At 43.2% G+C, this 68,879-nt stretch overlaps 1 protein-coding gene and 1 pseudogene across 5 annotated transcripts; both read left to right on the top strand.

Annotated features, from left to right (window-relative positions):
* The first annotated feature begins 24,331 nt into the window (after positions 1-24,331).
* On the top strand, positions 24,332-66,308 carry E2F7 (E2F transcription factor 7). Of its 5 annotated transcripts, none has more exons than XM_038558516.1 (14): positions 24,340-24,447; positions 27,088-27,180; positions 34,420-34,698; positions 37,649-37,817; positions 42,431-42,721; positions 44,083-44,241; positions 45,664-45,798; positions 55,403-55,588; positions 56,062-56,131; positions 58,540-59,014; positions 60,302-60,557; positions 62,165-62,230; positions 62,462-62,586; positions 64,110-66,308. In XM_038558516.1, exons 1-14 carry the CDS (start codon positions 24,415-24,417, stop codon positions 64,314-64,316), a joined length of 2,544 nt encoding a protein of 847 aa, XP_038414444.1. In that variant the 5' UTR covers positions 24,340-24,414; the 3' UTR covers positions 64,317-66,308. The 5 variants fall into 5 exon arrangements, with proteins under 5 accessions (XP_038414445.1, XP_038414441.1, XP_038414444.1 ...); XM_038558515.1 differs by having other exon boundaries at positions 62,165-62,353; XM_038558517.1 differs by lacking the exon at positions 55,403-55,588 and having other exon boundaries at positions 24,332-24,447; positions 62,165-62,353.
* Positions 47,710-50,433, top strand: LOC106559722 (annotated as a pseudogene).
* Positions 66,309-68,879: the final 2,571 nt, after the last annotated feature.

Raw genomic sequence — 68,879 nt, 5'->3', positions numbered from 1 at the left:
AGCCCACACCCGTAGTAAGGCACAGTGTGCATGGGAAACAGATCTCTGTTGTTTTAGGCCACTAACATTTTTAGATCGTTACTGCAACGTAACCCAGTCTATCCTAACCAATATGGAAATTGATAGTATGGAGTAGTGTGTTGCTGTATTAAAAAGAACCAAGAAGAACACTAAAATATTTGGCTCTGGATTAAGTAATGGGAGGTGGATGGTGAGGAAAACACTGTTAGAGCATGAAAAGATGAAAATCTATTTTATGCAGTGAGAAATCATTTAACGTAACGTAAAGAAAACAAAGACATACAGCAAATATGAGAATTATGTCCAGAAAAGAATTGTGGTTATTCTGGTACATGAAACTGACTGAAATCACATAGGAAAGAAGATATCAATTTTTTGAGGGTTTTGAGACTAAAAACAGTTATGGCTGTTCTAGATTTAAGACAACCATAGGTCCCAAACTTCTATGGAATGGAAAGTGGGTGAATATAGCTGCTCCAATCAAGGACATAGTCCTTGATGCCCACTTCACATATAACCAAAGGGAGGAAAAGAACAAGAATCTAGGTGGAAGGTAGGAACAGTGATGAATAATGGATGGTCAAATGTGCCAACTCAGTGCTAGTTCAAAGAAAAATCCCTACATCCAGAAAAGGGGAGCTTTTCCTATTACCCAATCCCTGTATATATTGAGTGTGTGAGGGGCAGGTAACATTTTAGTTCAGAAGTCTCCAGAAGCTACACCCAGGCTTGCCATAGATTAAGAAGCATTACCTCCTTCTTGGTTAAGAGACTACCACACATTACCGAGATCCTGGACTTTGACACTCATTTTATTAGACTATTGAAATTTTGAATAGTCTCCCTTGGATAGGAAAAAAATGTACTTTGAATGTAGAAAGAGTAAACCAAATAATTGGTGACCAGAAAGGAGTTATCTAGTAATCATTAGGACTATTTGCAAATATTGCATTTCTTTCTACTCCCAGGATGAAGGTAGGATTGTTCTTACCCAACTTGTAAACGTTAGATGTAGACATATGACTACCTTAGCCAATGGTCTCTACATAGAAATTATATATATATCATATATAATGTTATATATGATATATATTATATTTTATATATAAATAATATATATTATATTTTATAATATTATATTTTATATAATTTATTATTATATATATAATAGAATCTCTGTGACAATGCATTAAGAGCTAGCAGTCACTAAATAATTTTCCAAATGGTTGACACTCTGAAAGCCTATATTCCTGTGTGAAAAAGTCCCCAGCTGACCTTCAGTAGAGGAAGCAAGAAATAAGCCCTCATTGTCTTAAACCACTATGAATTTGGGGTTGTTACCACAGTAAAACTTCTATATCCTAACAGATAAAATGTGGTTGGGTTTTCTGAGCACACCAGGGAAGGGGGTGAGTTCTATACTCAGTGATGCAGGACGAGAGTCATCCTGTGGAGACAAGGAGACAGATGTCTTCTGGGTTATATTCAGGATGTAGGCATCTATACTCATGTGCACTCATTGTTTTCTTTTTGTTCTATGGTTTTTCAGTTTTTATCTTAGTTATGCTAACCTTAAAGATGGGTAGAGAAATTTTATGGGTTCCCCCCCATGATTTGGAATAGTGAGAGGAACAAAGGAATTATCTCTCCCTTAATTACTTTTTAAGTTCACCTATAAAACCAGTATGATCAAAAGTATTTCACTTGCAGGTGAAAGATACCTAAATTAAACTAGCTTTAGCTTAAAAGAAGAAAAAGAAAAAGAATAGGAAGAAGAAAAAGAAAATTTAAAAAATTTATTGCACCAGGGACTCCGGCAATGTTGGAAAATGTTCTCTTTTCTTTGATTTTCGTATTTGTATCTGAGTGAGGGGCTAAATTTGTATGGGAAGCAATAGCTGTGACCATTCTGTTATGGATTCATGTGATCCCCATTAGCAATCTAGAAGAGAACTTTTCCCACAGATACAAATACAAAGAAAGAACTCCATTTGGGTCACATGCCCCACTTTGAATTAATATATACAAAGATAGTTGCAAATATGGCTCAACATGATGGATTTGTTTCTGTGGCCAGAAATCAGCATACTGTGATTTCCTGCTATCGTAGTATCATATAATGGAGGTGAGGGAGGATTCATCCCCAAAAGAAGGAGTGGTACTGACCAATTCAGGAAAGAAAAAAAAGAGAGAGAGAGAAAGACAACAGGCAGATACATAGTTGTTAGGTTTAAAAAAAAAAAAAAAACTCCGTAGATATCTGCTCCCAAAAATATGGGCTTAGCTCTGGAGGGGAACAAATCTTTGGCAACATTTTTCAAATCCTTCCACAGTCATTGGTTTTCCTAAATGTACTTGAGTCAATTTTGATAATTTATATATTTTTTAGAAAATGTAGATTTTCAACTTCGTTGGCAAAAAGTTGAACAGGCTCTGCCTTATAACGTCCATCAAAATGAAAGCCAATGGCATAATGCCAAGAGCAAATCTGTAAAAGTAATTCTCTGGGGGACAGAAATAAAAGTATTTCAGGCTGCAGCTCTTTCTTGGTTTGGCTTAATCCAGGAATAAAATTGAGTGTCTAGAGAATGGATGGACTGCATATCCTTCAGGCAATTCTCCATATATATTACTTTTCACAATTGAGCTTTTGATAGGTACTGGGCAGCATAGATTTCTAGGTTATAACCTCTGACAAGAACTTGGAGCACAAATTATTTTACAATGCTCAATTTCATATGTTTCATTGGTCAGTCAAAATGGAGAGAGTTGACAGTCTCGTATGAAAGCTGAGACATCTAACTAGGATGTATGTCTGAAGAGAAAACACAGTGTAAGTCCACAGAATAAGTACTCATGGATGGAGCCAAGCTTTCCTCAGAACAAAACAGCTGAACAAAACACAAGACAGAATGACAACATTCTGTGAGAGCTGAGAGAAGCTACCATGCTGCCATCAGAGGGTGGAAAAGAAAAGGGTCATTAGGGTTTCTTCAAGGGAGCTGTCGTAGGGATGGGCATTGTGAGATGAGGGGGATTTCCATGGGCAGAAGGAAAGCAGATGAGCAAGAGAGAACTCCATGAGCATGTCCATAAGATATATTTCTTGAGAGTTTAGGAAATGGATGAAGGGATAAAACAAAGGTTGGATGAAAAGAGAGACCAAAGTGCTTATGGTCCAGCCACTGTGGTGTAAGGCCATCCAAGCCAAACACTGAATGACGTGGCAAGTGGCCCTGAGGTACCAAAGTCCGTGCATGTCCCAGCTCCAGCTGAGCTTCCAGAATTCAGCTTTACGAATGACCCTAGATACAATCACAGGAAGCAGAGGAAAAGTTCAGCCAACACTGAGAAATATGATAATGTTGTCGTTTGAAGCCACTGCGTCTGGGTGTGACCTATCCCACTAGGTATACCCTCAGGTCCGGAACTGCTTGCCTGGCCCTGTGCTGCCCTTGTACTAATGTGAGCGAAATAACGGGCCTCTTCCTGGCTCTAAACCACCCTTCGCCAAGGACCTATGAATCTTTTTCTTCTTTCAGAAGGAGGACCTCAGTGGTGTGGGTATGGAAGGAAAGAAGTTAATCCAGCGCCAAGTTGTTAACTGTACTGTGCCTATTAACATTCACCTTTTATGCATTTTCTTCGCTTTTCCCCACATTATAAAATGCTTTCCTTAATTATGATGTCAGTGATGCTTTCAATGACTAGATGTTCCAAATCCAAGGTTCTACATTTTTCCCATTAAGATGTACATGATGGCTGACATTTCCATGAGTGAACCCTTGCATGGGCTGATCTCATGGGCTCCGAAAGCCCACTCCACTGGGTATAAAATGCTCTCACCTCCATTCTTTAGTGCAGCCCAGTCTGGAGGTGTTGACTTCATGAATATTTGTGAAAATCTAGAATGCAATTCAAAAATGTCCATGTAGGGGCACCTGGGTGCTCAGTCAGTTAAGTACCCGACTCTTGATTTCAGCTCAGGTCATGGTCTCAGGGTCCTGAGACAGAGCCCAACGTCGGGCTTGTGCTCAGAAGGGAGTCTGCTTGAGATTCCCTCTCTCCCTCTCCCTCTGCCCCTCCCCCGATGCATACTCCCTCACATGCATGCACTCTCTCTCACAAATAAAGAAATGAATCTTTTAAAAAAAAGGATCCTAATAAAAAATCATGGGAAGTTTGTTGGAATAATTTGCTCCTTGATTCAACTTTACAAGACAATGGGAGAAAAAAATACCCTGATTCTTTACTTACTCCACTCCCCTCTATGTAAACTATCCTTCCTTCTTTCACTTCTAGATAATTTAGCCTTTGATAGCCACTTGCTCTCTTTAATTCTCTCTCAAAAGGCAGCATCTATTGTTCTTTCAACTGATTCTTTTTAAAAGATTTTATTTATTTATTCCTGAGAGACACAGAGACAGGCAAAGATACAGACAGAGGGAGAAGCAGGCTCCCTGTAGGGAGCCTGATGTGGGATTCGAACCCAGGACCCCGGATCACGCCCTGAGCCAAAGGCAGACGCTCAACCACTGAGCCACCCAGGGACCTCCTTCCAACTGATTTTTTTTTTCTTCCAACTGATTTTGATGCACTTTTCAATGTCCTTCTATGATGGAAGACTGCATTTTATCAAATTGGTTCTTTATATGTCTCTCTGGCTGTAAGGACATGTCCAGTTACCATCTTTACTCTTCTAGTTCCAGGATCAGTACAGAACAAATAGCAGGCACTTTGTTATTCTTGGCAGAACTGAAATTAAGTATGAAAACTAAAAATGTTACCTGTTTAAGAAAATGTAAGCAAAGTTAAGCAGAAGAAAATATTCTCATGATTAATTTACACAAGACCTTTCTAAGAAAGAAATGATTGGTGAATATAATTAATTATAAATTAATTGTAAAAGCAATAGTGGAGAATAACAGAAAAATGAGAACAAGAAACAGCTCAAATAAAAACAAAAATTGTGATTAATTCTCAAACATAATTAATAAAGCAGTGACAAACATTGCTTTTTTAGCTTTCTAATATCCTCTATTCTTTCTAGAACTTGAAATTTGGTTTATTTTCTTCTTATTATTTTTTTTTACTTTCGAAATCTGGCTTATAATTTGACCCTGGGCAAAAAAAATTTTGACCCTGGAAACCATTACTATATTCCAGGTCAGCATATTATCTATTAGGGGATCCTTTGTCAATAATTTCAAGGCAAGGTCTTCAATGGCAGGAGAATGGAGAAAAGGAGAACAAAATAACTGACCAGTTAGGACTTTCCTCCTTTTCCCTATCCTTACAGCCATCAAGCAAATAGAGATAAATCAGGGATTGGAGACAACTATTATAAAATTCCAGTTAGTATCTTCAGGTAACTCAGGAGCTATCATAGTCACTGGGACAAAAATGGATGTTCATGAAAAGAAAAATCAATGAAATTTCTGAAAGGAAGAAGCTCTACCAGTAATTCCAAAGCCTGCCTGACCATAGCTCCCGAATCAGTAGCCATATTTCCAGGAAGACACCCCACTGGTCGTGCAGAAGAGTAGTGCTAGACTAAGCTGGGATCTGACGCTGATTTTGTCATCCATCTTTTAAATGACCTTTATTAAAGTATAATTTACAATTATAAATTGCATATTTATACAATTATAAATTATCATAATTTATAATATATCATATAATTATATCATAATTCTCATAAACTACACTTATTTTAAGAATACCATTAAAAGAGTTTTGACAATTGATAACTACCACAAGTCGTAATCATCATCACTATCCAGATACAGAACATTTCCAGGAATGTTCAGTGGCTCTTTGCAGTCAATCCCACCTCACTCCTGGACCTGGGGAACCTCTTACCTGCTCTCTCTCTCAGGGGCTTAGTTTTTGTATTTTCTAGAATGTCAGTAAATGGAATCACACAGTACGCATGCTTCTTTGGCGTCTTTGCTCCATATATTTTTGAGAGTCTTCCATGTTGTGTGTTCTTTTCTCTTTATTATTGAGCAATAGCCCACTGCATGCTATACCAGTTTGCTAGTTCACTCACTTGCTGATGGATTCTTGAGATGTTTTCAGTGTTGGTGCTACTATGAGTAAATCTGCAATGAATTAATGAGCAAGGCTTTGTGTTGACATGTATTTCTATTCATCTTAGGTAAATACCTATGCACAGAATTATTAGATGGTATAATTGTATGCTTAAACTGCAAAATTGTTTTCCAAAGTGTACTATTTTACACTTCTTCTAGTAATATATGAGTTACAGATGCTCCACATCTTTGCCAACACTTGATATTGTTAACCTTTTTCATTTTCTTTAGTCTTTCTGGGGGTTAGTAGTCATATATCACTGTAGTTTCAGTTTGCATTTTCCTGATAACTAGTAATACTGAGCATTTTTTATGTGTTTTATTGGCCACTTGTGTCTCTTTCTTTTGCCAATTATCTGTTCAAATCCTTTGCTTATTTTATTATTGGATTGTTTGTCTTCCTATTTTCGGGTTGTAAGAGTACTTTATATATTCTGGATACCGGTACCTTTTGCACAAATATTGAAAATAATTTCTCCCAGTCTGTGGTATGACTTTCATTTCTTCAGTGGTTTCTTCCAAAGCATAAAGGTTTTAATCTTTATGAAGTCTAATTTATCCTTTTAAAAATAATTTATGGTTTGTACTATCAAAGAAACTATTGCCCAGTCCAAGGTCATAGAGATTATCTCCTATACTTTCTTCCAGAAGTTTTATAGTTTTGTCTTTTACATTTAGGGCTGTGATCCATTTCAAGATAACCTATGTAAATAATGTAATATACATACTGAGACTCATTTTATTTCTCTCGATACCCTGTTATTCCAATACCACTTGCTGAAAATATTAGCAGTGGATCCATTGAATCACTTTGAAGTCATAATCAAAAATCAATTTATATTCAATTTGTATATTATAATTATATATCTATGTAAGTCTGTATAATTATTTCTATATTTCTGTATAATTACATATTTCTTTTTTTTCCAAAGGTTTTATTTATTTATTCATGAGAGACGGGGGTGGGGGGGGGGGAGAGAGAGAAAGGCAGAGACAGGCAGGAGAGGCAGGCCCCCTGCGGGGAGTCCGATGTGAGACTCTATTACACCCTGATCCAAATGTAGGCCCAGGTGCCCCTTATTCTTATTTTTCAGGATTGTATTGTATATGCTAGACTTTATGTATTTCCATGGAAATTTGATAATAAATTTGCCAGTATCTACAAAAAAAAAGGCTACAGGAATTTTGTTTGGGATTATGTTGAACCAATAAAACAATTTGGGAAATTTTGAAATTTTAATAGCATTGATTTCTCCAACCCATGAAACTGATATATGTTCCCATTTGTTTAGATATTCTTTAATTTTCCTTAGCAATATATGGTAATGTTCTAGGTGCATATATTAAATATAGTTTGCTAAATTTATTTCTAGGCACTTAATTTTTGTGCTATGTACATAGTATTTGTTTCTTTTGATTTTCCAATTGTGTATTGCTGATATAAAAAATTCAATAGAATTTTGCATATTGACATTGTATGGTGCCATCTGTCTAAATTCGCTTCTAGCAGCTTTTTATAGATTCATAAGGATTTCTTACATATAATATCATATCTTCTGAAAATAGAAAGTTTTGCTGCTTTTCCTCCAATCTATATACCTGTTATTTGTTCTTGCCTGTTGCAACAGCTAAGACTTCCAGGAAAATGGTGACTAGAGGTGGTAAAAACTATACCCTTGCCCACTCCTAATGTTAGAGGGAAGCCATCCAGTCTTACACTAGTAAAAATGATGCTAGTTGCAGATTCTTCAGAATCCCTTTATCAGAATGAAGAAGTTTCTTCCAGTTCTAGTTTCCGCAGGATTTTTAAAATCATTATTGAGTGTTGAATTTTGTAAGTAATTTCACTGTACCTATGGCAATAATAATCGGATTTCACACCTTTTATTATTTTTAATATGGTGAATTACATTAATTGATTGTTGAAGGCGAAATTAATCGTGCATATCTGGGATGGGATAAACCTACTTTGTTCATGAGGTGTTATCCTATCTATATATTGCTAGGTTTGATTTGCTAATATTTTGTTAAGACTTGTTCTGTCTGTATTCCTGAGGGATTTGGGTGTTTAATTTCATTATCTTTTAATACATTTGTTTTCAGAGGAATTCTGGCCTCATAAAATGATATGGAAGTGTTCCTTTCTCTTCTATTTTCTGAAGACTTTTATGTGTGACTGGTATTATTCTTAAACTTTTGGTAGAATTCACTAAGGAAGTCCATCTGAGACTAGAGTTTTCTTTGTGGGCTTTTAATTACACATTCTAATTGTTTAAAAGATACAATGCTACTCTGATTTTATCTTTCTTTTTTTATTATTTGTGACTTTCACTTCTGTTCATTTTTGTTTATTCCATTTTAGCAATGCATTTCTGTCACTAAGTCTATTTTATCTGGTGCAACTGTGCAAAAAGTTCTGTAGGCTATATACTTAGGCATGAAACTTGAAGCTTTGTTTATGCTAGTGTATATTTTCTTTTAATCTCTGCTTTTATTATACTTTTATATTTTCTTTTCTTTGGTTTTATTCCATTTTTTTCTTTAAAAAAATTTTTTTAAAGATTTTATTTATTCATGAGAGACACAGAACGAGAGAGAGAGAGAGAGAGAGAGACAGAGAGAGAGGCAGAGACCCAGGCAGAGGGAGAAGCAGGCTCCATGCAGGGAGCCCAACGTGGGACTTGATCCCAGGTCTTCAGGATCACAACCTGGGCCGAAGGTGGCGCTAAACCACTGAGCCACCTGGGCTGCCCAATTCCATTTTTTTCTAACTATATGCTTTCCTTCTTGATTTTCAATCTACATTCTTAAAAAAGCATTTATTACTATAAATTTCCCTCTAAATACCTTTCTTGCCCATCTTTCAAGTTTTATCATTAGTTTTTTCATTACCATTGATTCTAGGTCTATTCAATCATCATTATCATTTCTTTTTGACTTAGAGTTACTTAGAAATACATATTTTTAAGTATTCAAATACATTGCTTACTTTTTTTTACATTTTTGTTATTGATTTTACACTAGATTGCATTGTTGACAGAAAACACGAGCTGTATGATACTTACCCTTTGCAATTTGTTGAGGCTTGCTTTATGGCCTAGCCCATAATCAGGTGGGTTGGTTGGTTTGTTCCCTGTGTTCTCAAGAAGAATATGCATTCTTTAATCATTGGTTCTATAAACCAACGGTTCTCTATGTATCTATTAATTAAGGCTAAATGTGTGACTCAAATCTTCCACATATTCACTAAACTTTTGGTCTACAACTCAAATATTTCATTTGTCCACTTCTTGTGTTATTACATCAATTTGGCTCTCTACATTTTGAGATATTATAAATTTTATACTGTATTTTATACATTTTATTGAGTTCTATAAAGTTACAATTAGAATTTCCCATTGAAATAAGCCTTGTATCATTACAGTGTGACTCTCTTTAACAATATTTCTTGTCTTATATTCTACTTTAATATTAACATAGGAAGTCCAACATTTTTTGGTTAATATACCTTTTTTAAATTATTTTTATCCTTTTACTTACAACTTTAGTCTTTATGTTTCAGATGTGTCTCTAACAGCCTCTGTCTTTTAGCTGATGAGTCCAATAGATTTATAGATATTGTTACCTGGATTGTTTCTATTATCCTGCTTGTGCTTTTTCCTTTGTTGTATTTTTGTTATGTTTTTTTTTATTCTTTCTTCAGACAAATTATTGGTTTACTTTTATTTTTGAAAAATTTTAGGGTAAACAATATGTATCATAAATTTGCCTTTTAAAATCACTTTTAAGCATACAATTCAGAGGCATTAATTACATTCACAATATTGTGAAACCACCACCACTATCTATTTCCAGAACTTTTTCATCACTTGAAACAGAAACTCTGTAACTGTTAAGCAATAAATTCTTAATTCCTTCCTTCCTTTAGCCCCTGGTAACCTTAATCTATTTTCCACGTCTATGGATTTGCCTGTTCTTGACATTTCACATAAGTGGAACCATATCATTTTTTTCCTTTTGTGTCTGGCTCATTTCATTCAGCATAGAGTCTTCTAAGTTCATCCATGCTGTAGCATGATCAGAACTAAATTCCTTTTTATGGCTTAATAATATTCCTATGTATGTATATGCTGTATTTTATTTATCCACTCATCAGTTTATGGACATTTGGGTTGTTTCTACCACCTGGATATTCTGAATAATGCTGAAATGAACATATGTGTACAAATAACTGTTTGAGTCCCTATGTTCAATTATTTAGCTATATACTTAGGAATGGAATTGCAATTTGCTTTCTTATTTGGTTGTTTTCTTCTACTGATTATAGATTACAGACTCCATATCTACTCTTTATTGGTTAATTTTTAGGTAATATTTTGTATTCATAATAATTAATCAAAGCTATAGTCAGTATTTTAACCCACTCCAAATAACATAAGGAATTTAGAAACTTAACTCCTTTCTGACTTACATAGATTTATTGTCCAAAATTAGATTCTGTGTTCTTTTTAACCCCATAAAGTATTATTATAATCATTATCAGTTGTATGCTGCTATGATACGAATTAAATAACCACTGAAAGACTCTAAATAGAGCATATAACTTTAAAAAACAGGAGATTTGAAAAGTGAAATCTTGATCTAAGTCTTTCAATGTAAAAATATTGATTTTTTAAGTTAGTCACCAAATAAAAATAAGGAAATAAAAATTCAAAATTCTCAAAAAAAAAAAAAAGACACAAATTTTCAATACTGCGAAGAGCAAACAAAACACCAAGGTGATCAATTTCAGCTCAAGTTTAAAATCTATGATGTAAGTTGACATTGACGTAATGTCTAATTCTGGTTTGTTCACACCTGTGTACTGATAAAAAATGATGCATCATTTACCTGACTATACTAATTGGTTTTAAACTATGTCATCTTAAGTACCCTAGATCCTTTCCATGATGCTTTACTTGTGGCTCCGCAGACCAATATGGCTCAACCACTTCATTGGTCAGCAACCAGTCCTCAAGTACCTAACACCTGGCAGCCCAGTTCTAGTCACTGGGACAGAGCACTGAATATACAGACAAAAATGGATGCCTTCATATGTGAACAGACCTCTCCAAAGAAGACATACAAATGGCCAATAAGCATCGAAAAAAATGCTCAGTATCACTAATCACTAGGGAAATGCACATCAAAATCAAAAGACCACCTCACACTCATCAGGATGGCTATAATGAAAACAACAACAACAACAACAACAGAAAATAACAAGTGTTGATAAGAATGTAGAGAAATGGGAATCCTTGTGCACTGTAGGCAGGAACGTTGAATTGTGCAACTACTATGGAATAGAGTATGATGGTTCCTCAAAAATTAAAAATAGAACTACCATAAAAAAATAGAAATACCATATGACCCACCAATTCCACTTTTGGGTACATATGACAAATGAAAGAGATATTGTGCACCCATGTTTATAGCAGCATTATCTAAATTAGCTAAACTGTGGAAACAACACAAGTATCCATAGATGAGTAGATAAGCAAAATATGATATATACACACTTTGGAATATTATTCAGCCTTTAGAAAGAAAGGAAATTCTGACACATGCTATAACACAGATAAAACTTTAGGATATTATGCTAAGTGAAAGAAGCCAGTCACAAAAAGAAACAAATACCATATGACTCTATTCGTATGAGGAACTTAAAGTGGTCAGAGTCATAGAGGCAGAACATCTGGTGGTTGCCAGGACGAGGAGAAGGGGCGCAATGGGGAGTTAGTGTTTAATGGGTGTAGAATTTCAATTTTACAAGAGTTCTGGAGATGGATGGTGGTGATGGTTGCACAAAAAAATGCATGTTCTTAAAAGCACTGAATAGTACACTTAAAAATGGTTTAAAAATGGTTAAAATGGTTAAAAACATTTATGTGTATTTCTTACCACAATAAAAAAACTGAAAAAAAAATTCCTTGGCGTTTACACATAGAAAGAAAAGAAGTGAACAAATAAAACATATACTAGGCCAAATGGTAAAAGTGTTCTAGAGAAAAGCAAAACAAGGGAATAAGACAGGGAATGCTAGGGAAGGGGGTTGGGGAGCGGTTTGCAGCAGTCCAGGGAAGACTTTACCTCCCCTGATTAGGGGAAAACTGTGGCGGAGGGGTGGCCGCTGAGCCAGGACTACTCTTCCCAGCCCTCCTAAATCTTGGCAGAGCCACATGAGTGATTCTCACCAATCCAATTTGAGTAGACATGCTTTCTCTTACCTCTAAGCCAGGGTTTATGAACCTGATATGCCCCTCTGCTGGCTCTTCCCTTTTCTGCCAACTGAAGCAGAAGTCTGAGGCTTAAAACAGTGCTGCCCAAGAGAAATATAATGTGAACTATATATGTTATTTAAAATTTTCCAATAGCCACATTAATACACATTTAAAAATGGCAAATTCATTCTAATACTGCATTTTGAACCCAATATTTCCAATAATTATTTCCACGTATATTCAAGATAAAAAAATATTAATGAGATGCTTTATATTCTTCCCCCACCCCCTCAAAATCCAGTCTGTATTTTACACTTACAGAACACTTCCAGTGCTACTAGCCATTTTTCAAGTACTCAGGAGCCACACGGGGCACCACACCGGACAATAGAAATCCAGAATATGGTGGACAGCCACCCATCAACCAGGAACATCCACATTTTATTGTTTCATGAGAGAAAAATAAAATTCCTTTGTGTGAATCATCCAAAGGTTTGAGATTCATTCGTTACAGAAACGGATTCTTTGAGGTGGCGTAGAAAATAAAATACTAATAATAAAATACTAACCAAAGCATTTGGTTTAACATTTAAGTAACAAGTAGCACAAAAGACATGTTTGGGGCCTTGAGAGTGCGGAAAGCAGACTGCTTCTAGATATCAACCAGTAGGAAATAACATCTAAAATGAGCAAAAGTGCCCATTCAGTCATTTTGGATAAGCATAGGTTTGCGAGGCTAAAACACAAATTGTGTTCCCACCAAGCCTCTTGCTTCAAGGGGCCTCAAGTTAGCCCCATTAAGTTAAGAAAGAAATAAGTATAGGGGCAAGAAGGGGAAGAAATAGAGCGGACTGAAGGATAATTTCTAAGAACTTTGGATGTGGTTACTGGCACATGGAACTAACTAGAAATCCTGGGAATAATGTTTCCAAAGAAATCAAGGGAATCATGTTTCCAAAGAACAGCGATCTGAGCCTTAAAATGCCTGTGACTAAAGCATCCTCCTAGGGACCTCAAATACCCCCAGCAGGACGGAGGCTGTGAAAGCTGTGCTGGCTCCAAGGAAGCCGGATTCCTTACGGCTGATATCAGCGCCAGAAAGATCCTGGACAAGAAAGAACACCCCGAGGGTAGAGCTCAGGACCACAGCAGCCAGTGAATAAGTTCCAGTCTAATGAAGGACACCCCCCCCCCCCCCGCCCTGCCTCCTCCCGGGCAGGGAGCCTGCATAAGGCCCACCCAGCTGGAGCCCCACAGCTATGGACCAGTTACTGCTACACACCTACTAGTCCACCCTTTTCCAAATAAGAGTTTCGGTGTTATCCTCTTCTTGACTCCTCATTTATGGGAGGTTTATGGCAGGGGAGCTGGACAGACAGTTTGCCTCTGAATTTAGAGGTCTCTGAGCCCAAATAACGTATCACCCAGAGGGCCCGGACCTTGTCCTGGATGTGGCACCTGGGTGGAACGCTGAGTTGGCTCCTTCAGAGGGAGGCCACCCAGGTACTTGGTGGCCAGGCAGCAGTCTGTGCAGAAATAGCTGCTATGAGCTTCTACTCTCTACCCATGGCGTTATTGGGGTGTGCTATTGGGGTGCAGAACCAGGGATTACAGTCTCAGCTCCCCTTAGGCCCAGTGTATCTGTGTAGCACGCTCTTAAGAGAAAGTGAGTAGAAGTGATACCTGCTTTGTCTACTGTTTCTCCTTCCAATAGCCAGAAACAGAGGTGTCCGGGGACTGTCTAAAGACCGTGCATGCAAATGGAAGGAGCCTGGGTCCAAGAGTTGCCACATCCAGGAACTCTAGTTGGCGTTCAGGGACAACATTGTCAGACTGTTGCCTGAGCGAGATTGACTTCTGTTTTATTAAATCACTGAACCTGTAAAGTTGCTTCGCTAGAGAAGCTTGCAGTGACTTAATTAGCCTGCCCTTAAGAGAAGTACAGGAGAGAGCTACACATCTCTAGATGACAAGCATTCCGGGCTAAGGGAGCAGCTCAGTAACGGCGCGGCCGCTGGGCAGCAGAATGCCAAATGTGTCCAAGGATTAGCAAGGAGCTGAGCGTGGCCGAAGCAAAGCAAACACGGGGAAAATTGAAGGTGATAAGATCAGAGTTGTAAAAAAGAGACCAGCTCCTTAAAACCTTGCAGACCAGTGTAAGGACTTTAGCTTTTACTCTGAATGGATTGGAAAGCCGTTGTAGTATTTGGAGAGGAAGAGGGACATGATCTGACATTTTAATTTGGATCACGGTGGCTGGGGCTTGGGAACAAATCGCACAAGGACAACAAATAGAGAACTCAGCTTTGAGACTAGGAAAACAACCCAGGGGAGAGATAGACGTGGCTTGGAATTGGGAGATTGTGGTGATGGTGGTGGGGGTAGTGGGAATCAGTCGGCGTTTAGATTCTGGCTGTACCTTTAAGGTGGTGCCAAAGGCTCCCGGTCTGAAATTCAGGCATAAACAATATTTATGCTCCTGGGTGGCTGAGATCAGAAAACTACATTGTGCACCAAGAGTACGAATTCGTTTCCAGCAGCTCATAAAGCGCTTGGTGTCCTCTGGAGTGACGAGGGAATAGTATTATTGTCTTGGCACAGGTATTAATAATTAATGTGTGAAAGTAAATGAAACTAACTGAAGGCCTTACAAATGCTCTCTGAGTATCCAGCCCATAAAGAACTCCTCACCGAGGTTTAATGCCATGAAAGCATATGCATCTTCGGTACCACCTTTTGTATTAACCAGGAGATTGTCATTGGCCTTAAGGACAGGTTGTTTTGGCTTCTTTCAAGCAGCCAAGTGTGATTGTTCTAAAACAAACACACAAAAATCAGCTACCTCTGAGGTCAGTTTTATAGCCACAAAATTCAGTGAAGCTTCTTCATAGGCTGCCACATGGAGGTTTCTTTCTTATTTTTGCATTGCAAGTTTAACAAGAAAATCATAAGAGAATAGTGAAAGCAAGATCATTCTTACTATCATGCACATTTTAAGTCATCTCTCGCTTTTACATTTGTAATTTTAGCCCTATCCTTGCAACATGTGGTATCCGCCACCAGTAATATGGTCTTCTCTCCTCTCCTCACATCTCCCAGTCGGGCTTCAGCTGAGCTTGTAATTGTTTCCCTCCTTTAGAGGAGTCACTAGAGAAAAAAAAGGTAGATCATTTCTATAACTGTATTTTTCCTTGACTAGCAACTTTGCTTGGCTTACGTTGACATTGACTAAGGTGAAATCTTTTTGAAATTTTTCATTATTAAAAAAAAAATCACAAGATTACAAGAAGTTTAGGAAAAGAGCAAACACAAATTACCCTAAGTGGATACTCCAGCATCATGTCACTGTAATTGCAAACATCAATAAAACATTTAACAACCATGAGACAAGTAAAGAAATCATTAAAGTGGAAAAACACATTTTTAGAGTAAATTTCAGCAAGCTCAAGAAAACAGAAGTAACCACGTGGGAACATAATTAAACAATAAGAAACCCAGTAAAAGTGGGTTTGAACATAGGAAGAAATCCTCCTGGAGTCAAAAGGATAGGCAAAATTTAATTTCATCAGCCAAAAAAATGTTGAATAACTAAAATAAAGAGGAATTACACACACACACACATATGGACACGCACACACAATATTAGACCATTTTGCTATGCTGGTGTAGGCCTAAGGGGGAAAAAATAAAAGCAATAAAATATTAGATATTATTTGCAAAAAACAAAACACACAAGGAGGGGAAAATACTGTTACTTTGCTTACTTAAACTACATAAAGATATGTAGTATCGTATGTACATAAGATAAAGATTATGTTCTCTTGTGCATAAGGACCTACAACTTTTAAAAATAACATTAAGTAGAAGAAATGTAATTTTTTGGCATTCCTTTGGCTACAACACAATCACTCTTGATGAGGCTTTTATAACAGACAACATCTGGAGAAGAGAGAAAGAAAACTTAATTAAAGTATGCCTTTAAAATGTAGACCAGAAGAGTAGGTCCTAATTTGTAGGGCCTGGTAGGTTCCTGTGTGACACAGTGTCATTCTTCAGATGGGTGTTCAGCTGAATATAAGAACAGGACAAAAGTCTCCATTCTGCTGACTCAGAAGCAGCGATTTATTTCGAAGGCCTGCTCTAGATAACCAGTCTCAAGATTTTATTCATATCTTTTAAATCTTTTTTTTTTTTCTTAAATTTTTATTTATTTATGATAGTCACAGAGAGAGAGAAAGAGAGGCAAAGACATAGGCAGAGGGAGAAGCAGGCTCTATACACCGGGAGCCCGACGTGGGATTCGATCCCAGGTCTCCAGGATCGCGCCCTGGGCCCAAGGCAGGCGCCAAACCGCTGCGCCACCCAGGGATCCCCATATCTTTTAAATCTTTGACAGGAATAATAACCTAGGGATCCCAAGCATTTTTATTGTTGGTCACGCAAGCTGCTGTTTTCCACACTATTTCTCCTTTTATGAGGAGACTCTCTCTTCCTACCTTGTTAGGAATGGAGGGTCACCTCCCATTCAAGCCTTCCTCCGGGAAGAAGAAAGAACTCCTGCCCTGATCTTATCTGATTCCACTCACATCTGCCCCACTCGACCAAGCCTACCCTGACCTCTTTCTTCTTGGGGCCTATGTCTTCATAGGCCACACTGATAGACCTATTGGAAAGCTGTGAGGTCATTAGTGTCTATGCCTAAGACATGGCCATGTTACTTTGTGACTAAAGGAGTAGAGAGAGCGTCTTGGGAAATATTCATCAAAAGAGACCAGACTTTGGTCCAATCACAATGTCTCTGTCATTGTTGCGAAGGGGGCGGGGATTAGGAGTATAACATAGTGTCTACAATCCAGATTTGGCCTCCAGCCCGTCCCCATGCTTAGAAAAGGGATAAGAAGTTAAAAAAAAAAAAAAAAAAAAAAAAAACTACCAACAGAGATTGTTCTCACACTCCCTAGTTCAACACAGAGAGGCCCTGGCCTGATATGACTTTGCTGGGGGGTGGGAGGAGACGAGAGAGAGCCCCTGAGGCTACCTCCCATACTCCATGCAGCAGCACCTCACCGAAGCAGTAGCAGCAGCAAGGCCAGTCCTAAAAGCAGTGAAGATCCAGTTCTGGTTTCATGTGATGGCCGCAGTGGCCACACCGATGGAGGCACAATGGCATCACAGAGTATCCCCGACCTGAGTGCCAATGGCTTTGGCACCTGGAGGTGGTGGCCATGCTCCCTCCCTGGAGATACCTGCTGTCACGCGTCACTTGTAAAGGCAGAAAAAAACAAACATACGGCAGTGGAGGCCTCGGGTATCGGTCAAGGTTGGAAGGACCTGTTTGAGAATATGTATGACGGGGACTCCCAGAATTCATGGGGAGGCAGGAGGGAGTCTCTGAACAAGGCTAGAAAGTTCAGTGTATATGAAGTAGTACAGAGAAATTAACCCCATTTTCTTCCCCAGGGATCGGCTGAGCAAAGATGTCTTAATGCGCTACGTGGGCAGCGTTGGTTAAATGATTACTCTTTCCAGGAACAGTTTACATTTTTAACAGGGACTTCCTGTAGACGGCACATTAACCTCTGTGCGTGAACATTTCCCCCTGATTGTTTAGAGAAGACCTGGGCTAATGCATCTCCATTTGAGCTCAATATTCGACTTCTCTAGTTTTTCCAAGGTGGAAGGCCCTGCATGTGATAAGGTGGCTCTGAGTTAGGAAGGGGAATATCTGTAGTATTTAAACATAAGTTTCTAGTTCTGAGCTGCTAACCCCAAAATCTTCTTTCCACCACCTCCAACCCCAACTTCTTTTCAGTGCACAATGGAAAACATCTTTGTGTGGTCCTACAAACGATTACAATGAATAAATGCTATGAATATAATGCTATTAGGTAAGCGTAGAAAGTACATTTAGCCATTTATTTCTAAGCTTCGAAGAATGAAGGTTACAAAGATCAGTCTTTGGCTTGATGTTTTTTAACATTCTCCTTACTAATGTATGTACATAAAGTAATGTAGTAAGTAGAGATGTGTTCAATTTCATCAAATGTGGAAATAAAAAATGATTTCAGCAATATTCTTATATATCCATACTAAGTGATAAGGACTTACCACCAAACAGTTTTAAGATGATAACCTAAAAAAAAAAAAGAAAAGAAAAGAAGATGATAGAAGATGATAACCTAAGTATCTAATAAGTATTTGGAATGAATTGGCAGGTTCAGAGGACTTCCAAATCAGCCCTACCACTTTATTTATTTATTTATTTATTTATTTATTTATTTATTTATTTATTTTATTTTATTTATTTATTCGTGAAAGACAGAGAGAGAGAGAGAGGCAGAGACACAGGCAGAGGGAGAACCAAGCTCCATGCAGGGAGCCCGATGCGGGACTCGATCCCAGGTCTCCAGGATATGCCCTGGGCTGAAGGCGGCACTAAACCACTGAGCCACCCAGGGATACCATATTTTTATTTTATTTTTTTAAGATTTATTTTAGAGAGAGAGAGAGCAAGCACACGAGCCTGAGGGGCAGAAGGAGAGGGAGGGAGATTCTCAAGTAGACTCCCCAGGGAGCACAAAGCCCACACAGGGCTCAATCTCAGGACCCTGAGACCACAAACTGAGCCAAAATTAAGAGTCAGCCGCTTAACCAACTGATCCACCCAGGCGCCCCCAGCCCTACCACTTTAAAGAGAAAGCTGGGGCCTAGTAGAGGCAAGACTTTTATTCCACATTACCTAGCACATTTGCCCAAACTTTGTCTAGAACTTCTCTATTCTTCAAAGCAAATTCTTTCCCTCTCTAAGGCTTTGGAAATTAAGGTGAAGCTTGTTCGCCATTTTCTCCAGAATCTCAATTCCAGGGTAGTGGTCAATCCCCGTTTTTATCAATCCCCTGTCCCACCCACTGCACTCCCTCCAAACCACCACCAACATCCAAATCTGCAGCATAAATGTGGTGTCATGTAAAGGGGGCCCCATTAAATACTCTCCACCATTACATTGCCAGAAACACCTTACCCAGCTCAAAATTCATCCTGCCTGCCATGGTCCATAATGTTTGTTATAGCACGACTCTCTCTCCGCATCCTGGCCTACAACATGCACGCCCAACTACACACACACACACACACACACACACACACACACACATGCACACCAAATAAGCTATCTTTTCATTCAGTGATAACACAAATTACGTGCTCACTAAGGAAAATGACCTTGCTGTACAGTGCGAAAGATGACAAGGAGTCTGTAAAGATAAAGAATGAATTCCTCTGTTCCCTGTGGGACATGTAAGCACAGCTTAGGCACCTCTCTTAGAACAGTTGGACATCTGGATGCAATTTGAGATGGGAGCCATAACTGCCCTTTGGTATTAATATGATCTTTTTTTGTTGTTTTTTATTGTTGCTAAGGCTATGAGCAGGAACCAATCATGGACTTATTCTCCTGACATTGTTTATAGTCTGCCTTCTCCAAACTTGCTAGCAGTTAGAGAAACAAATGTATCACATTCCTAGGCCCATGAATGGCTGAAGAGAGGAAGGCCATTTTAAATGAGAGGCCTCAGTTTAAGAACTGATAAACTGATCCACTCCTAGAGACTTGAGAATTGCCAGCATGTGAAGCCAACGTCCCTCTGTGGCCTGCGTGGAGAAAAATCAGTTTCTAATTCCCTTGGTGACTGGACTTTTGAGAACAGATGCTCCACCTAGATGACGGTATTTGCAGGAATGGGAGAAAAGGACAACCATGCAAGGAAGCTGAAATAGTAACTGGACGACTGACTGTCCCATGACATGAATTCTATTTCACTACATTGTATTCTTACTGTGAAGTGAAATAAATCTTGGGATTTGGGACCTCAAAAGTATAAAATATTTGCTAGTTTGAGACATTATGGATTAAGCCCTTTTTTTGAGATTTATTTATTCATGAGACACATGGGGTGGGGGGGTGGGGAGACAGGCAGAGGGAAAAGCAGGCTCCATGCAGGGAGCCTGACATGGGACTCGATCCCAGGTCTCCAGGATCACATGATCTGAGCCAAAGGCAGATGCTAAACCACTGAACCACCCAGGGATCCCAGATTAAGCCTTTTGCACAGAGGAATGTCACATGTCGTCTGTATCTACTCTCTTGATCACAGCTCTTGCTGTTCATCCTTCTGTTATACCTCTACCTTACCCATGAGTTCTCAATGACCACATCAACTCCTTCCAAAAACCAACGACATAGCCACAAGTCAGCAGGAGTCAGCCCTTTGCAACTCCACCTCCTCCAAAGGGTGACACACCTGCCGAATCTTCCTCTCTTCATTGATGGCAGAGGATCCATTTCTGAAACCACAGAATCAGAAGCACTCGAAAAAAAATTGACGAATAAGCATACAACCAGCATGACGGTAAGGAACAAGACACTAGGCATTGAAATTAAAATACACAAGCCCAATTCCGGAGCAAGTAAACTAGAAGTCTTTGGGTGTGGGACTCAGGTCCTGGTATTTTAAAAAATCTTCCCAAGAGATTCTCTCTCTCTCTCTCTCTCTTTTAAAGATTTTATTGTTTGTTTGTTTATTTGAGAGAGAGGGAGAGAGCACAAGTGGGGAGGAGAGGCAGAGGCAGGGAGAGAAGTAGACTTGTTGAGCAGGGAGCCCGATCCCAGGACCCCAGGATCATAACCTGAGCCAAAGGCAGATGCTTACCCAACTGAGCCACCCTGGCACCAACCCCAAGGGATTCTAAAGCATAGACAGGGCTGAGAACTTGGGAACTACTACCGTGTGGGTACTACAATACTGTTCCAAAGTCAGTGACCTTCCAGGTAGAGCTTATAGAGGTAGAGTCACAAAATCAGCATGAAACCTGGTGTGGGAGTTTTAAAATATGGCCCCAAATTGTTTGACATTTCTTCCATCAAAAGGTAAGGTGCATCAAAAATAAATGGAAAATGGATGAAAGACCCAAATGTGAGATAGGAAACCATCAAAATCCCAGAGGAGAACACAGGCAGCAACCTCTCTGATCTTGGCCATAGCAACTTCTTACCAGACACACCTCACCGGAGGCAAGGGAAACAAAAGCAAAAAATGAACTATTGGTACTTCATCAACATAAAAAGCTTCTGCACAGTGAAGGAAACAATCAAAAACTACAGGCAACCTACGGAATAGGAGAAGATACTCGCAAATGACATATCTGATAAAGGGTTTGTATCTAAAATCTATAAAGAACTTACCAAACTCAACACCCGAAAAACAAATAATCCAGTTAAGAAATGGGCAAAAGACACGAATAGACATTTTTCTGAAGAAGACATCCAGATGGCTAACAGACACATGAAAAGATGCTCAACATCACTCATTATTAGGGAAATACAAATGAAAACCACGATGAGATACCGCCTCACACCTGTCAGAACAGCTAAAATTAACAACACAAGAAACAACAGATGTTGGTGAGGATGCAGAGAAAAGGGAACCCTCTTGCGCTGTTGTGGGAATGCAAGCTGGTGCAGCCGCTCTGGAAGACAGACTGGAGGTTCCTCAAAAAGTTAAAAATAGGACTACCAGCGATCGCACTACTAGGGATTTACCCAAAGGACACGAAAATACAGATTCGCACCCCAATGTTTATAGCAGCAGCATCAACAATAGCCAAACTGTGGAAAGAGCCCAAATGTCCATCTGTTCGTTAATGGATAAAGAAGATGTGTTACACACACACACACACACACACACACACACACACACACACACAGAGAAATATTACTCAACTATCAAAAAGAATGAAATCAGGCAGCCCGGATGGCTCAGTGGTTTAGCGCTGCCTTCAGCCCAGGGCCTGATCCTGGAGACCCAGGATCGAGTCCCACATTGGGCTCCCCACATGGAGCCTGCTTCTCCTTCTGCTTGTGTCTCTGCCTCTCTTTCTCTCTGTCTCTCATGAATAAATAAATAAAGTCTTTAAAAAAAAAAGAATGAAATCTTGTCATTTGCAACAATGTGGATGGAGCTAGAGTGTATCATGCTAAGCAAAATCAGTCAGAGAAAGACAAATACCATATGATCTCACTCACATGTGGAATTTAAGAAACAAAACAGATGAACATGGGGATAGGAAAAAAAAAAGAGGGTGGCATACCATAATGGACTCTTAACTATAGGGAACAAACTGAGGGCTGCTTGGAGGGAAATGGGTAGGGTATGCGTCCTTTCCTGTCGAATATGGCTGTATCTTTGACTGCTTCATCCAAAAAAATACAGCAGAATTGATGCTCTCTTTGTTCTAAGGCCACATCATAAAAGGCAATACAATTTCCACTTTGTGGATGTGGGTACTCATTTTGGAGCCCTGAGCCCCTAAGGATGTCCAACTGCCTGAGCCACCATGCTGTAAGGTAAGGAAGATCTGGCTGTACTGAGAAGCCACTCACAGGGAATCTTCGGGCGCTCCACCCAAGCTCCCCTCCCCCATCAGTGTCAACTGGATAAATGAGAGATTGATAGATCATTTACAAATTGTGGGGCTCGAAAGCATCAAAGTAAGTGTATTGGGGTGACGTCTCTGAATTCACCCACCAAACACTCATTTCCAGGTTTTCCTCCAAATTTAAGATCCCTGTTACTTTAAGCAATCGATGAAATTACAAGAGTCTGAAGCTACGTAAGGAGTTTTTCTTGTTCTGAATAGCAAAATGAAATAGAAAAAAAAAATACTTTGAAATGCCAGAAAAAGGTGTACAACAAAACTGCCTAACCTCAAAGAAACAACCACTATTATTTTGAAACATCAGAGAAATGAATGGATTTTAATAAATTGAATGTGGGTCTAAAAAAGCCAAATGGTGGTCCTGAAAAGGAACATCCATGTCCTACTCCCTGGAACCCATGGATGTCTCCTTAATGGGAAAAACAAGGTCTTTGCAGATGTAATTAAATTAGGATCTTAAGAGGGAACTATCTGGAATTTTATAAGTGGAACCTATATATTCAGTAACAAGCGTCCTTGTAAGGGATTCACGAGAGATTTAACAGACCCAAGAGGGGGCAGGTAATGTGACCACAAGGCAGAGGGCTGAGTGAGGCAGCCTCACGTCAAGGGTTGCTTACAGCCACCAGAAGCAGGAAGAAGCAAAGAACAGACTCTCCTCTAGAGCCCCAGAGGGCATGTGGCCCAGCCAGCACCTTGATTGCGACTTCTGGCCTCTAGAACTGTGAGAGAATAGATCTGTATTATTCTAAATCAATCAGTTTGTGGTGATTTGTCACAGCAGCCAGGGGAAAGTAATACAGTTGGGGAAAAAAAATTCGTAATAAAAAATTTCTGCTTGTATAGAAGTGCAAAATTTAATAAATTGCAATTTTATTCTTTATACTTGTCTCCTCCTGCTTGTACCTACAAGATAGATTTCAGTTCAAAATATTTCTAATATAAAGACATCAAAAAAATTTTTAAAGATTTTATTTATTTATGAGAGACACACAGAGAGAGAGAGAGAAAGAGGGAGAGAGAGGCAGAGACCCAGGCAGAGGGAGAAGCAGGCTCCATGCAGGGAGCCTGATGTGGGACTCGAACCCGGGTCTCCAGGATCATGCCCTGGGCTGAAGGCAGCGCTCAACCGCTGAGCCACCCGGGCTGCCCAAAGACATCAAATTTTTATTACTATCGTTATTTTTCTATAATATTTCCATGCTGGCCTTTTAAATAGGATCTGACAGTGTTTTTTTTTTTTCTAGGCTGCATTTATCAGTAACCTAAACAGAGTACAAAGTGAAGGACGTGACTGAGCATTCTAAATTCTGCAGACGGTGCATTTAAAACATATATATATATATATATATATATATATTTGGGAGGTGAAGAGTGGAGAGCAGAGCATTAGCTACGGATATATATATAAAGAGAAGTATATGATTTGGGCATATACTGTGTCTGTTAGATATGCTTTAAAAAGGCTGCCTCAAATCCCAATAGCAGGACATCCTACAAAATGACCTACCAGGATCCCAGCCCAGCCGTGGCCACTGAAGGTAATGTGGCATCCTGGAACAGACAGTAGGAAACAGGTAAGGAAATGTGAATAACGACCCCAGTTAAAGCATAACATGTCATTACCGGTTGATTAATCCCAACAGAAGCACCATACAAATATAAGGCGCAGGTACAAGTGGGTGCAGGGGAGATGGGCCCTGGGCCTCCTGTCTTCTCAACCTCACAGGTTTTCAACCTGTAAACCTGAACCTGCGGTAGCAACAGCTCACACACCCCGCGCAGCTGCCTCCGTCGGGGTTCATCTTCCCAAAAAGAAACTAAGGCTGAAAGGGGGAGGCGCTGCTGCGGATCCGGGCTTCCCGGGATGGGCTAGGTAAGAAGGCTTTTGGCCCTTCACTACTGGCGACGTTCTTACAAAGGAACACCACCAGAAAACTTCTCAGGATTTACCAAAAAAGAAAAGAAAGGAAAAGAAAAAAAGTAAAGAAAAAACCAGCTGGTGCTGCTTGCAGTGCAGGGTCCTGGGCTAACCGGCGCGCCATCTGCTCCAGCGGCCTGGCCTGGCCTGGCAGCCGCGGAGTCGCCCGCGCGGGGCGAGGACGTTCGCCCGGACAGGCCCGGACCGCTTCGCCGGCGCGCGCCGGGGTGGGGGGCGAGGGGGCAACTCGGGGGGGGGGGATACCCGGGGACGGGAGGGACCGCCCCGGGGGCGGGGGGATCGTGTTCTCCAAACTCCATCTGGCCGCCCCTCCCGGGCGGTGCCCGCGGTCTCCTAGCGCGGCAAGCCGGGGCAGCCGGCGGGCCTTTTATGCATAACAAAAGCGCCCTCCTCCCCCCTCCCCTCCTCTCCCGCGTCTCCTCCCCCCTCTGCTCTCCCCCTCCCCTCGTCCCTCCCTCCCCCTCCTCCCCCTGCTCCCCCTTCTCTCCTCCTCCCCCTGCTCCCCCTTCCCCTCCTCCCTCTCCTCTCCCCTGCTCTTCCCCTCCCCTCCCTCTCCTCCTCCCTCCGCCTCCCCTCCTCCCTCTCCTCTCTTCCCCTCTCCCCTGCTCTCCCCCTCCCCTCCCTTCCTCTCCTCCCTCTCCTCTGCTCCCTCCTGCTCCCCCCTGCTCTCCGTCCTCTCCCCCTCCCCTCCCCTCCTTCCTCTCCTCTCCCCGTCCAGCTCTCCGTCCTCTCCCCCTCCCCTCCCCTCCTTCCTCTCCTCTCCCGCCCAGCTCTCCGTCCTCTCCCCGTCCCCTCCCGCTGCTCTCTCCCCTCCCCGCTCCCCGCCCCTCCCCCCTTCCCGCGTCCGCGGCTGGAACGGGCTCCGGGCCCGAGGTTTCCAGGTACCCGGAAGGGGGCGGGGGCGAGGCGGCAGCGCCTGGCGGCGGCGGGCAAGAGGCGCGGCGCGGGGCGCCAAGACCCGGGGGGCGGGGAGCCGGGCCGTGCCGCCTCGCCATTGGCCGGGGCCGCCCGCCGCCCGCCGCCGATTGGCGGGTTCTCAAATTCGGGCTCAAGGCGCCAGAGGAGGTGTTTTCGCGGGGACCGCGGCCCGGGGCTGGAGCGGCGGCGCGGCCGGACGCCGCGGGGGCCCCGCCACTCGGGGCGCTCGGAGCGGGGTCTGCGCGCCTCCCCGCCCGCCCGATGCCGCCGCCCGCCCGCTGACCGCTCGCCGCGCTGCTGCCGCGCCCGCCTGGATCGCGGGGGCCCGGGGGCAGGAGGCCTCCTTCCCACGGTGGGGGTGAGCGGCGGGGCGCGGGGGCACGGGGGGCACGGAGGCCCGAGGGCAGGAGGCCTTCCCACAGTGGGGGTGAGCGGCGGGGCGCGGGGGACACGAGAGGCGCGGGGCCCGCGGGGGGCGGGCGCAGGGTCGCGGGGACCCCGGGGGGGCACGGGGGGCGCAGGGGTCGCGGGAGGCGCAGGGATCGCGGAGGCACGGGAACCCCAGGGGCGCAGGGACCGCGGGGGGGGCGGGGGCGTCGCGGGGACCCCGGGGGGCGCAGGGACCGCGGGGGGGGGGGCGGGGGCGTCGCGGGGACCCCGGGGGGCGCAGGGACCGCGGGGTCGCGGGGACCCCGGGGGGCGCAGGGGGCCGCGGGTTTGCGGGGACCCCGGGACCCACCCGGCGGCCGTCCCGCCTCCCGTGCGGCTGCTGGCGGGGATCTGGGATCGAGGCCTCGCGGCGCGGACCGTCGGGGTTCCAGGCCCCCTCCCGCGGAGCCCTGGAAGGGACTGGCCTTCCCTGCCATCTGGGGGGCTCGTTGCGCCCCTTGATCCTGGGGTTTGCTCGGGGGCGGGGAACGGGCTGCGGTGAAGCCCGGTGGGTTCCCGGCCGCTCAGGTTCCCTCCCCGCCCCCATTCAAAACCCCCTCGGAGCCGAATTCCTCCCAGTTCTTTGCGCCAAAATTAACTGACCCTGGAGACCCTGTACTTTCTGACAGATCTGCCCTACACTCTCCCGACTTGGTAACTTTGTTTTGTGCTGTTGCTTTTCGTAAAAAAAAAAAAAAAAAAAAAATCGCATTTTTGTCGATTTTTTTTTATCCCAGGTTTTTAAGTAATTTCCCAGCGCACTTTAAATGTTCGTGTTCCTTCATGTGCTTCAGATTTGGGGGGGCGGCTTTACTCCTGGGAAGGTGTGAAGTTCATGTTCATGAGCAAGTAACAAAGAGGTATCTTTTTTTTGGAGGAGAAAACATCTGATTGTAAGATCACTCTGTAATGTAATTGTGCATTTCAGATGGAGGTAAACTGTTTAACCTTAAAAGACCTGATCAACCCCAGGCAGTCCAGACTAGATTTTGCAATCGAAGATGGGGACAATGCGCAAAAGGTAAGTGCACTTAACAACCTTAAAGCTCTAACATATTTAGGATGGCGATGTCAAATTCAATGAAGTGTTCCAGCATGCCATTTGTACTTACCTTTTAAACATCATAATTTCGATGAACATTATAGAAATGTATTTTTTTTAAAAGGTTTTATTTATTTATTCATGAGAGACATACAGAGAGAGGCAGAGACACAGGCAGAGGGAGAAGCGGGCTCCATGCAGGGAGCCCGACGTGAGACTGGATCCCTGGACTCCAGGATCACACCCTGGGCAGAAGGCGGCGCTAAACCACTGAGCCACCCGGGCTGCCCAGAAATGTACTTTTTTAAAAAATGGAGGCATCCAAACCATTATTGTTGAGTTTCTCACTCATTGTGCAGTGGGAAGAGTCTAAGTTAGATGTAATGTTGGAACCAGTTTATATGAATCGAAGATGTGCTGCAATCAAAAGTTTATAATACTTAGAGTTGTCAAGAGTGGAATTAGGTAATGCTGTGCAGGAATGGTAGAAGCCTCAGTTCCCAAGAAAATAGACCTTATACTGTAGATGCTGGATTGTGAAAGGCTGAAATGTTCTTCGTACCGATGAACCAGCACCTAGCGGCTGTTCCATTCACCCAAAATTATGACCTGTGCCCTTCTTTGATATATAGGGAGATAAAATGACTTAGCTCACTAGCATACTCTGAATATTCAACGGTGCTCCTGCTGGTTTTGTACTAAGCCTTTCCCTCCCTTTTGTATCCCTTGTGATTTTTAAGACCGTGGCTGTGCCTTCAAGAAACATAATGAAATAAAGTGGCCAAAGTAATGTCCAAACTGTCACCATATCAGCATCAGCACAGCTGCACTCACCAGCCAGTGCCCTACTGAAAAGGTGAATGTGTAAGCTCGTTAGTGAATGTGTAAGCATTTTTAGGCAGAAGTCAAGTAGATAAATCCAGAAACTTTGGATACAAATAGGAGCATAGCAACTTACTTGGGCATTAAACTTCTCTGGGTTCCTGGTATTATTTTTAGGTTTAGCATCAGTGGTGAAACTGCCAGGTTGCAAAGTACCTGTTATGTGGACCTTTGAAGTATGCTTAACAGCTGATAACTTTGGATAGGTGTGCTGTTGTATGTTTTTTGTAGATTTCTATTCCTAGCACTCAAAAATTTTTTGTTAGGAAAAGGAGTATACCGGAACATTACTGTTCTCAAGAGGACTTTCTAAAAATGGCCTATAAGCCCTGTGAGGATGGAAATACCCAGACTTTGAAATGTATATTGAAAGTTTTGGCTTTGGGAGTTTCAGAGCTAAACTTTTTGTTTTCTTCTATAACTTGGATGGGACAGCCTTGAAGGAATGTGTATACATTTATATAAAGCCTGAGTCAGTGTTCACTTCTTTACTTCTGGGTCAGTGATTTTTTATTAAGTGCCTTCCACAAGGGCGCTCTACTCTAGTTAGCATCAGTGAGTGCTACATCCCCTTGAACTTTGACATTTTAATGCTTGTAGAGAGAAACTCAAATTGCTCAAAAGAGATCGGAAAAGCAGTTAAAATGTCTGAAATGGAATGTATGAGCAGGGATTATTTCACCTCTCAAAGAGAAGGCAAGGGATGAGAACAGTGCTTCTGTCCAGATATTGGGGGGCATGGGTTGTCTCCTTTTTACTTTTCTATATAGTGAAGGAAGGAGGATTTTAGGGATGGTGAGAACATGGGATTTGCAGTAACATAGATCTGGGTTTGATTTCCCGCTCTGCCATTTATTAGCTCCATAATCTTGAACTAATGTTTTTTTTCGGTCACTCAGTAAATATTGATGTTCCAGGTGCTGGGATACAGTGGTTTAGGTTGCCTCACCTCTCTCAAGCCTGTTTTTTCCTTCTGTAAATCGGAGCTAATAAATAGCACCTCCCTCTTCAGGTGTTTGTAAAGCACCCAGGAATACACACTGTTGGCGCTGTCCTCGGTGGTACTGACAACTCAGAGACAAACACGTAGGCCCCTTCTCTCACTTCCCTGGGAGACTTTCATGGTCTCAGTTGCAAAACTAACCAACTGATTGGTAAGTGCCATCATAGGACCAGGGGCAAAATGTTTGGCAAAATGAAGGAGGACGAAATAAATTCACAGGGAACCTGGGGAGATTTGGGAAGCTTCACGGCAGAGGTAACATCTGGACTAAGCCTCAATGGCTGAGGATGTTCAACCTACAAAAAAACAAGAGTGAGCGAGTCGGAGATGGAGGGCAGAGGAAACAGCATGAGGTGTAGGTATTCAAGAGATGTTCAAGATACTCAGTGGCCAGAAGCTAAGCGTGCTGAAGTACTCCTTTGAAACCCTCTTAGAGATGCCTGGTACAGCGTTTTATGGGTCAGCTGGCGTTTAAAGGAATTCTTCTTCCTGACTTTCTGCATGTTGGTCAACAACTCTAAGTACTGTATTATGCATGCATCTTCTTGCTACTTGAGAATTTTTTTAAACATGTAAGAGTTTTCAATCACCCAAATCTACAGAACCTGGTTATGAGATAATAAACAAGACTCTCCTCTTAAGTTATTTATGGCTCATTTAGGGAGGCCAAAGGAAGAAAATGGATGGTTTGCACACACAGGTGAGCAATAAGGATTGAGCTGTTGGGGTGCTTTGGGAAGGAGATAACAGCTCAACAAGCAAGGGCTTGAAGAAATGAAAGCTAACTTAGGCAAGTGGACAGGAGGGGAACCAGTAAGAAGTAGAAATGAGCAAGTACATTTGGAGACAGTGGCCAGACTTGGTGAGCACTGGTTTTCTTTGAAGGTCATTCATCACTTTTAAGAGTGATGAAGAAAAAAGATGTTTGATTTGAAATATGTGTTTGTATCTGTGGGATTATATATAAATATGTGCAGGAGGCATTGGTTGCCTGGTTTTAGAATTCATGAGAGGTCCTAGCCAGATACAAATGTGGGAATGGCCAACATACAGGTTGGTTTTATTTAATTTTTATTTATTTATTTATTTTATTTATTTAATTTTTAAATTCTTTTTAAATATATATTTTTAATTTATTGGGATGCCTGGGTGGCTCAGTGGCTGAGTGGCTGCCTTTGGCTCAGGGCATGATCCCAGAGTCCCGAGATTGAGTCCTGCATCGGGCTCCCTGCATGGAGTCTGCTTCTCCCTCTGCCTGTGTCTCTGCCTCTCTCTCTCTCTTCTGTGTGTCTCATAAATAAATAAATAAAATCTTTAAAAAAGATATTTTATTTATTCATTGGAGAGAGAGCACAAGCGAAAAAGTGAGCAGGGGCAGAGGGAGAGGGAGAGGCAGACTCCCCACTGAGCAGGGTACCTGATGCAGGGTTCGGTCCCAGGACCCCAGGATCATGCCCGGAGCTGAAGGCAGACACTTAACCGACTGAGCCACCCAGGTGCCCTGTACAGCTTGGTTTCAGAGCCATGTACGTGAGCGTGGGTAAACTATCACAGAGAGCGTGAACAGAGAAGAGCGGAGGGCGGAGGCTGTTAAGAGTGGAAGAAGAGGAACCAAGGAAGGAGACTGAGAAGAAGCAGTCAGAGAAGTGGGTAGAGAACCAAGAGAGAAAGTGTGCCATTTCCGAAGGGCTGCGTGTTTGTAGAGCACATGGTCAGCAGTCACTGCGGTGAGGTCAAGTGAGGAATCGCGCTATTGATTTGGCAAGTGAGAGCGGGCTGGGTGAGAGCAGTGGAGCAGAATGGCCTGGTGGTTGAGGACCCCCTGGGAGATGGGCAGGAGAAAGCCCTTGGTGTGGATTACCCATTCTAGAACGTGCTCTGACGGGAAGGAGAGTAGTTGTCTGATAGCTAGCAGGAGGCCTTCCTAACATGCGGTCTTCGCAGCAAGCCTCGAGCCATCGGTGGGGTTTCAGCGGATAGCGGTCAAGGTAACGGGGTAGGGCGGGTTCGAAGAGAAGCAAGTGTGCCGTGGGCACGCGCGGAATGGGCTCCAGATGGACCTGGAAGAGCAGCTGGCCAAATGTCACCAAGGGCCTGGACAAGGCTGACAGCTGGATGTGCTCCTTGAGGGGCCGAGATCAAAGCTGTGTGAGAGACCCGGGCCGGGCTGTCCTGAGTGCAGAGCCCAGAGCCTGGACGCCAGGCCCCGGCGCGATGCTGACCGCGAGGTACAGGCCGCCCTTGCCGTGGTGCCCGGTGCCGTGCCCGGGGCGCCCGGGGGTGGGAGGGGCGGTGGAAGCCCGCAGATCCGCAGCACCGCTTCCGGGGTCTAGCACGTCACCCCACTGCCATCTAGGATGACCCGCACAGTCCTTCCCGCGTCGGGCCGGGGGCCAGGGGTCCGGCCTTTCCGTCTCTGCTGTCTTTGCCGGCATCACGACAGGCCAGGCCCCCCGGAGGCTGCGATCCTGGAGGAGTCGCCCTCTCAGCCCAGAGCCTCCGGCAAGGGCTCCCTGTGGGCCACCCTTCGGCGGCCGGGGAAGGAGTCCTGGATCCCCGAGGAGATCTCCGTGCATCCCTGTGGCCACCGACGGCAGGCCGGCCTCACTGGAACCCTCGCTTCAGCTGGGACCCCTTCTTTTATCGATAGGGAGACTTGGGCCAGAAAGAACACACAATGGGTCCCGTATCAAAAAGACACAGAGCTGAGATAAAAACCACGTTTCCAAATTCTGACTCCCTTTCCACTCACGGTGTCAGGACTGCGTTAGCCAGACAGGTGCAGCAGGGTGCACTTGAGTGCAGTGGCCTTTCTGCCCATCTGAGATCTCAGAATGCAAATCTGGGTGGCATTTTTTTTTCTTTTGATGTAGAGGTGTGGTCAATCACAACTTCACAGGTAACCTAACTGCCCTCCTGTTTTAAGTTTTACTTAAACTGCAGTGAAAATATATCGAAGTGTTGGAGGAAATAATCCACCTAAAGTATTCCTCTGTAGGGAAAAAGCAGGAGCTCCTCATTCCTATGAGTAGAGGCAGGCACCCTAGAGGCAGTGCAGGAGGAGGGTAGGTCTGTCCACCTCCAGAGCTGGGACCACACCCTCTGCCACAGGGATATTTTTTGGAAAACTGGTTTATCAAGGCATGGTGTCCTTTCAGCATCTGTAAGGGGAAAGGCACTGGGCCAAAAATTGTGAGGAATGAGACGTGTGGAACTTGCTCCCTGACCTCCAGAACCGCACGGTCTCATTAATGAGTCAAGGTACGCACCGAAGAAAGTTAAATGGCCAAGTGACGTGCTGCATCACATTAGCTCTGAGTGCCAGAATGAACAGTAATAAAGAAGGGGAGGGAGGGGAGCAGGGAACAGCTGAGTTTTATTGAGAGCTCACTATAGGCCAGGAATTACTCTAATTACCCTCAACGTTGGTATTTTTATGAACTTCATTTCCAGTTGAGAGAATTAAGATACAGTGAAGACAAGCAGCTTGCCCACGCTCCCGCTGCTGATAGGTGGCAGAGGCGGGTAAGCTGGGCCCAGAGCCTGCATGCAGAGCTACTTCCCCATACCACCTCTCCGTAGGTGCCAGTGGGGATCAGTGGCCTGCTGGGTGCCTTTTGTTGGAGCTGTGATGATGACCTCCCAGTGTGCACCCAGGACAAGCTCATTTGTAGATGCAGGATTTCAGAAACCTGCTGTCAGCTGTTTCTTACTTACCAATGACTTTTATACTGATGATGCACACTAGGAGGGACGTGTCAAAAGATATGCATAGAGGCAGTGCTGGCTGCTTACTGCTGCTGGGGTGGGAAATCATCACCCCCATCCCACCTCCTTTCTTTCCAGTGACGCCAGGGCAGAGCCTCACCGTGGCCAGCTGGCAGCTTCTGCTGATCCAAGTAACCATGAACTCTTGCCTGGAGGTGAATTCTGCTACAGAAAGAGCAGAGTCTTTTCTGTTTTCAAATGGCAAATCCTTATTTTAGGGGGAAGAAGCTTGTTTTCATTACTTGGTAGTTCCAAATGTAGCTTTCATATACTTAACTCCTTGATAGTGGACTAAAGGACATAATGGATGCATCGTTGATCTTTTCTTCTAATTATCTAAGATGGTCTACTCAAAGTGTGGTCTGAGGGCTTTGGGCTAATCCAACGAACTATTGCTAAACTGCAAAAAAGTAAGAACAGAATTTGAGAGTCAAGCACTTAGCTCTAGCGATTTGATCTTGCCCCGTATGGCATCAAAGCCTATGATCAGTGGTCTCTTCCTGTTGAACAGGCGTAGATTGTTTGACCAACTCAAATGGAGACTCACAAGGGGTGGAAGTTGCAAATGAATCCTGTGAAGTAAAACCATGTATCCGTATGTGGGAGTTTGGAAATAAAAAACCCTGGTCCTTCACCATGGACAGTTCTGAAGCTCTGCTCTAGGGAAATAATAGCCCTCCTGGTTGGTTTGAAATGTGGCATTTTGTTGGATACTTTTCCGTAGATCCTGCTACTAATTGCTATATTAGCCCTGCTGAACGCTGAACTACAAAAGCATAGTTGTACTGCACTAGTTAGTGCAAACTTGTAAATAAAGAAGCAATATGGACTCAACTCACAGTTGCCCTCATCATCCCCAGCTATTACAAGTATCTACCAGGGACAGATACACTCACGACTTTGTTTACAGAGATGCCATGAGAAGTATGTTTAAAAGCAGTAGCTGAGGGGCGCCTGGGTGGCTCAGTCAGGTAAGCACCTGCTCTGGAGTTCACTTCAGGTCACGATCTCAGGGTCCTGGGATCAGCTCCACACTTGGCAGGGAGTCTGCTTGAGATTCTCTCTCCCTTCGCCCCTCCCTCTTGCTTGCTCTCTCTCTCTCTCTAAAATAAATAAAGTTTTTTTTTAAGCTTTTATTTATTCATGAGAGACACACACACACACACACACAGAGGCAGAGACACAGGCAGAGGGAGAAGCAGGCTCCATGTGGAGAGCCTGATGCAGGACCCAGTCGCAGGACCCCGGGATCACAACCTGAGCCAAAGGCAGATGCTCAACCACTGAGCCACCTGGGTGCTCCTAAATAATTAAATCTTAAAAAAAAAAAAAAAAAAAAAAAAAATGAAAGCAGTAGGTGATGATCATTTTCTCACTGAACCACTCTTGGATTCCGAGAATCCTATTTTCATTAGTCCTAGCCTGATATTTTTCAGCCCTGAACATAGGGTCTCTTTGTATCTTCATGTCTCGGTGAATCATGGGAACAAAATGCTCTTAGCCTATACCTGCCCTTTCTCTTTCTTGCTAAAAGGTCTCTCTTTTTTTTTTTTTTTTTTAAATAGGAAAACATATTTGTTGATCGCTCAAGGATGGCCCCGAAGACTCCAATAAAAAATGAACCCATTGATTTATCAAAGCAAAAAATCTTCACTCCAGAAAGAAATCCCATTACTCCAGTTAAGCTTGTTGACCAAAGGCAGCAGACAGAACCATGGACGCCCACAGCTAACCTGAAGATGCTCATTAGTGCTGCCAGCCCGGACATAAGAGACCGGGAGAAGAAAAAGGGACTGTTCAGACCCATTGAAAACAAGGATGATGCCTTTACAGACTCCCTGCAGGTAAACAGGCTGCACTCCTCAGGCTTTACAGAATTTTTAAATTTTTACTTGATTATATGCATGTCATAAAATTCTCCACTATTCAGTTATTCTTGAGCCAAAAGCAATATTAAACTTAATGTCTCTCTCTCGCTTTACTTTTTTTGCTATTGGGGTGGTTTAATGGCATGTCAAATGTCTGTAATGGTAAAATGCCTTTAGGTAGGTTAGACAGTATCTTTCATCTACAAATCCCTGCTTACTTATAGATATCAAAATATATCAAAACTTAATATCTTATTTATAGCTGAAATGGAATTCTGTCTCATTTTTTTCATAATGAATGCTATTTTCTCTTCTGTATGCTACTGCCTTGACTACTCCCAGTACACATTTTTAAAATGGTCATTTTTAAGCCAAACCATTTAGTAAGTTTGATTCAGTGAAGAAGTTTGGATTTTTTTTTTTTTTAATGCTGCTGCAACTTGTAATTTTGTTCTGACTTTGAGGGAAATTTCATTATTTTTATATATGTTCAGTTCTTTAGTTTGAGGCCTTAAAGTTAAATCATCTTTAAGTTATCTGTCCTTTGGGGAACCAGGGCTATAGAATAAACAGCATATATATATATACTTAAAAAAAATTAATGGTCAGTAATTTTCACTCTCCCTTCAAACTTTTTCCAAGATTTGTTTAGAAAAGTTAGTTATTTCTCCATTTTTCCTCCTTTTGGGGATTTTTTGTGCTATAAAAATTACCAAAATGAAGAAATTGGAACAGGAGAAGAGAAAAAGATGTCCTGAATCTGATTTTGGGTGCTAAAGATATTATGTACATGATAAGTATATTTTATATGACCAAATATTCTATCAAAAGGTAGTGAAGAATCAATTTAAAGACATTCCTCAGTAATTTTTAAGACTATAAAGGGATTCTATGCCCCAGAATTTTGAGAACTACTGTTCTTGAGTATATACATCTAGTAGTGAAATTATTAAGTCATTGGATATGCAAATATCCACAAAGTAATTGCTTTCCCAAGTGCTATTTTCCTCCACCAATAATACATGAACATTTGTTGATCCACATCTCCTCTGACGCTGTTGATGCTGTCAAATTTATTAATTTCTGCCAATCTAATGGGTATACAGTTGTGTATTTTTGTGTGGCAGTCGTTTGCTTTTCCTTGGTTACTAATGCATCTAAGCCCTTTTCCACATGTTTACTGGCCACCATGTTTTTTTCCCCTCTTTTGTGAAGTGTCTGTTCATATTCTTTGCTGATTATTATTGGGTTCTTTTTTTTACAATGCTGATATGTAAGAGTTTATTGTATAATCTTGAAAACAAACCTTTTTGTGTTCACTGTGTTACATTTCAATTTGGTGCTTGTCTTTTTTGACGTTGCTTGTAATCAGTTGTCCCCGCCTAACTATTTATGTAGTCCTTCCTTCTTGTTCTCCTAAGTTGGTAGTGCTATCTCTGTCATCTGTTTCTTGGCTGTCTTCTGTTCCTTTGGTCAATCTGTGCATCCCTACATCAATACCATGTTTTAATAAGGCTTGATATCAGGTAAAGCAAGACTCACCTTATTTTGCTTCAGAGTGTGTGGGCTATTCTCTGCTTTTTGTTTTTCTGTATATACTTCAGATTGGATTTTAATTGGGATTGCATTGCATGTTAGATTAACTTGAGAAGAATAAACCTGTTTATGATACTGAGCCCTCCTATCCATGAAGATAGTATATTTCTCTAAGTTTTGAGTGCTTTTCCCTAAGATCTAAGTTTTAATATTTTACACAAATAGATTTTTGCTAGATTTGTTCCTAAAAACTTCATCATTCTTATTGCTGTTGTAAATAATGTCTTTTCATTTCATTTTCTGTTACTACTGTATGGCAACATGGGTGGTTTTTTAAATGTAGTTTTGCTTTTACAGCTACCTTGCTGAGTTCACTTATTATTTTTCATAAGTTGCCTGAGATACTTATGAGTTTTATATGTAAACAGTTGTGTCTTCTGCAGGATGAAAGGTTTGCTTATTCTTTTCTAATCCCTTACCTCACTTTCTTTTTCTTGTCCTCATGCACCGTCTAGGATCTTCAATATGATGTAGAAGAGGAACAGTGATAATGGGCACCCTTATCATTTTCTGGATTTTGAGGGAACGCTTCCAAGATTTTCCCATTAAGACATGTGTTTGCTGTTGGGTTTTTATGGATACACTTTTTACTAAAGAAGTTCTCTTAGGCATTTTTGAGAATCATGAATGGGTGTTAAATTTAGCAAATGCTTTTTCTGAAGCCATTAAGATCATCATATCACTTTTCTCCTTGAATTTGTTCATTGAAAAGCCTTTTACTTTCTCAGGCTTGAATTGAGCCTTTTTCAAATGTGGGTTGATGAGACAAGGGCACTACTTTAGTGTACTTAAAATAAAGAATAAGGAGCAGTAAGATTTAGCTGCCCTTGTTCAGTTCCATCAACCCTTAGCCAGTTGTAAAAATAAAACACTTTGGTGACACAGTGCACGCCAGTGATCTCAGACATTTATGTCAATAGAAATCACCCAAGATCTAGATTCTGATACATCAAGTCTGGGATGCGGCTTGAGACTCTGTATCTAACAAGCTCCTGGTGATGCTGACCTAGTGAGTACATTAGTAGCGAGGGTGTAACAAGCCATAAACAACTTCGTTTATCATTTTTTCAGCTTTTAACCAAAAGACTCATCCTCAAGTTTCAAAGGAGAAAAAATTCAGTCCAAAGAAAACAATCAGTAAAATGTAAAGAAAATTGGAGTAGGAAATTTTGTATTTTATCCAGAATCTAGGATGGTATGGACTGGGACATCCCCCTCAATTTGCCAATAACTCATTCTCACTTCTCTGTGCATTTCTCTTCCATTTTTCATGCACTTTCTCTGTTAGGAATTAACTGTGACATCTCTCCCTTTTGTCTGCCTTTTATAGCTTGATGTTGTTGGAGACGGTTCTGTGGACGAATTTGAAAAACAACGGCCAAGCAGAAAACAGAAAAGTCTAGGACTCCTGTGCCAAAAGTTTCTAGCTCGCTATCCAAGTTATCCCTTGTCAAGCGAGAAAACCACCATCTCTCTAGATGAAGTTGCTGTCAGTCTTGGTATGTATCATCAGATTACCTAGAGGCCTGTGCGTAGTCACAGTGGGAAACTGGTTTCCTCGGGCAAGCCAAAGTCCTCAGATGGCTTCTCATTAAGTAAAGAGCGGACTCCAAACAGTAAGGACAGAGGAGCAAGTCGAGCTTCCTTCTTTTTTTTTTTTATTTTTATTTTTTTTATTTTTTTATTTTTTATTTTTTTTTTATTTTTTTTTTTTTCGAGCTTCCTTCTGTCATTGAATTTCTCATCCTTATGTATAGGATTCCAGGGAGTCTTCTAGGCCTGAGGGTCAAACAAAAATTTTTTTTTCTAACCTTACAAAATACTTGTATAAAAGACTCACATTAAAAATTAATATATAATTTTAATTTCATATTATTACAGACAAGATAAAAATTAAAAGTATCTTGCTGTTTGTCCTTAATAATGCTTCTGAGAGTTCAGACCTGGCGTTATTTCTGTTAATCAAACAGGATTTGAGAGCAAGAGCATTAGATTTGAAGCAATAGACTGTGATATTCACAGCGCACCTGCCAAACTAGGAGAAGCACATCTGGACATAGCTCAAACAGCTAAACCTTATAACAAAGAGGAGGAGTGCATGTGTTCACACGGCTTGGGTGTGTGTAATGTGCAGTGGTGTTTGGGCGGTAAATAAGTAGACTGCTGCCTCAGAATAGAGACCCCTAGTGGACATTGCAGTTCGTCTAAGGGTAAACCTATTGTTGACAGTCTAATTAGCAGAAATCACAGTGATTTGAAGGTCTGCGATGTCCCCTTAAAAAATGAGGTTGTACATACAGATAGAAAAAATCAACTAAACAGGCCTTATGATACATTATATTTTTTTAAAGATGTATTTTTTTTATTTATTTTTTATTTATTTATGGTAGTCCCAGAGCGAGAGAGAGAGAGAGAGGCAGAGACACAGGCAGAGGGAGAAGCAGGCTCCATGTACCGGGAGCCCGACGTGGGATTCGATCCCGGGTCTCCAGGATCGCGCCCTGGGCCAAAGGCAGGCGCTAAACCGCTGTGCCACCCAGGGATCCCTACATTATATTTTTAATTTTTTTTTTTTTTTGGTTCTCTTTCTTCCCCTAGCCCTGAGAAATGTGCCCCAGTAGATGATTGTCAATCTGAATTACTCAAACTGATGACTAAAAATATTTTAGTTACTGGAAACTGAGATAATGAGGAAGCAGTGGGTTGTGATAGAAAGACCATGGGCTGGGCTTTGGGTCGGATGGGGCTGGGTTTGAAGCCCAGCTCTCCAATTTATAGGCCATGAGAGTTTTAAAAAGTTAATTAACCTTTTCCTGTCTATAATGTAAGGATCATAGCACCTACCCTTGCAGAAACGTAGCAAAGTTGGGGATAATGTTAGCAACATGCCCAGCTCGGGACCTAGCCTGGGTAACTCTGTGACGTGGAACAGTTTCTGTTCAACTCTTACTAGATCTCTCTGCCCTCCCCAGATTGCCCTCTCAGCCTCTAGGAAGAGGAAGTATGGTGCCTCGATTGAGGAGTCCAGAAGTAGAATACAGTATTTGGCATTGGTGCCAATGAAACAAGAAGGGGAATGTGACCCACTTGAATAGAGGCTTAGGATACACCCAAACAAGGCACAGGGTCCTGGAAACTAGTCTTACAGAGGACGAGGGTAAAACAATAGCATGCAGTGTCCTCCCTGGGGTTCGTGAAGCCAGCTTCCTCCACGTACCAGCCTCCATCTGGGGACCTTGCACTTAATGTCCATGCAGGAGATAAAAGGTTGGATGTTAGAAGGCTATGTTTCTGATCCAGGGGTGGGCCTGGGGGGAAGGGCAGACAGGAAACTGGACTCCTACTCCATGTGAGCTGAAGGTGCCCATGTTATGGCCGGTAGGAGCAGAACTCCAGAGATTTTTGCAAATGGCTTCCTAATGCCTCATGATCACCCACTCCTGCCAAATGAACCTGCCATCTCTCTTCACATGAGGTCCAAAAACAGAGTCCCTTCTTGGACGTTATTTCAGTGGCAACCACTTCTTGGGGTTCAGTCTAAACTTCATGCTGTGTCCCAGGTTACAGCTATAAGAACAGATGCTAACCAGAAATGTTCAGAGTATTTCAATCGCATTATTTCCCAGATTGTGGTCCTACATAGATTTGACATGGATATTACAGGTAAGAAGTTAAAGAATTAGAAGTACCTGGCTCAGGTGGGTGGTTCAGTTGGTTAAGCATCCGACTCTTGATTTTGGCTCTCAGGTCATGATCTCAGGATTGTCAGATTGAGCCCCAAGTCAGGCTTGGTGCTGAGCACCCAGGGGATCTACTTGAGATTCTCTCCCTCTTCCCTGCCCTGCCCACTGCTTGAGCTCGCTCTTGCTCTCTCAAATAAATAATCAGTCTTTAAAAAAAAAAAAAAAAAAGGTAAAAGAACTAGGAGTGACCTCGGTAAGTGGACAATAGAACAGACTTAGAAATGAATTTATTGGACTGAGAGATGCTCTTGAGAAGCTCCATCGAGGACTTAGGGAAGCATGGTAATAACTGCTAAACCCTTGAAGGAGTAACTAATGCCATGACTAGGATTAATAGGATTGTGTTGATACAGAAAGGGAAAAAACCTTCCTGACAGAGCAAGCCACTCAGTAACCTGAAGTTCTTGAGACCTGTGAAATGGAACTTTTTAGTGTACCAGCCAGTAGACCGTTAAACTCGGTCCAGATTGAAAAGATGATTATCTAGGCAGGCAGCTACCTCATTGGCTTTTACCAACACCACCTATTAAACACCCATTGTGCACATTAAACATTTATCTTACCCTCCAAGTGGTCAGAATCTTCCTTTATTTTCCCCTTCTTAGTATTTCTATCTACTAGATGGGGATTTAGCAGATTGTATCTAATACAAAATAACAAAACAGCCCAGCATATGGCTGGCCCTGGGGTGTCTCAGTTGCATTCACATGACATTTCTAATGGGAAGGTTTATAGAATGTTACACTCTAAACAAGATGTGCTAATATATGAAAACAGACTGGAATAAAAAGCCAGGCGGATCTGGTCAAGGGACTGCTGACTGCCCCTGCCAGCAACTTCCAGCAGGCATCTGGCACTGAAGCCTGAGCTTCTGAGGGTGAAGAGCTTCTCAGGGTCATGAGCCGAAATGTTCTGATTGACTGTGGAATGCGTCTTTATGCATATGATAGAACTTTACTTCACCTCCAAAGTTTTCATCGCAATTTGCTCAATTTCTTTTGTTAAATCCTAGAAAGGCCAGAAGCTACATTCACTGAGTCTGCTCGGATTATGTAACCACTCCTGGCAAGTGAGCAGAAAGAGGGCATCTTTGTAGCTGGACCAGTTTTCTGGGAGCTGCCTGCAGCCTTTTGTTATGGGGACTTGGATGAGAGCAAAGGAGCCAGTGGGTTCCAGAAGCCTTAAGGGCCTGTTGCACAACAGGATGAGTCAGAGGAAAGTTTTAAACTCTGTTTCTGCTGTGACCTCTCATGCTAGCAGGGATTTTAGGTATTTCCAATGGTGTGCAGAAAGCATTTACAAAATAATATACAAACAGTAGATGAAATTCACACCCTGTTTTAGACCTTTTATATTTATGGCCACATTTAATCCTTGTGACCTTATGAGATGAATATGAAAGCACAGAAAGATGAAGTAACTCCCCTGGATCATGCAACTAGTAAGGGATAAAGCAGGGTTGATTCAGATCCAGGCAGCCTGACCTCAAAGCCCCCATGCATAACGGCTATAAATATTTTTGGTAAATGTGATAGGCAGCTCATAATCCTAGCTATTTTGAGAGCGTTGAGAAAGTGTGTAGACAATCGATGAACTTCATGGTCAGCCTGTATTGTACATCAAGAGTCTGTGCTTCACCACTGGGCTGTTTGGCCCAAATGCCTGTGAGTGAGAACACAGGGACAGTTATCATCGGTGGCCAGGATGAACAAAAGGAAACTTGTGTGTTGTTCAGCCGTGGCTGTGGCTTCCTCCAGCAACTTGAAAAGGGTGCCCGAGCTCTTGACTCTTGAGTTTCCAATGCAAAATAGGAAACAAAATATTTGCCATCTGTTTTCCTAACTGGGCCATTAAGAGAGTTAAGAAGATAATTATTTCACATCATTCAAACTCCAGGAAGGGAGAGAATTGTCCAAATGAGGTGTCATGCATTGGACACAGTTTATTTTACAGTCTGCATAGTTAGGAATACAAGTCCAAATCAACCAGACAGCGTTCATCAAGTGTCCGTTAGACACAGTAGTACATGTGTTGCTCAATCCCACCTGTTTATCATGCTGAAATGTTTGTGTGGCTTACCTAACAGGTCTAAAGAAAAGACATATTAGTGTTTACGTAATAGAGATGGAACTCTATCATCTGTGTCTGGGTGGATGTTTTATCCTAGCTCTTGTTGAGGATTGGATCCCAAGAACAAGAAAGAAAAATCATCTCTCTTGCTTGCATCTTTGTGAGTTGAGTTCGTAGAGCATCTGTACTTGCTATTATACGGGATATCATGTAGTTTACAGACATGGTCCAAGCCCCCAAGGAAATTTTTACTCAAAAATGTTTGCCTGCACGATGGTCAACTTTTATTTTTCAAACAGGCGTTGAAAGGAGACGTATCTATGACATTGTAAATGTGCTGGAATCACTGCATCTGGTCAGCCGGGTGGCCAAGAATCAATATGGCTGGCATGGACGGCACAGCCTGCCAAAAACCCTGAGGAGCCTCCAGAGACTGGGAGAGGAGCAGAAATATGAAGAGCAGATGGCACATCTCCAACAGAAGGAGCTAGAGCTGATGGATTATAAACTCGGAGAACGTAAAAAAGATGGCTACCCAGATTCTCAGGATCAGCAGTTACTGGATTTCTCTGAACCCGACTATCCCTCTTGTGAGTGCACTGTAACCACCCAAGTAGTGGCAGAGGGGGAGCGATGGTCTCTTCCGTAGAAATTCACTGCTAAGGTGGGAAATGCCAGACTGATAGCCCGGGAGGGAGATGCCCTCCTGTCTACTGGAGAAAGGGAGACAGATGGCTCCCCAACCGGGCTTCCCACTTGACCTCACGTCAAGCTTGTCTAGTGGCAGTTCACTTGGTATTTGGTACGTTTGGACCACAGATCGCTGACAGTGCTCCCAGTTTAGATCGACAGCCCCATGCTGACTTCTGTTTGTGAGCCTGTAAGGAATTTCTACTGTGAAAGAAGTTATCTTTTCAGAGAATTAAATATTTAAGATTATATTTAGAGTAGATTACTTAGAAGAGAACCTTTTGGGGAGAACTTGATAAGAAAGATCGATAACCCCTCCTGTCATTTGATGCTTTTTCAAAGTGTGTATCTGTATTGTTCTTCCCTTCCTGTTTTAACCGTGGGCCTCCAGCCTTCTCACCCTGTTCCCCATTGCTAAGATGATAAAGTACAAGTATCACTCACATTTCACTTGCAAGTATAACAGGAATGGAAACGTGGGCCTGGTTTTCATTAGATTTACTGCCTCGTGCCTTTTCGCTCCACCCTGTGAGCCAGTTCTTATCCTAGTCACCAGAGGAGACCGCCATCTGTCGGGAATGGTTTGCCTGCCATCTGCAGCAGCACACATCTGATCAGTGTCTCTCTCCTGTTCATTCATAGCTTATTTCTTCACTTACTTCTGAAAAGCGATGGACAAGGCGAGTGCCTACTGTGTTTCAAATATTCTAGATACTGTGGGCACAGAGATATAAAAAAAAGTTCTTGGCCTTGAGGGAGGAGTTGATGTTCTGAAAACAGTCCCTGAGGTCTGTCCAGTCCTATTACCCTTCTGCATTAATCTTTTCAAAAAGTTGCTTCTGGAAAAATAATTCATGGATTGCGTTCTGTGAAGTAGGAGTATAAAGCTTTAAGAGTAGTGTCAAATATGCATTTCAGGGTTTATGCCTACTGTAGAGTAATTTTATAAGCCATGAGAAAATCCGTCTCATTTCTTGGGGCGCGTGGCTGGCTCAGTTGGTAGAGCATGCAACTCTGGATCTCAGGGTCATGAGTGGGACCTCCACGTTGGATGTAGAGATGACTTTAAAAAAAGAAAGAAAAGGATAATCCACCTAATTTCTTTAAGAGCCATCTTTTTGTAATGTGTGTCCAGTCGGCTTCTGCCTATAACCAGAGTGATCTTTCCATCTGCTGTTAGGGTTCGTGGTTCTGGCAGACCCTGAATACCGTCTTTCATGTGGTAAATTGTTTTGATGCTTTTGTTTCATTCCCTTTGTAGCATCTGCAAACAGTAGGAAAGACAAGTCTCTGAGAATCATGAGCCAGAAGTTTGTCATGCTGTTCCTTGTCTCCAAGACCAAGATCATTACTCTTGATGTGGCGGCCAAAATACTAATAGAAGAAAGCCAGGATACCCCGGACCATAGTAAATTTAAAAGTAAGGATCTTTACCTAAATCCACTTATCACTACCACAAGGGTAGGATTTCCTATGTGGATGTTTTCTGCCTCTGAGTTTGAAAAAATAATTTTTTTTCTTCCTGCACCCTTGGGGCTGTGAGAGGTAAGTTAGTAAATACTAGAATCCCCACTAAAGTTCTGTCTGAAGCCTCTTCCCCAGCAGTTGGAGTGGATGGTGGAAGCAGATGCCAGCTCACAGGTGCAGGTCAGGGGGGGTGTAGGACACGTTGCATTTCTCTTTAGTATCGCTGCCTCCAAGACGGCATGTCTGAGTTTTCTTTCCCCTTTTTTCCTCACCCCCCTGCCTACTCTCCTGATGGGTGGAGATGAAAGTTGTCTGCAGGTAAGAACCAGAGGAATGACCAGGGTAGGGTAGGGGTGGTGGGACACGGCTGCTGGGCAAGGAGAGAGCTTCCAGGTTTCACACCCAGGGTGGCTTCCTTCTCTGTCAGCCTGGGTGGAGCCAAATAACCTTGGCTGCCGGTAGACCCTTCAAGCCCCAGGAAGCCATGAGCTTTCTCTGCTTTTTCTGTTTCCATTGGAATTATAGCCACTGTGCAGGAGAAACACCTAGATAGAATTCAGCTCTATCAGGCTTTGGAAGAAAATTGTTTCTGGGGTGAATGTTTGATGTTTCTGGACCATAATCACAGCTCCTTTCCTTGATATTAGCCCCAAGGTCAAGTGGATTTCCTACCTGGAAATTGAGTTCTTGAATAGAAATTACTCTCTGGGTATAGCCCTGACTGTCGAATGCCTTACCAGCCCTTCTGGATTTCTCCTCTAGTCCCGGCATTTTTGAATGTCTCTCCCCAAACCTCCTAGGCTCAGGGAATGCCCCCCCCCGCCACCAGGTGGCCAGGATTCAGGTGAGGAGCTGCCTGTCATCAGCACAGCTGAACCTCATAACCACCTTGAGCCCAAAAACGCTCTCATGTGCCCAGGAGCGCGGCCTCACAGGAGGCTCTAGGGAATCCCTGTCGTTTTTACAGGCCAGCTGCCTGCTAGAGCTGGTGCCACCACCTGCCCGGAGAAACTCAGAGCTAGCTTACGCCGCGCCACACATCAGAATTACCTTTATGAAGCCTTTAATTACAGCCCGTTTTCCTCCCTTGGTGTTTTCGCAATCTCAGCGCTCCCTGCTTGTCACCAGGTGCCTCTGACAAGGGGTGTGAAGTTGTGGAAGGGGAAGGACACACTGACCTTCCCTTAGTTTGTGTCCTCAGATACATCAGATATATAAATCCCAGGTGCTTGCGTGACAGAGTCATCGGCCTCTGCTGCACCCCGCTGCTTCCTGCTGGAGGTGTGGATGGGGCCGAGAAAAGTGACCTGTCACATAAACTAAAATGTAATGGTGTCCAGACCGCGTGACCATAACTGTGTTTTATATCTTTAAGCAAAGGTACGACGCCTCTATGACATAGCCAACGTTCTGACCAGCTTGGCCCTGATAAAGAAAGTGCACGTAACCGAGGAGCGAGGCCGGAAACCAGCCTTCAAATGGATCGGGCCTGTGGACTTCAGCTCCAGTGGTAAGGTCGCATGGTTTTGCCGGGCGTCTGTTTTATTTACAATCCCCAATTCCTTTTCCAACTCAGGCAGCTTCCACACGGTGAGATCGATCTTCATTTCCCACAACCCATGTCACTGGTCAAAACTAGACGAGTGGTGTCACTCGGGACAGTGAGCGATACAGTCCCTAAGTGGTGTGTGCGGCCGGCGTCCGTACCGCAGGAAGGGAAATCCTGAGAGCTTATAACGTGGGGGTTTCTGTAAGTATTACATTCTGGCTCATTAGCATTTTTCATCTTATTCCAGCGTTTCTGGACGTTTGGGATTGAGGGTTAAAAATAACACTTCTTATAAACTCTCGTTTCTGCATCAGAATGAAGCATTATTTTCTCTGAAATTCCAGGTAATGTGAAAATTATGTCAATTACTATCACAAAACTAATGTGTGGTAAAGATGGCCTCTAAATATAGTGTAGATGTAACGAACCCCTTTTTGGTAATTTATTTAACAGGTTACAAATGTCATAATTTTACTTTAACTAGAGCAAAAAGGGTATTAACTTCTACTTATCTGGCAGGTAAAATCTGAGCAATTGGGGACTGGATCCCACTGTACCAGCTACTTTACATATAGCTATGCTGCCTGGAAAAAAAAGCCATTAAAGTTATTTTTAAATTACCCTTCCAATTTTGGTATTAGAGGCATAAATTCCTGCCACTTAACCCAGGCTTATAAAAGATACAGCTCTCTGCCTCGCTCACAGCACATTATTCACTTAGGATCTAGATGAAACCACTTAAAATCAAGTATAACTAATTCAACCCAGCAAGTACCTACTGCATGTGGACTGTGCACAGTTACTATACTAAATGCCAGAGGTTTAAAGACGCCATCCCCGCCTGCATGAATTCTCCACTTTTGCCATTTTCTACTCCTTTGCCTTTGGCTTCTAGTCTTTTCACCTGTGAAGCCCTCCTGTCTTCGACATGAAAATACTCAACTTTCAAGATGGGGCTCAAATGTCACCTCTTCCATGAAGTTTGCCCTGCTCACCCAGAGCAGACGTTCTCATGGGAGCTATTGCAAGTCATAGTATTGTGCTATTTACTTGGTGAGGTGAATAGCATGCCATTGCCCCAGCTCTGTGCATTTGAAGCCAGACTCGGTCTTTTTTTGATTTTTTGACAACCGTAATAAGATATAATTCATGTAAGATATCAGATATAATTCACATAATTCATCCATTTAAATTGTACGAGTCCATGGCTTTTAGTCCAGAGTTTTGCAACCATCACCACAATTCCCTGGAAAACAAAGTCACCATCCCCAAAAGAATCCCTGTACACATTAGCACTCACCTCCTACTTCTTCCCAACCTCTCCCTTCTGGCACCAGGAAAAAATTAATCTGTTTCATCTCTATAGATTTCCCTATTAATGAAATCATACAATACCTGGTCATTTGTGACTGACTTCTTTCACTTAGCACACTGTTGTTAAGGTCCTTCAACCTTATAACGTATGTCGGTACCTCCTTGCTTTTAACTGTAGAAACCATGCTGTTGTATGGATATGCCACATTTTATTTATTCATTCGTCAGTTGATGGACATTTGGATTTTTTCCACTTTTTGGCTATTATGAATACTGCTGCTTTGAACATTGAGATAGAAATTTTGGTATGGACATCTGTTTGCATTTCTCATGAGCATATCCATTGATGGTTCACTATGTTTAGCATTTTAAGGAATGCTCAAACTTTTCTAAAGAGGTAGATGCCTAATGAGTTAAAAGAAGACTCCGTCTTTTCATCCATGATCACCCCATCGTACCCAGCTCAGTGCCTTTACTCACTTTAGTTGATTAATGAGCTTCTCTTGAAGGTATAATTAGCATGTATTTGAAAATTAGAGAAACAATTAAGCTCTACACATGGTGGCCCTGGCTCTCTGGGAACTCAGAGATGATATGGGTTACAGTCTGACAGACAAGACTGTTAGGTTTTGGAGGGAAGGAGAGCTTTTTAGTTCAAGGAACAGATACCGGAAAAACAAATCTGGCGTGTGTTTAGAGAACAACCACACTGATTTAAGCGGCGGGCATGGGATAGGGAATAATGACATAAAATGTGATCAGTTAGGACCACATTTTGGAAGCTCCAAAATAAACCAAGAAGTTTGTCCTAAATGTAATAGGCAGAAATGACAAAGGATCTTTCGTTGGATTAAAATAAAAGAGGAGCTCAAAGGTGGTAGTGTCACTGAAGAAAATAAGGTAGCCAGGGAGCTGAGCTGGTGTTGAGAAGTCAAGAGTTGTGTTACCATGGGGACGGCAACTGGAAGACCTCTGCTCTGATCAGGGGAAGAAGTCTTGGGACCAGATCAGGAGCCTCAGCATGACTCCCGTTCTCTCCCGCAGAAACCTGATATTTTTTCCGTATATCTAGTTTCATTACTGACAATACCATCATCAGCATCAACCCAGCAATCGAATCTAGAACTCCAAGTTACCTTTGATTTTCTTAATTCACTCTCCTTCACTTCTTGAGTAGCGATTCCTCACAGGTGCACTTAATATCTCTTTCCTCTCCTCCTTCCCACCATCCTGGCCTTTTCATTTTTTCACAGCTTTTTTGGGATCTTATGACATAGAGTAAATGGCACATCATTAAAATGACAATTTTGTAAGTTTTGCGTTGTGTGCACCTGTGAAATAATCACCACAGTGGAGATAATGAACCTATCACCCCCCTGGAGTCTCCTGTCTCTTTGTAATTCCTCCCTCTATGCCCCCCGCCCCCCAGCCCCAGGGCAACCACTGATTGCTTTCTTTCACTTTAGCATTACACATATTTTCTAAAATTTTTTTACAAGGGAATTATATACAGTTGATGCTCATTATTCAAAGTGTCTATTTGCAAATTTTACATACTCAAATTTTTTGATAATTCCAAAATCAATACTCACAGAATTTTCTCAGTTGTTCACAGACATGCAAAGTAGCAAAAAATTTTTGATTGACAGCACACCTCTGTTTCCGGCTGAGGTAGAACAAGGCAACACCCTGCCTTCTTGTCTCTCATACTTGTTTCGTACTTGGCTCTCATGGTCTAAACAAGTGTCCTTTTTGTGGTCTTTTTAGTGCCATGTTTTCACATTTTTTTTTGTGCTTTATATTGGGGATTTTGCTGCTAAAATGGTTCCCAGGTGTTGTACTGAAGCATTGATGATTCTGAGTAGAAGACTGTAAATGGCCTATAGAGGGAATACATATGTCAGAGGAGCTTCATTCAAGCATGCGTTCTAGTGCTGTTGGCTAAGAGTTCAATGCTAATGGATCAACGATACATACTAAATAAGGTGGCTTTAAACAAAAAAATATAAGACAAGGTTATGTGTTGATCAGAAAAAATGTGACCAGAGGCTGGCAGGAACCTAACCCTATATTTCCTCTAAGCAGTGGTTCAGTTTTTGCTAATTCGGTGTTCATGGTAACTTAATGGTGTTCATGGTAACATAATGGCCATGAATAACAAGAACTGACTGTAGTGGCTTGTGTGCTCGTTCAGTGGGGACCTGCTGCCTCTTGTGAAGTGGCAGTTGAGGGGACTCTGGCACTCGTCACGGCTGATGAAAAGCCCAAGGAAGGAGTGAAGACTGAGAACAACGATCATATTAATTTGAAGGTGGCAGGGCAGGATGGTTCTGTGGTGCAGTCTAAGATTAAGAGGCACACACCACTTGGTAGACTACTGAAAGCCTAGTGTGAAGGACAGGGTTTGTCAATGAGGCCGATCAGATTCCGATCTGATGGGCAGCCAATCAATGAAACAGACACACCTGCACAGTGGGATGGAGGGTGAAGGGACAATTGATGTGTTCCAGCAGCAGACAAGGAGTGTCTACTAAAAAGGGAACCTGCTACTTTACTCCAGAATTCTGTTCCTCCAGATCAAGAAGCCATTCTCAAATAGCCATAATTTGGTTCCACCACACCCTGACCACTACAGTAGAATTTTCTCTATTCTTTCATTTTCCCTTTCCCCATTCCTTTATTGTTCATAAAGTGACTGTGTATGTGCACAAGCATATCACTTTTTTTTTTTTTTTAACTAAATGGCCAATGGTATGTTTTGATCGACATCAAATGGAGATGGGATAGGGGAAAATACTGCTTCTGTGAAACTACCCCCTCTCTCCATTAGTGGCATGCTCAGTCAGCTCTGACCTTTATATTCCAGTAAGTTATTTTGCTCTCACTGTTTAACAAAAAAAGAACAACATAAAAATCCTTGCATACCTTGTTCTATTGGAGAATTTTAATGTTTTTCATTTATCATTGTAAAACCAAGGACAATTTTATAACTTTTTTGTATGTAGCTGTTACATGTAGGGCAATCTGTCTTTATGTAGGGATAAATTACTCTAAAAGAAACAAATCCTAGATTGTTTTCCCTTCATGTCAAGCGTCTTGTTGTTTAAATAAACTTCTTGTTTAAAATGAACAAAAAAAAAAAGGAATTGACTGTAGTGTATATACTCTTTATCAAGCCTCTTTCACTCAGCATAATTATTTTCAGATTAATGATACTGTGGCATGTATCAATAATTTATTCCTTTATATTGCTGAGTAGCCCATTGTGTGGATATATCATTTTTTAAAAAAGATTTTATTTGTTTATTCATGAGAGAGAGAGAGAGAGAGGCAGAGACAGGCAGAGAGAAGGCAGCTCTGTGCAGGGAGCTCAATGCGGGACTCCATCCTGGGACCCCAGGACCGCACCCTAGGCCAAAGGCAGGCACCAAACTGCTGAGCTACCCAAGGATCCCCAATATATCATTTTTTCCCCAATATATCATTCTTTATTCATTTACTTGTTGGTGGACATGTGGATTATTTCCAGTTTGCTTTTACCTGGTAAAAGTCACCGGTGAAACCATGTGGGCAAGCAGATTTCTACGTGAGCAGGCTTTTTAACAACAGATTCAGTATCTTTAGCTATAGGGCTCTTCAGCTTTTCTCTAGTAGATCTTTTCTTCTTTGTGTCCAGTTTGCTCTTTTTCTACTTTCCTAAGGTAGAAATGGTAGTCATTCAATATCATTCTTTTTTTCTAGTAAATATTTAGTGCTATAAATTTCACTGTAAGTGCTGCTTTATCTCTATCCCACAAATTTTGATATGTGTGCTTCCTTTGTCTTTCAATTCAAAATACTTTAGGATTTCCCTTTTTTGTCTTTGATTCACAGGTTATTTAGATGTGTGCTCATTTCCAAATCTTTTGAGATTTTCCAGATCTTTTTCTTATACATTTCTAACTTCATTCCATGTATGCACAGAATATACTTTGTATAACTTGAATCCTTTCAAATTCATTGAGGTTTGTTTTATGGTACAGATATGGTCTATCCACATGCACTTGATAGAACATGTATTGTTTTGTTAGGTGGAATGTTCTGTAAATGACAACTAAGTCAAGTTGATTGGTCAAAGTCTTCTCTATCTTCACTGATACTACGTGATCTATCAGTTATTGATAGAGGAACATTGAAGAGTCTGATTATAATTGCAGATTTGTGGTTTTTTTTTTTTTTAAAGATTTTATTTATTTATTCATGGGAGACACAGAGAGAGAGGCAGAGACAGAGGGAGAAGCAGGCTCCATGCAGGGAGCCCGACGCGGTACCCAATCCCAAGGCCCCAGGATCACACCCTGGGCTGAAGGCAGCGCTAAACCGCTGAGCCACCTGAGCTGCCCTATAATTGCAGATTTGTCTATTCTTTCCAGCTCTATCAAGTTTTGCTTTTTGTATTTGAAGCTGTCCTTAGGTGCATAAACATTAAAGATTGATCGCTATGTCTTCTTGGTGAATTGACCCTTTTATCATTATGAAATGGCCCTTTCTTATGCCTGATGATATTCTTTGCTCTGAAATCTCCTTTATCTAATGGTAATATAACCACATCAGCTTACTTTTGATTAGTTAGCATAGTGTATATTGTTCATTCTTTTAACTATTGGTACCTGTATTTAAAGTGAGTTTCTGGTAGGCAGTATACAGTTAAGAGCTTTTTAAATGTAATCTGACAATTTCTGCTTTTTAATTGAGTTTAGACCCATTTACATTTTAATGTGATTACTGATATTTGATTTTAGTCTATCTTGCTATTTGTTTTTAATTTGTCCCATTGATTCATTGCTTCTTTTTACTCTTTTTCTCCTTTCTTTGGGATTTATTATTTTTCTTCTTCCATCTTACTGGCTTTATTGGCTTATTAGCTTTTTTGGCTTTATTAGCTATAACTCTCTGTTGTATTATTTTAATGGCTGCCTTAGGATTTATAGTGTGCACCTTTAATTTATCACAGGCCACCTTCAAATGATATTATACTGTTTATATTCTATAAGAACCTTACAATAGCCTACTTTCATTTTCTCTGCCTGGCCTTTGTACTGTTGTTGCCAAATGTTTTAGTGCTCTGTATGTTAAAAACTCCACAGTGCATTGTTTTTATTTTTGTCTTAAAGTCTTCTGCCTTTTAAAGGGGGAAAAATGATATCTACCCAGTAGTCACCACTTACGGTGCTTGTCACTCCTTTTTGTAGATGTCGATTTCTATCTGGTATCATTTTTCTTGGCCTGATGGACTTTAACATTTCTTATAGTGCAGGTCAGCTAATAATGAATTCTTCCAGGCATCTTTATTTTGCCTTTTTTCCAGCTTTATTAAAATATACTTGACATACATCATTGTATAAGTGTAAGATATACAGCATAATGATTTGCTTACATACACTGTGAATTGATTACTGCAGCAAATTTAGTTAGTATCTCTTATATTAATACAATAAAAAGTGAAAGAAAGGAAAAAATCATTTTCCTTGTGATGAGGACTCTTAGGACTTACTCTCTTACCTTTTATATAGAACATATGGCACGGGATCCCTGGGTGGCGCAGCGGTTTGGCGCCTGCCTTTGGCCCAGGGCGCGATCCTGGAGACCCGGGATTGAATCCCACATCGGGCTCCCGGTGCATGGAGCCTGCTTCTCCCTCTGCCTATGTCTCTGCCTCTCTCGCTCTCACTGTGTGACTATCATAAATAAATAAAAAAAAAAAAAAAAAAAAAAAGAACATATGGCAGCATTAGCTATAGCCATCAGGCCATCGTACTTATCATGTAACTGGAAATGTGCACCTTTCTCCTTTGTTTTGGAAAGATATTTTCAGCAGGTAAAGGATTCTAGGTTGAAGGTTTTTTCTTTCAGTACTTGAAAGAAGCTGTTCCACTATCTGCTACCTTGAATTGTTTCTGGTTAGAACTCTATCATTTGTTCTTCCATATGTAATATATCTTTTTCTCTGGTTGCTTTTAAGATTTTTTCTGACTGGTTTTAAACAATTTGATATGTGTGCTTTGACGTACTTTTTCTTCGTGTCTCTTGTACTTGGGTTTGTTGGGCTTCTTTGATCTAGGGATTGAAAGCATTTATCAACTTTGGCAAATTTTCAGCTATCATTTTTTCAAATATTTATTTATGTCCTTTGGAGACTCCAGTTATGCTTACATTTGACTGCCTGAAGTTGTCCCACAGCCCACTGATGTTTTGTTTCTTTCATTCTCTTTTCTAGGTTTCATTTTGGACGGTTGCTGTTGCTACATCTTCAAGTTCACTGTTTTTTTTCTGCATCATCTAATCTGCCATTAATCCCCTGTATTTTCTTCTCCAGCATTAGTTTTTACCCCTGGAAGTCTGATTTGAGTCTTTATATTTTTGATGTCTCTACTTAATGTGTTCAGTCTTTCCTCTGGTTTCCTGAATTCACAGAATACAATTATTATGCCTGTCTTAATGTGCCTGTCCACTAATTCTATCATCTGTGTCACTTTTGAATCCATTTCAGTTGATTTGTGTCCACACTGTGGGTTGTATTTCCCCACTTCTTTGTGTACCTGATGATTTTTAATTGTATGCCAGACACTGAGATTTCCATTCTATTGGGTGCTAGACGTTTCAGTACTCCTAAAAATGTTCTTCAGCTTTGTTCTGCGATACAGTGAAGTTACTTGGAAACAGTGAACCTTTCAGGTCTTGTTTTTAAGCTTTGGTAGGCATGGTCATCAACAGTCTTTAGTGCATTATCCCCACTACTGAGGCAGTAACACCCTTTTTGTTATTTTTAACCAGTAACTTAAGAGTTTTGAGATTTTTTTCCATGCTGGCTACTGGCAAAGGGCACTATTCCCAGCCCTGGATAAGCTGCAGATGCTATTCCTTCTCCTTTTAAGTGGATCCTTTCCTGACCTTGGGTAGTTTCCTCACATGCATGAGTGCTCCACTGAATATTTAAGGGGCGACCTTCTGGAGATCTCCAGCATTCCTTTTGTATGGTTCTCTTCTATGGCATTTTGCTCTGCAAACTGTAGCTGCCCTGGCTTTTCCTTGGCTTCCAGCTCCAACCTCAACTTGGGGAGACTTCCAGTCTCTGTCCAGGTTTCCTTCCCTATACTCTGTCCAGGTTCCCTTCCCTATACTCCAACCTAGAAATATGCTCAAGGCAGTAAGTGAGGCCAATCACAGGTCTCACCTCATTTGATTTCTGTCTCTAAGGATCACTGCCCTTTATCTCCTGCTGTCCAATGTCGTGAGAGCCACTGTTTTATATATTTTGTCTGATAGTTTTGTTTAAGGAAGGAGGGCAAATTTGTTCCCTGTTACTGTCCTGACCCATTTTCTTCTCATTGATTTTGTGATTTTTGATTTTCTAAAAAGATCATTTTGGGAGTTTTTGTTATGAGAAAAAGAAAACCGTGAAGGTGACTTTTTAAATGTTTTAGAAAATGCAAGCCTAGCTGACCCTTGCCATTTATTAAGGTAGTCTTATAATTAAAATGTGCATGCTTTGAACCTAGAAAAATCACACAGATGAATGGGGTAGGAGTGACTGAGCAACAGGGACTATTTCAGGTTAAAAATATAGGCCTGGTTCTATATTGAAAATTCTGTCCTGATTTTACTCAGGCTCCTTTAAGCATAAAATGGGCTTCTGAGGTGCTTCTGTTCTCACTGGTCTGCAGCATTTCAACCATGAGGTTTTTGCTGACCTTATTCCCTTGGTCACTTGGTAACTGAGCCTCCTATTGCATAAGAAATACATAATAAAGCATAATCGGAAATAGAAATTCTTATAGTCATTGCCATAGAGCTGTGGCCCAAAAGGCTGATCTCAATTATTGTTAAAATCCTTAAATATGCACATTGGGCTGAGTATGTTTGGGTTTTCCTTTGATATCTCTGCCCAAAGAAAGCATCTGAAATATCAGGTCCATTCTAATTTGGGTTGGAGAACATCTTGCTCTACTTCTGTTGCAGTTGAGATAATTTTAGAATATATATGGATTCAGTTTCACTTTATAGTCTTTTACTAACTCTTAAAAAAAATTAGTACATCAAAAGAAATTGGGGTTTGAGACAAGGCTCATAGAATTCCTTTGATTGTCTTAGTTTTTAATTTACAGGGCAGCTCCATTACAATTACAGACTCTCAAAGCTATATCTTAAAAAGGCCGAAATCATCCTGAATTATAGCTCTATAACAACACTACCAATTCTCTCATTTATTTAGATGAAGAACTAGTGGATGTTTCTGCATCTGTCTTACCAGAATTGAAAAGAGAAACATATGGCCAGATTCAAGTCTGTGCAAAACAGAGGCTGGCTCGACATGGTTCTTTCAATACAGTTCAGGCTTCTGAGAGGATCCAGAGGAAAGTGAACTCAGAACCCAGCAGCCCTTATAGAGAAGAACAAGGTATCTGCCTTTTCTTACTCTATGGACTCTGTCCATTGTGATATATCAGGCATTTTAAAATAAGCTGAGTCTAGGCCCTGACTCTTTTTGCCACTTACGTGAAGCAGAATGATGGTTGAGGGTAAAAGAGTTGCTGACTTCATGGGGAAGGAACATGGCCCCGTGCCTGAAACTCCTCCAAGTTCACCAGTGAAGATCAGCTGGTTTGCCAAGGTTGGTCTCTTTGATGTATGTCAGACATTCATCACATTTACCAAGCCACACTTGTTTTGTTTTGTTTTCTTTCTAATCGTTGAGGAGATCTGAATTCCCCATTAACAGCTAGCTTCTGGAAATTTCTCTTTGAACCAAAACCGGAACGGATTTGAGATAATCTTTTAATCCCTGAGCAGTGAATAAGGAGTCCAGCTATATGTAATTGGTGTGTATAAGTCTCTTGCCATATTTTGTTAGAGTCTTATTTTCCTTTTCAGGATCAGGGTACTCCTTAGAAATTGGAAGTCTGGCAGCCGTTTACCAACAGAAAATAGAAGACGGTTCACAGTGAGTAGTCTTAAAAAATTCTGAACGCATTATTTTTATTTTCTGCTGTTGACTTTGACTACATTGGCATGCCACTCATCAGGTCATTCTAGCAGTCTCGTTCATGAGGTCAGCCATTTGTGTATTAAAAACTTTGTAAGTTTCCCATTTGTGCCCAACATTATGCTGGATGTATAGCATCGGAGACACAGAGTACAAAAAAATCTATCCCCTAAGCTGAATGAAAGTTTCGAGGGGAAAAAAAATGAAAACACACTGAAAAAAGACAACTGACTATTAACATGGTGCTGAGAACTGACGATTGTTCCCAGAGTCACATCATCACTGTGGCTAGCTTTGCTTATGAACCAGCAGGTCCAGTTCCAAAAGTTTTGTCTATATTACCTCATCTCATCATAACCACAGTCATTGTTATCCTCATTTTACAGAAAGGAAACAGAAACCCAAAGAGGTTAAATAATTTGCCCAAGGTCAAAGGGCTAAGAAGTGACAGAGCAGGATTCAAACCCGGGTTGGGGGACTCATGTTTGGGGTCTGATTTGGAAGGAAATCACCTATTAATGGGAGAAAGCAGAAGAAATGCTAACGTGGGAACAAGAGAGGTTTTTCATGACAGATTTGGGAAGAAACAGATTTTGAGGTCGGATCAGATACGGGGACCGTAAATGGGATGCGGTTCGCTATAACGATCGGTACAAATAGGATGGAAAAAGGAAACCTCATTCGTGAGAACTCCAAGTGTTGGAGGTGAATAGGTCAAACTGGCAAAAAAACCGAAAGCAAAAAGCTTTGAAACTTAGAAGAGGTTGGGTTTATGAGACAGACACTGTAGAACTATAGTAGGTTTCCCAGAGAGGAGCCCTCTGGGTGGGGTTAAGGTGTGTCACAGTGCAGATGGAAAGGAATGGGAATCTGTGTAAGACGGTGAGTCAGCAAGACTCCCCAGAGCAGGAGGAGACCTCACAAAGACCACTGGGGCCCAGGTGATGGTGCTCTTATTGGTGGGGAGGGGAGGCTGAAGGCAGATGACTGGAGGTAGGATGGTGGGTGGGACCTCGGTGGGGGCATTTTGAGCTTCGCAGAGCCAGCAGTGATCGCTCCTTCAGAGGGACTGTGGCTGGAGAGGTTTGCTCATCTCTGCAGCCCCGGGCCCTCCATTTGACGCCCAGCGGCATGTGGACAATGAGCCTGGGCAAAGTAGGGCTTACTGAGAAATCCCTGTCCTGTTTACCACTTTTGTTTTTTTTTTTTTTTTAAAGATTTTATTTATTCATGAGAGACACAGAGAAAGAGAGGCAGAGACACACAGGCAGAGGGAGAAGCAGGCTCCATGCAGGGAGCCCCATGTGGGACTCGATCCCAGGACTCCAGGATCACGCTGAGCCACCCAGGGATCCCGTTTACCAGTTCTTAAAGGACTCCCTTTAAAAGGATTTTCCTCATCTGTCTCCAAAAATCACGAAAAATACAAACTTTTTTTAATATTTAGAAATCTTTCCATATAAAAGGCCCAGACATTGTTTATGTCGTATCAAGTGGGGCTTAATGTTGAATGCGTTGTGCCTAAAAATTGGAATCCTGAGCAGAATGGGACAAGAATGACAGAAAATAACTTAGCAGGTAACTTTGTTTCCGCACCCCCTCCCCACTTCATTTATCTCACAGTGGATTTGAGACAAACCAGACGTGTCCTTTCAGTGAAACTCTGGTCGAGTCTTGGCTGCCTACCTACCCAGGGCGTCCTAGCCTACGGGGCTGAGCGTGAGGCCAGCTCCAAGCGGGGCGGCTGACCTTCTGTAGGCTGGTTAGTCTCTGAGCCTCACTCTTCCTCCCTCGTAAACTGGCAGGGGGTAACTACGATTAGAATTATGTAAAATCAGGGACACCTGGGTGGCTCAGTGGTTGAGCATCTGCCTTCGGCTCAGGGTGTGGTCCCAGGATCAAGTCCTGCATCAGGGTCCCTGCGGGGGCACCTGCTTCTCCCTCTGCCTGTGTCTCTGCCTCTCTCCCTGTGTCTCTCATGAATAAATCAAAAATTTTTAAAAAAGAATGATGTCAAATCATTATAATAGTATGTTAGTCACAGAGCATCTGTGGGCCTGCTATGGGGTAGCACATAAGTGACTGAGAACTATGTGAGCTGGAGGAGGCGGGGAGGAGCCAGTCTGGGCCCTAACCTGAGATCTCCCCAAGGGCTCACCCAGGCCATCCCTAACCATGCATTCAGGTTCTGTGGTCATCCGCCTCCAGGGTTGGCTGCTGGGTGCTGGGCGTCAGGGGCACGCTGTAGTACCAGCTTGAGCAGCATTATCTCTCTTCTGCTAGGGCACGTCTCTCCTTAGGAAGGCAGAGAATCGGGAGCTGGTTCAATGAGATGACGGGACCCATTATGTGTCTTTCTCTTGCAGGGGGAAAGCCGTTGCCACTAGTAAGAGAGCGATGCCTCCATCAGGCAGCCTGGACCCTCCTGCTCCTCTCCCCGGCCTGTCTGTTGACTCCGAATATTGTGCTCACCCTTTAGCGCACCAGGTATTTTCTGTGGCCCAATTGGACCTGCAGGCTTTCCCCACGCAGAACAGTCTGCACGGACAAGTGGGTGTCTCAGCAGCTTCGGCCGCCTCGGATGTGGAGAGCCTGAAGCCAGCCCTGCTGGCCAGCCAGCCCCTGGTGTACGTGCCCTCGCCGTCCCTGCTCATGCTGTACGGGAGGCTGCAGGAGGGCCCGGCCCCCACGTCAGGCTCGGGAGTCCCGGCGGACCGGCCACCCACACCCTCTGTCCAGAAGCGCCTCGGTGAGGAGAGGAAGCCCCAGGCGGAGGAGCCAGCCCCTAAAAGACAGAGCAGGGACTACGAAGACAGCCCCCTCGCTCTGGTCATGCCCAAGGTAAGGGATTTGGGTGCCTAGTGACATCCTGTTAACTCAAGTTCCTTCCCGATCAGAGGCACAGAGACTAAGAAGCTCCTGAGTCTGGAATGTGAGGTCTTGCGCGTATCATGTGTATCATTAAGCCAACTGGCGCTGGCCATAAAATCTTGCCATAAAATACCGCCATAAGAGAGGTCCTCAAACTCCTACTTTGCATTAAATGCTAAAAGGTGTTAAAAAAAAAAAAAGACCCATAATCCCACCACATAGAGTCAATCACTGTTAATGTGTTTGTATGTTTCCTCCCTGTTTTGCTACTGCCTCCCCCCCCCCCTTTTTTTCTTCAATGAGTTGAGATCCCTGAAATAACCATCTGAATCCAGGAGTCACCTGAGGTCCAAAGTCCAGCGTCCAGCATGGGTGCTGCCAGTCCTTCCGTGTCTGTGTCAGTTCTCATCACTGCTCACAGATCCTGCTTCCCCGGCTCCAAAATGAAAGGGACAAAATTATGAGCTGCTCACACCTCCTGCTTAGTAGCCATTCGGAGGTTAATGAGACAGGACAGCGTCGGTGCTGGGTCAGCGAGGCACACTCGTGGAAATCAATGTGCTGTTTAAGACCCTTTCTCTTCTGTTCCTTTCCTTTGCCAGAGTGAATTTTTCTAATTTTGAATCTAGCCTGGGGTTGCAGACCAACAGTGAAAGCCTGGCTGGTATATATGTCTTAGATAACCCAGACTGGCTTTGGGTCAGTCCCGCAGTTCTTACTGGGCCACCGAAAGCCTGGCATCAACACCCTTTATGCCTCAGCAGCTCTGAAATTTCTCTCATAGTCTCAACACCATGGCCAGCGTGTTATTAAAACTCCATTGTTTCTGTGCTTAAGAATCATAAGCCTGCAGGGCAGCCCGGGTGGCTCAGCGGTTTAGCGCCGCCTTCAGCCCAGGGTGTGATCCTGGAGACCTGGGATCGAGTCCCACGTCAGGATCCCTGCATGGAGCCTGCTTCTCCCTCTGCCTGTGTCCCACCGCCGCCCCCCCGCCCCGTGTCTTTCATGAATAAGTAAATAAAATCTTTAAAAAAAAAAAAAAAAAAAGGAATCCTAAGCCTGCAGAAGCACATGATGTGACAGTGATGCACAGGCTGTTCCTATACGCATGACTGAGACAGCGGACATACGCAGTTCAGTGTGGCACACAGCTATCCTGGACTTGGTGGATGTGTTAGCTATTTTGAGAAAGCTGTTACTGAGATTCACTACTGGGATTTTTACTCCCTTTTCCGGTTCCTGATTGATTGTGCTTAGAAACCTTCAGAGGCCACAGACCTCACCTCCGCCAAGACCCTGAGTAACGGCAGATCTGGGGCCCCCGAAGACATTCACATGGAGGCCCAGGCCTCTGCTGCAGAGGAGGCTTCGGGAAAGGCCACGGCAAACTGCCTCACTTCTTCCGAGTGGGGAAATCCTTCAAGAGACACAGAGATGGAAAAGTCTTCAAAAGAAAATGAAAGCACCAAAGAGCCCTCTTTGCTGCAGTACCTTTACGTGCAGTCGCCGGCCGGTAAGGGATGTCATCGTGTCTCAGGGCCCCTCGGGGTGGTCAGATCATAAATTAGATGTCTACATTTCTGTCCACGTCACCTGACCAGAGTGGCTCATCAGTCAGCTGCTGTTTACAAAAGGCCTCTGAATCGTTTTACTCTCAGCCCTTTCTTTTCTCCCATCTACGAAATGAAGGTAAAGGCTGCCTCCTTCCCCTTTGGCCAACTCCAAGGATTCCATGAAAATAATTAGGGCCGGTGATTTTTTTTTTTTTTCAAACACATTAAACCTTATTTGCTAAAAAAGCACAATTCAAAAGATCATCCAATTTTTATAATTCAGCTGAATCTGATACTGGTTCACTTTACTGAACACTATGAACCTGTTGGCCACCATGTACAGCTGCAATGCTGACGTCTTGAATATCCAGAGGTACCGAGCGTGTCACTGCGGTCGAGGGCCAGGTCTGGAGTGAGAGGGCTGCATGTTAGAGCCTCTCAGTCCCTGCATGAACTTAAGTACTTCGCCATCCTCGCTGGTAAAGCAGCACCAGCACTGGCACCTGTGTCATGGGGGTGCTCTCAAAATCGAACTAAATTCTAGAAGGTAATCCATCTAAAACACTTCGAATAATAGTGTCTGACAGTAAGACTCCAGCACTGTTTGTATTTTGAAATAAAGCTGAAATATAAGAGGTACCTAATTTTTAAAATATGCACCGTGTACGTAAAGCTTCTCTCGATGCAAACAGACTTGAATTGATTTTCCTAAATTTTGCATTCGCTTCGCAGGTTAGGTAGGTGTTATTATTCAGTTACCTACAGAACGTTCTTTATTCCTTTAGCAAATACTTTTTGGGGATTTAATGTAAGCATGATACTCGGTGGTGCAGATACACTGATAAACAGTAAACAGACTCAGTCCCTGCTAAATGAAAATGACAGCCCAGCACAGGGGTTTTGAGCTTTTTCTGGGCCAAGAACCTACTTATGCTGTGGTAAAGCCTGTGGATTCCTCCTCAGAATGTTTTAAAAATGCATAAAATTAAATACATAGGCTAATAAGGGAAGCCAATTACTTTGAAATACAGTTAGAAAAGAATAATGTAAATCATAGTAATAAGAAGATCTGACCGCAGGTCTCGTGTTCTCATAATTTCAAAGTCCTGATGATCTTCAAGTCCAGTAAGCACCTGCCACAGCCGAAGTCATACGGATATACCTGTACTTTGTGCTAGTGACAAAGTCAAGGTACTCCTAACACTGTGGGCTTTGCAGCCTGTGATCTAGGTTGCAGGAAATAGAAAGATTCATTAGGAGTTCGTGAAAATAAAGAAAAAATTTCTCCTAAGTTCCCTTTCCTCCTGGATCTGCACGCAGCGGACACACGTGATACCAACCCGGTCGGGGGACATGGGCATCCACCAGGTGGTGACACACTGATGAGGGGCGTCCTCCGTGGCCCGTGCCAGGGAGGAGCGGTGCAGGGCAGGGAGAGCTCGGGGCGGGGGGGGTGGAGCCGGCCGGTCGGTGGGAGCACTCGTTGGCAGGGCCACGGGGGACGGGATCTGGATCGAGACCTCTGTCCTGCTCACTGCCACCTTGTCCCGTTCTGCTCCCATTTCAGGACTGAATGGCTTCAATGTGCTCTTGCCCGGCAGCCGGAACCCCCAGGCCGGGGGGGCTCCCTCAGGTCAGCTGCCCCCCCTGGGCATTCCGTGCATGGTCCTGCCGTCTCCCACGCTGGGCCCGTTTCCCGTGCTCTACTCTCCCACCGTGCCCAGGCCGGTCTCCTCTGCCGCCGGCGCGCTCCCAGGTGCGGGGCCTGTGCATTTCGGGGTGCCCAGCCTGGGATCCACGGCTCACCTCCTCATCGGCCCCACAAACGTGGTTAACCCCAAGTCGTCCACGCTCCCCTCCGCAGACCCGCAGCTCCAGCGTCCACGCTCGCTCGGCCTGAGCCCGGAGGTGCCAGGGCCACACGGCATCGTCCAGCCCGGGTCCCCAGGGTGCACGGCACATCCCGGCTCCGCGGTGAAGCCACAGCAGGTGAGTCGCGCCCTGAGCCCAGGAGGACCGTCGTTCTGTGACCTGGGCGGCCCGCGTGTCCCTAGCGTTGCTGTGAACGCCGTGGCTGTAGAGCAGACGCCCGAGGTCACTGTCGCCCGGTTCCCTGTTTGTCCTGTAAAGCACGAGGGCCCAAGTGGGGGATGCTGCGCTTTAGAGACAAAACTACTTTTTAGTTGTCAATCTGTTCCTTAAATCAGAGGGATTTATCCTGAGGATAGTTCGGGGGCTCTGTGATGAATGCTGAATATTCAGGTGATTTCTCCGGGCTTTCACTCCGTTAGATGAGTAAAAGGAGACCGCCGCGAATTTTCCTCGTTCGGCTCTAGAAACGGTTCAGGGAAACAGAAGTCTGGATGCTAACAAAGACTCCCGGCCTCTGTCGTTCTCAAAGTGCAGCGTTGAGGAGGCCGTCGATAAGCAGACGCGTACGCACACAGATGTGCACGCACGGGTTTATGATCAATATTAATTAATCAGTACTGTGTGTGCCCTAGTCGTAGTCCAGCCAATAGGCACGTTGGTTCCTCTTACGCCTCAGGCATTGTTCAGAGTGGTTACTTCCTCTCGTGGAGAAAGGGTTTTCTGTTGTGGCCAGAAATATCTTAAGCAAGTTAGTCGGAGGCTGGCGGTTTGCTAGGTGAAGCCGGTTTGTCTTTCAACAAGGCGGTGAGGAGGAGACGTGGTTTCTGATCCCCGGTTACGTGCCAGGCACCGATCCAGGCAGTGAAGGACAGTAAACGGGACAATGGTCCCTGCCCTTTTAGGGCACCTTAAGGAGATCACTATTTAACATTGACCGCGAGAGGTTACATTCTGGCAAGTAAACCAGAAGAGCCTGGACGCACGTACTGACCGTAGGCCCAGCGTGGTCTAACCCGTGCAGCCCTGTAGCATCGGCGCTCTCGTCAGCCCCACCGCATGGACGGAGAAACCAGGGGCAGACCGGTTAAGTGGGCTGCCCGAGGCCGCAGGCGGGTGGTGCGGGCGCCCCGCTCCTAAGCCCTCGCTAGGCCGCCCGAGTTTCCAGGCGTGATGGGCGCTGGGCAGGAGCTGGAGAGGAGCTGGGCAGGAGCTCAGGAGGAGGTGGGCAGGAGCTGGACAGGAGCTGGACAGGAGCTGGAGAGGATCTGGGCAGGAGGTGGAGAGGAGCTGGGCAGGAGCTGGAGAGGAGGTGGGCAGGAGCTCGGGAGAAGGTGGGCAGGAGCTGGGCAGGAGCTGGGCAGGAGCTGGAGAGATGCTGGGGAGGGGGTGGAGAGGAGCTGGGCAGGAGCTGGAGAGATGCTGGGGAGGGGGTGGAGAGGAGCTGGGCAGGAGCTGGAGAGATGCTGGGGAGGAGGTGGAGAGGAGCTGGGCAGGAGCTGGGAGGAGGTGGGCAGGAGCCGGGCAGGAGGGCGAGCCAGGCAGGAGGGACGCCTGGAGATGGGGACGCCGCAGGGCAGGGCAGGGCAGGGCTCGGCTCCCGGGAGCGGGCGGCCTCAGCCCTGATTTTCTGTTGCCCTCAGTGCCCCGGCCCCGCGACCCCCGCGACCCCCGTGACCCCCAGGAGCGAGCGGCGCACACAGCGTGAGACGTTCTTCAAGACTCCGGGCAGCCTGGGGGAGCCTGTCCGTCGGAGGAGAGGGGGCAGCGCGGCCCGGCACAGCCGCTCGGCGCAGAGGCGGCTCCACATCCCCGGCCCCCCCGGGCCCCCCAGCACCCAGGCCGACTGAGGCCGCCCGGAGCCTTCACCCCCGGTTCTGCTGGTATCTCCCCACCCATGAAGCCTCTGTTTTCCCGAAAGTGACGGTTGCTGATTGTGCAGCGAGTGTGCAACGAGTGTCACCCGAGCCCCCAGCGGTGGTTGTGACTCCAGAAGGGCCCAGGGGCTGCCTAGCACTTACCGTGCTGAGTTCTCGGCGGGTTCCCCTCACCCCCAGTACACATCTGTGGTGCGAGAAACTTCTTTTCTGCAGTTCAAAAAAGCTACTGCTTCCTTGGGCTTCATCGGGAAGCCAGCTCCAGTCGTGAATCCTATGGTGTTATTTATTTTGTTCCTGAAATGGGATTTAGTGCAAAAAGTTTACAACGACAGCAAAATGCATGCTTTTCAGGGTATGACGACTTGAATGTTTATGCCTTTTTTTCCCCCCTATAATTTGCCCTGCACTTACTTCACAGCCTACTAATAACGTGGATAAATGTATGCACGTGACGGAATGTTAAGACTACAATAACTGTGAACGGCACACCTTTTGCTGTAATGAGCTGTGCTGACCCCGTCTGGGCAGGAGAAGCAAGAGGAGCACAGTAGGGTTTTGCTGTTTGTTTCTAAAAACCCTACCGTGTGTAGTTTCCTTCATTACATGCTCCTTGGCTTTTTTTAAATTTAAATGTTAACTGTAGAGTATCCGGTATGGATGCCTTCTAAGAATTGCTGTTTATTGAATAAATCAGGACGGTAGCAAGTGATTACACGGAAAATTGGAACCTGGATGGGACCTTTCGGTAGAATTCTGAAGCATAATGATGTAAAGATTGATAGAGGACTGATGGGTGACCGTTTCATTTTTTCTTTTGCTTTTTTCTTATTTTTGGAAGGGTAAGAGGGAAAATTGGACACATTATGTTCAGCATCCAAGAGTCTTCAAACCAGTTATTTTTCAGAGTGTTTCTGAAAAATAAGAGTGGTGAGTGCAGGGATTCATTGTTCTAGCATGAATACAATTCTGGAAAATATTATGCAATACCCCTTTGTTAACCCGTATTGCTTTAGGATGTCAGTAAGTAGCCAGGCTAGCTCTTTGTATTCCTAGATTTATCGATGTGTACCTCATTCTTCTCTCTTCCTTCCTCTTCTTTCTTCCCTCCTTCCTTTCTCTATTTCTTTCTTCTTTAAGCTTCTGTCTTAGATTTCGAATCTTGGTGTAGGATTCTATTTTATGTTATTTTTGGACCCAATAAAATGTTTTATGAAATAAAAATATTAATTTAAGAGGCTCTGGGAGTCTGAGTAAAAGTAGCTTTATATTAACTACAGGATAATGTTAGCCTTATTACCCCCCACAAGATTTTTGAAGACTTGAGGTAGGTTAGCCAGATTAAATAAATTTGTTATTATATAAAATTTTTATCAACACTAAACTTTTAAAGTTTACAAGATGGCATTTTTTTTTCTTTTCCTTTTTTTATTACAGTCTTTTCTAGCACTAAACGGATAAAATTATGGTTCTAATCATCAACAATCTCCCAGTAATGATTACCCTGAGCTAATATGAGGAGTTCCCCTATTGAAACAAGCATTGTCTTTTTCAGTTAAATTACAGGACACAGCATCTGTCTCTGCACAGGGTGCATGCATGTTCAAACCTACCACACTTAAGAACTTCCACGGAATATTTTCACTTGAGGGGGTCTACAGTTAGATGAAATCACGATCTGATTTTCCCCTCACTGTTTTTGGATGCTTGCCACTTATTACTTTAACTTCTTTGCTCTCCTTTATTATTTTTTTTATTCTGTTCATATGACCATAAAAACCTCAGAGAATTCATGGTTCTTGAGGGGTGTTAAGAAGCAACCCCATAAATCAGAATATTACGACTCTGTGGACCATACTCAGCAATAGAAAGCAAAGAACACATTCCTTTTGTATTCAGAACCCACTTTTAAATGTGGCTTTGTGATATGTAAAAAAATAAACAATGCAGTGGTTGTTGCTGTCAGGAAGATGTATGTTTCTTACAGAGCAAATGATGGTAGTGAGGCTGCTAAGCTAGACTTGGGTATTTGGGGTAGTGAAGAAGCAATGGCAATCTTGAATCTATCATTGTATAACTTAGTATAAGAAAAAAAAATTGTTGGGGATCCTGCTAATGAAACGCAGCTTTGAGTTGGCACTGAGGGAGGTGTGTGTGCCCTACACTGTCCAGGGTTTGTGAAACCCTTTCATTCTGGTACAAGAGTTGGGAGTATAACTTTTATACTTGAATCTACCTACCAAGTTTACATTTCTCAATTCTTTTTTGTAAGGTGCTATTTTCTGTATTTAAGTAACTTTTTTTTTTCAATGTAAAGCTGCTTTCAGCTAATCTTATTGCACTGCTAGTTTTGTGTAGTTATTAATTTTATTGCTGCTTACTGCTTTTGTCTTCCTGCTACTTCGCTCTGCTCTCTTTTCTCATGGCTATATTATCTATAGCTATCTACTTGTAACTTGACTACATGTAAACTGATTTTTTTTTCTCTTAGAAAGATATTAAGCTTTATAAAATAGTAATAAAAATTAATTCATTTCATAAGAGTTGTTGGTTGTATTTGTGGGCGGGCTATGTCTACCGATTTCAGCAGAACCATTAACAGCTGCACCGTAGCTGACCAGGCCCTCGTGAACCAAGACCTGATCCTCTTACTGAGACCTCCCAGTACTTCCCAAACACCAAAACTTAATGTGTCAGAATTACACAGGAGCTCGAGAGGGTAAGAGGACTATGCCCTTGAGCGCCTGATTTCTACTGAGTATCTGGGGTTTGGAGCTTCTGGAGGATTCCAATGCTAATCTACTTATTAGAATCACAGGTGAATGCAGACCATGTCCCCAACTTCTCATGACATCTGCAACATTACATTGTTCATTCGAGCAATGCCTACCCTTGGTTCAAAGACAAATTATTATTATTATTTTTTAAGATTTTATTTATTTACTCATGAGAGAGAGAGAGAGAGGCAGAGACACGGGCAGAGGGAGAAGCAGGCTCCATGCAGGGAGCCCGACGTGGGACTCGATCCAGGGTCCCCAGAATCACGCCCTGGGCTGAAGGCAGGCTAAACCGCTGAGCCACCCGGGCTGCCCCTCAAAGCCAACTTCTATTGTTAACCCTCATTTTCAAATTAACCTCCCAACAGGCCTACTGTGGTTTTCCCTACTTAATTGTAGTTCCAGAGTCAGTCAGGTTACATTGTCAGTCCTTCCTGCTAAATTATGAGGTGCTAGGAAAGAAAATAGCTTTGAAATTCCAGTATCAAGCCCAGTCTTGGTATTCAGAAGCCTCCAAAATGGTGAACAGAGGGTCTATAGGACCCCGCATAACAGGGGTTTGCCCTTGTTAAAGCCTTTTGCTAAGGCTGGAAGATTCAGCCCCTGCCTCTTATTTTAATTGTGACCTCTTCCTTCGACACATGACTTCCTGCCTCAGTCCGTAGCCTCCCTTCTCCCAAGGCATATACAGCTGACCCTTGAACAACACGGGGTTTAGGGGCTACCGACCCCTGTGCAGTAAAAATCCCCAAACTTCTGACTCCCCAAAAACTTACTAATAGCCTATTGTTCGCCAGAAGCTTTACCAATAACGACACATTTTATATAAGTACTGTATGTTGTATTCTTACAATAAATCTAGAGAAGAGCAAATGTTATTAAGAAAATCATAAGAAAATATATTTACAGTACTGTATGTATCAAAAAAAATCCATGGAAGTGGCCCTGCAGTTTCTACACAGACCTCAGCATTAGCATCTCACTAGCATGTGTTCAGCAGTAGGTTATGTTATAATGGGGTCGTGCTGTTATCATGGGCATCTCCCAATACCTTCTCCATCCCCCCTCCTTGTTTAATGGTGTCAATGCAGTGAACAAGCAGGACTCATAGTCATGAAAGCAGTTCTGTCTTCTGGTGTTCCCTTTGACCCTGTAATGGGTAGCCCACTTGCCCCTGCATGAACATCAGGCCGGGAGCTGTGACTTCTCTGGTTACTGTCCAGGACAGAGGTTCTATAGTCATTTTAAGTTACAAGGACAGTATCACTATATTATGCAATGAGCATTTAAAGCTTCTGCACCTGGGGCTCAAGATGAGCAAGGAGGGCATGGATCTTCATTTCCACTGAGCATTTCCCCTTCCTTGTGAGCTTGCCTAGATTTCTAACCCCAGCAAGGTCAAAGCGTGGGGATGTTTGCCTAAACTTCCTGTGATGCAGGCAATGCATTTTCCTCCAGCTGCTCCTCTTCAGTCTGGTTTTCCTGCAGTCTGCTCCACACAGGCTCGTCGGCAGGACTTAGAAAAGTCCCAGGCTGGCTGCATCCCCATCAGCCCACGTGTGGTGTCCTTTGCCCTGATTCTTGGAGAGAAGCTCCAGCCAAACTCACATTAGCATCTCCTTTTGCTGCCAAGGCTGCTGGCTCACCCACATCCCCTACACACCACCCCCCCAGCCAGAGTCAGACACCAGAGAAGAGTGAGAGGCAAGCAACACTGCCCAACACCTCCCCTTCGTGGTTCTAGGGAGGCCGAAGTGTG

Source organism: Canis lupus, chromosome 15 (assembly GCF_011100685.1).
Source record: "Canis lupus familiaris isolate Mischka breed German Shepherd chromosome 15, alternate assembly UU_Cfam_GSD_1.0, whole genome shotgun sequence".
NCBI lineage: Eukaryota > Metazoa > Chordata > Mammalia > Carnivora > Canidae > Canis > Canis lupus.
The sequence above is the reverse complement of the archived record's forward strand: the minus strand, read 5'-3'. Positions and strand labels throughout refer to the sequence as shown.

Excerpts from the sequence above, each read along its gene's own strand:
- E2F7 (XM_038558513.1), top strand. The coding sequence starts at position 24,415 with ATGTGGCATCCTGGAACAGACAGTAGGAAACAG. Across the intron at positions 59,015-60,301 it reads TCGCTCTGGTCATGCCCAAG|AAACCTTCAGAGGCCACAGA; the intron begins GTAAGGGATTTG and ends GATTGTGCTTAG. Across the intron at positions 62,587-64,109 it reads CCGCGGTGAAGCCACAGCAG|TGCCCCGGCCCCGCGACCCC; the intron begins GTGAGTCGCGCC and ends TGTTGCCCTCAG.